General features: G+C 38.5%; 4 protein-coding genes across 5 annotated transcripts in view; 3 read left to right on the top strand and 1 right to left on the bottom strand.

Moving 5' to 3' along the window:
• The first annotated feature begins 16,996 nt into the window (after positions 1-16,996).
• Positions 16,997-54,332, top strand: LOC111572293 (chromodomain Y-like protein 2). Its single transcript, XM_023275895.3, has 7 exons — positions 16,997-17,304; positions 38,075-38,678; positions 43,869-44,086; positions 50,513-50,685; positions 50,769-50,979; positions 51,066-51,209; positions 51,298-54,332. The coding sequence occupies exons 1-7, from the start codon at positions 17,281-17,283 to the stop codon at positions 51,454-51,456; spliced, it is 1,533 nt and encodes a 510-aa protein (XP_023131663.1). The 5' UTR covers positions 16,997-17,280; the 3' UTR covers positions 51,457-54,332.
• Positions 54,333-54,597: 265 nt separating this feature from the next.
• cmc2 (C-x(9)-C motif containing 2) lies at positions 54,598-56,971 on the bottom strand. 2 transcript variants are annotated; one of them, XM_055011139.1, is made up of 5 exons: positions 56,686-56,971; positions 56,399-56,474; positions 55,609-55,679; positions 55,454-55,525; positions 54,598-55,347 (listed from the first exon to the last, which is right to left on the bottom strand). In XM_055011139.1, the coding sequence occupies exons 2-5, from the start codon at positions 56,433-56,435 to the stop codon at positions 55,264-55,266; spliced, it is 264 nt and encodes an 87-aa protein (XP_054867114.1). In that variant the 5' UTR covers positions 56,436-56,474; positions 56,686-56,971; the 3' UTR covers positions 54,598-55,263. The 2 variants fall into 2 exon arrangements, with proteins under 2 accessions (XP_054867114.1, XP_023131666.1); XM_023275898.3 differs by lacking the exon at positions 56,399-56,474 and having other exon boundaries at positions 55,609-55,725; positions 56,686-56,968.
• A 2,422-nt stretch (positions 56,972-59,393) lies between these two features.
• On the top strand, positions 59,394-64,833 carry cenpn (centromere protein N). The gene is made up of 10 exons (XM_023275894.3): positions 59,394-59,696; positions 59,943-59,988; positions 60,114-60,173; positions 61,955-62,028; positions 62,162-62,335; positions 62,441-62,542; positions 62,762-62,816; positions 62,954-63,063; positions 63,225-63,348; positions 63,753-64,833. Exons 1-10 carry the CDS (start codon positions 59,526-59,528, stop codon positions 63,872-63,874), a joined length of 1,038 nt encoding a protein of 345 aa, XP_023131662.1. The 5' UTR covers positions 59,394-59,525; the 3' UTR covers positions 63,875-64,833.
• A 2,722-nt stretch (positions 64,834-67,555) lies between these two features.
• Positions 67,556-72,089, top strand: part of atmin (ATM interactor) — an 8,260-nt gene continuing 3,726 nt past the window's right edge. Inside the window, exons 1-4 of the mRNA XM_023275903.3 lie at positions 67,556-67,904; positions 70,872-70,997; positions 71,585-71,784; positions 71,890-72,089. The exon at positions 71,890-72,089 is cut by the window's right edge and continues 3,726 nt beyond it. Coding sequence (XP_023131671.2) covers positions 67,620-67,904; positions 70,872-70,997; positions 71,585-71,784; positions 71,890-72,089 — 811 coding nt within the window. The 5' untranslated portion in view covers positions 67,556-67,619. The remainder of the gene's footprint in view (positions 67,905-70,871; positions 70,998-71,584; positions 71,785-71,889) is intronic.

The raw sequence follows: 72,089 nt of genomic DNA, 5'->3' as shown, positions 1-72,089 counted from the left end.
TGTTCCACATCGAGGAGGCGCATGGAGTCAGTGTACAGTAAGACAATGTTGCCATCTAGTGAGTAACAGAAAAATTCCTTTCGGCCCATTCCTACTGTGAAAGTAGAATTTCCCTGCTATAAATAGTTAGCACCACTTCAAATTCAGTGAAACGGATTTTCCAGTATTTACTTTGTGATTGTTTTTTTGTTTCTTTTTTTTAAGTAGGTGGTATAGTCCTTTGTTTTAAACTGAAGGCTTTGTACACAAGCATGACAAGATAGCATCTAGACAACTGAAGCCTTTCCATCAATAAGATGCCATATTTATTTGATTTAGTTTCTTTTTCTTTTTTGAGTGATACTACATTGGGTTGTATAACCTTAAAATTGCATTGCCTCAGTTCCAAACATTCAAAATTAAAACTTTCTTTTTTTTTAAACAGCGTAACACCTCATCTTTAGTCGAAGATTAGTGACGGTTAAACCTGAAGACAATTTCTTGTAGCCAAATTGACTGTCATGAAAGGTAAAGTTGGATGGAAACAGAAAGGTCATTGTAATATTTGAAATGTTGCTAAATTTTATCTGTGCCACTCAACATATGGATATTATGTGATCATGGGCTCACCCATTATTCATCGCTCAAATCTAGCATTGATTCATTTCTAATGCCCAATCAAAGGCCTGAGTCTCAGCTGTCTTGCAGCAGAAAGTTTCTTTAAGAAAGGCTCTCTTTCAACCGTGTATTTTATTGTATTTGTCATGGGCAGACTAAATCGCATGAATGTACTTTTTAAAGTTTTCATTTGTACATAGTTGTTGGTTTGCTGTATACACGCTCTCTAAAAGTCGGACCACTTATTCCTACCACCGTTACCTTCAGCGGACAAGTGCAGTGCAGGTGAGGTCTCAACATTTACCACAATAGCAAAAGGTGGTCATCATCTATAAAAGCCATTTGCATGAACTGTAGAGAGCCATATCAATCAGGGCAGCATCAGACACCCCACAAGCCACAATATCGTGCAGGCATCACTAATATATCTCACATGGTTTCTAGGTGACAGAGATTAACAAGCCCCTCATTACTACAGATGAAATATCTGCACTGTAAACCCTTTGTCCCCTTTCACTACTATTGTAAAATTAAACATTGTTTCCACTTCTTAGTCCTGAGTTTTCAACTCCTAATATGAATTTGACAAAGCAACAAAGCAACAGAAGAATGAGAAAGATCAGCATCATCAAAGGTATGATAAGTTGAAAGCTCATGATCATATCATAAAGTATAATGTATAAAGAGAATATCAGACACAGTGTGCAAAGTTAAAATGAAAAAAAACACGCAACTTTGAGATATTCTGTCTGGACTGTCTCATCAAAACTGTCTTGACTGAGCAGTAATAAATCAAATTTAATTCAGCCTTGTCTGCGGTGGTGATTGTGTCAGTAGATAAAGAAGTATGACAGCTTCAATAAGACTGCAAAATGCAACACCAATACTGTAGCTGATTCCCAGCAAGCAAGGCGCAGTATGTTTAAACTGAACATCATATATCATTAGTCAACACACCAAAAGCGTTTCACTTGTTTTCCTAATGTGACAAACAGCAATCAGAACTATTTCAATAATAAATAAACCTCACAAGGTAACACATGAAAACTGTGAAATCAGCAACTGAGAGATTTTGAGGTTGTTTTTAACCACATTTCACATTTGCTCAGCTTCATGTTACAACATATGTGTTTTGACAGGCCCAGCCGAGAACAGTGACGAGATGTCATGCAACTCAAAGTATAGCTTGGTCTGCCATTTTCTATGGTTCACCACTTGTTTAACCTGAACTATAATTCAAACCATAAGCCATGTAAACTTAAAGCAGTATCAAACCATGTTATCCCATGCAAAACAGAACATGGAAAGTTAAAAAAAAAAAAAATTTAAAATCACAGATTGTGTTTTCAATTTCAGAAAACACTACATGTCCATCTTTTATTATAGCTTATGGATTTAAATATTACATTATTTCTAGTGTTGTACATTAACTTAATACAACCTCGAATATTGCCGTGAAAAGATTTAAATATAGATTTCGGGGCAAGGCTCTGGGCTTTTCCAGGGGCCCTGCACACAGCAGTTTGTTTTGTCAGGTAGTAATCCAACCTTGCACATCATGGCAATAGGTTGCTGCTGTATCTCTGACTATGCTTTTAGCCACTTAATTTTTAAAACCCATTTTATACAAAAGCAAGAACCACAGTATGCATTTTAGCTTGTTTCTACCTAAACCTCGTTCACATTAAAATGCCACAATAGGTGACTCTTCTTCTACAAAGAAAATGCTAATCTTTCTCATGTGCAGAGGACACACAGGCAAGCATGCCTCAGAAAACCTCCAAAGAAGAAACTGAATACTATTTCTGTGTTTTTCCTGTCATTCTGTGATTTTTTTTTTTTAGTTAAGATGTCATTCCAGAAGCCACCATGAATCAGCATTAGCAATGTATACAGTATAATGCTACAGTATAACGTTTGCAAAGCGTTGTTGTTGTGGTTCTTCTTATTTCTGAATAAAGTGTCTCACTACTGCCACCATCTTCTTTTTCACAGATGTGACAGCATTCCTAAGCTCTGTTTTTCCTCCTACACACTACAACAACAAGTCGGCATTTTCAGATTTCTGCACTCTGGAAGCTGTTTTGGTAAAGCTCAGTTAGAAGCAGAAAAACACACTTTTAGTCTGGACAAGGTCTGAAATGGAGAGAAAAGATTGTATCTACAAATTCAGCCAGCTTAGTATGGATTTGGCCTCTGGAGGGGATGTTTGTGTAATCTGTAGGGGGTGTGTTGATGAGGGCTATTTTTTCTGCATCAGCAACAGAGAAGAGTGAGTCTGGATCTTGCGAGGAGGAATTCACACTGCAAAATATATTATTAATAACTACCAGTTTTTCTTTGAAGTTAATTACACACTTAGCTTTTGCTGACCTGCAGTTCTGTCAGACACCCACAGATATTCAGATAAACAAAATACTGCTACTATCTGGTTTAAGGAGTGATTCAGGTTTGAATGGTTGTCGAGACTTCAGGAGACAAACTAACAAGTCGCTGAGAAGCTGAGGTCAGGCCTGGTTTATCTTCGAATGACGCACTATCAAAAAGACCTGTTGGCATCCAAAAATATACCTTAAGTCATTTTTACTATGGCCAAAGAAGCAACTTTTTTACAACATGCACAAATTATCCCCCAAACAAATCACAGCAAACATGAAAAAAGTGTCCTGGCTTGGCAGTCAATATAATAGATAGGGTCTATTTGACCCCATTTTCTCAGTCATCACCACAAACACGATTAGAAACAACATCAAAAACACTAATATATCATAATACAGTTTAATTAGTAGTAGCACAATGTATTCCCTGTATTCAATGTATGGCTACTAAAATGGTACCGTGGTTCTACCTCTCTTTGATGAGGAAGATTTTCACAGTTTCCGATTCCAGTTAACTTATCCTTTACATTGAAATAAACAAACATGCACGATTCAGTATAAATGTCTGACTTTAAAGCCAACACTTCAAATCCCTGCATCTTTCTGCACTCAGTTTAAACCAAGGTCACTGACACTTTGGCCAGGAGATTTAAAAAAAAGTGTGCTTGATTATCAGGGTAATTTAATTAGTCCTCTGGAATTAAAATGCATTTTAAATATCTACATCAGTCTGTCCATGAAAGCCAACTGCAAAAGCAAAGCCATTTTAATCCAGTGCTTTCAGCCACTTGGATTAGAAAAGAACATGAGAAACACAAATTCAAGCTTCTCTAATGTGAGCTTCAAAAACAAAATAAGACAACCTGACTCCCAGCACACAATTACATAACACTGATAGTGATATTAAAACGGAAAGTTTTGCACAATATATTCAAATAGGGCATGTTTGGTGCAAATCAACCAACTACCATATGCAAACACAGCATTAGCATTCGTCAAAAACACCAAAAATACGTTGCGTTACTCATTAAACTGGCAATAAACGTGACTGGAGCGACCTCTCTTACCTTAAATCATGTGTTTCTTGGTCTTTCCCTCTTCTGGCTGCTTAAAAACGTCTAAAATCCAGTTCGCTGCTCAAACCAAACATCTTGAAAAAGTACGTTCAGACGAGTGCACCTGCTAGTTAGCTAGCTAGGTGTTCCTTAGCTTCGCTGCTACTAGCATCAATATTACCTTAAAAACGCGAACTTAACTGTCGTTTTTAGACTCGTCAAAATGTCTCTTGGCGGTCTTAGTTTCCAAAATGCCTTTCGTTTTGCTTCGTGTCCGTAATTCTGTGTAAGACACGGACTGTGCCCCCTGGTGTCCAACACAAGGAGACACCTTTCATTATTTGATGGAAACGCGGAAACAGCAGCCGGAGGAGAAAGGCTAATCAGAGGCTAACAGATTTTACCGTCCGGTTTTATGGGATATGTGCAGGAAGCATTACTGCCACAAAAACAGTAATACGTGGAGAAAAAGTAACTGAGGAGGTCAGTGAAGTATTTTGTTAAAGGACATATAAGTGTACAAATATGTGTTTTCTGCACGCTACACAGCTAGCATGTGTTAAACCAACTAACCTAGTTTGTTTTATTACACATTTACATGATTACAACTGAATAGCATGTTAGCTAACTGATTTTTTTCAACTTCCTGGCGCTCACAGTCGGGTCTGTGCAAGATCTAATACAGCAGTTAAAACATTTTTAACGTAATTGAGTCATATTCTGGACTCGGGTGGGGGGAAATGGAAGAATTTTCGCAAATACGTTTGAGATTATAGTGGCTCTCATAGGAGTAAGTCATATACGAACACAGAGCTATGTGGATTTGAGAGTTGTTTTGGCAGTAAACATTTGTTTACAAATAGACCAGGTCTATTTCCACAAACTTTGGACAGTGAGTATGAACTCCACTGTGGCTGCGATGGTAAGAGGTCGACATAGCCCCTTTTACACATGTCATCAACAAACTGATAGCAATCAGTAATTCAGACATAGGTCACTGTTCTATTAATGTTTTCAAGGATTCATGCAGAGATACCATTAATGGTACTAGAGGGGCCACTAAGCAGGTATTTAATAAACCCAGAGGAAATAGTCCTAAACAGGTGGAATCAACACACTAAATTACCAGTCTGTGTGTGACAGGTCACCTGTAAGACAAGCAGGTCTATTCACTCTGACTTGCTGTCATGTCCTGGCCCAGACTGATCCACACCTGTTAACATCTTGTGCAGGGAAGATACACTTGGATTACATTTATTATTGGTGAGTATGATTATTTTTAAGCTTTTCATGTCTGTTTTCATAGCAGCAAAGTTATATTGTTATGGATCTTTTAATTCTGAAGCAAAGTGAGTGAGAAATGTGCGGCATGCTCTAAGTTTGGCTCACAAACTGTATTAAGACTCTCTGTGATGGTTTTTTTGGACAAATGTTAGTGCTGAAATGTTGAAAAATGCTTCCTGTAATTGCCTCACACAAGTCAATTTACTGTTGCTTAAGATTGTCTATCTGTAATTGTTAGTCCCACCAAGGAATGCGGCAGAGTTATGATCGGCATACGTTTGTCCTTCCATGAATCTGTGAATCCGTCTGTCTGTGCACATTACTCAAAAACGGAATAACGGATTTGAATGAAATGTCCAGGGAAGGTCAGAAGAGACACAAGGGGTCACTTCATTAGATTTTGGCAGTGATGTGGTTAATAGTCTGGGTCCACGGATTTCCTAAGGATTTCTGTCTCATTGCAAGATAGCGGCACAGCGTCGCTGTACCTATGACAACAAATGAATGATACCTCAGCTCCGTGCTGATGATCATATGATTGTGATCCTAATACAAATCCACCGTTGCGGACTTATTCATCGGAAATGATACAAGGAACAATTGATTAAATTGTAGGGGTGTTTTCGAGTCCCATCAATTCCTGCCGCCCGCAACATATTTAGGTCGTACGATTCGGTATCTGTACATAACGTACACATGCATGACACACGCCTGTGCTCAGTGTAACATCGTTTTTTATTCAAGATTTCATCCATCGGAAATTGTGCAAAGACTGAGCAGCCTTGGCAGAGTACAGCGCTCTCTGAGTGCTTTTCTTGTTGTAACTGTGCAGTTCAGACGTTTGCCTTGTTGAAAGTGATACAGAAGGGTTCTCAAATTTCAGTGCCCTGCAATACTTCCTTATAATGCATTGCTCTTAGAGTGAGGCCCCTATTACTATCTGCCATGAAAAGGATCATACTTGTAAAAAAAAAAAAAAAAAAAAAAAAAAAGGCACACTGTTTGGCTTTCATTTTATCTGTCAATATTATTTTCAACTGAAATTAAAGTAGATTAAACATCATCAAAATTACTTTTAAAGTTCACTCTGATAAGCAATTTTCCTTCAGAATGAACTGAGATTTTTTGATGTGATTTAGAGGTTGCTATTGCTTAGATACTGCAGAACGTCTTACACATTCAATTGTGATAATTCCTTAATTCGAGATGTTAAATTACAGATGTGAACAGATATTTTTCAGTAAATTAAAATTTGAAGTGGTGGCCTTGCTGATCTGTCCTTGTTTCCTTTTTGTATTTGACAAATTGAACAAAATCTCTCTCCGGGTCTTAGTTCTGCAGCAACAGATGAAAGGTAATTGAATTGAGTTTGCGGCAACATAAAAATGTTCCCACTGGGGTAGAGTTGGAGGCAAATGGTGAAGATTTGTATGGCTGTGATCTTTGACCATGATCCCTCTATTTATCTGAGGAAGATGGTTGTCAATGACCATTTTCTCAGTGCCCTCATCAGGCTTCCTATGCTATGGCTCTGGATGATGAACTGACTAGATGAAGATCTAAAAGTGTGTATTAATTGTGCTTTATCTACTTTATAATTCACAGCCTTGGAATGGTGTTGTGTTGTGTTAACCATGTTCAAAAGTGTCATAAATCACACACAAAAATAAAATACTGGGCGATGCAAGTTTGTCAGAACAGTCGGAACTGCAGTTTATATGATACACTGACATTTAGATAGACCTAAAGAAATCACCTTAAAACTTAAATAAAACCGAATGTCATGCTATTTTAGGCGTTTTTCTGGACCACTGTTTGCTGCACTCTTAAGAACAGTTCAAATATCTGATATTAAAAGGGTTTATTGCAGCCAAAAACAAAAAAAAACAAAGCATGTTCAGACTTTACTGATCTTTCTTATTTTTTTAATTCTTAATTTGTGCCTTTCTTCTCATTTGTATTTAACTCTGAGTTGTCAGCTTTCATGTCTGTAAACCAAAAAGCACTTTGTGTACTTGTTTTTGAAACAGCTTCTCAGGATAAATGTTATTGCAGAGACAACTCAGATGCAGAGACTTCTAACTCTCTGAGACTCAGATAGTGTTTCCACAGAGATTTGTCCATTTGGCAAAAGTTCTTTGTGTTCAGAGCTAATAGTGAATCAGTTCTGCTGTAAACAAAAATGAGATTATGATAGTGATAAATAATCAATTACTAAGGCCAGGGCTGTGAAATTAGTGGACGTAAATGGATGCATTCTGTTTCTTAATGTTAAACCGAATCCCATGACCCAGAAACCTTATGTGGTGGGGTTTTTTGAGTTGAAATATGTGGGCGGGTTGATCTTTTTTTTTTACTGCAGAGAAAGAGACATTCACATAGAGTGAAAGGGAGAAATGCAGTTTTCATGTGTTCATTTATCTTACATTTACATAGTAAGTTTAACAGTAACTTTTGTCATCTTAGTTGAAAGAATTCAAATGGTAATTGATATAACTCTTGTCACGCTGACAGAAAAAATGAGCGCAGTTTGCTGTCAATCAGTCATTCAGTCAACATTAGTCAGCTGTTGTCAACTGACAATCGTGCCTGTAGCTTGACTGGAGGCCAAGTTTGCCAGAATTATTAATAGAATGAACTTGCAACATGGTGAGTGACAGCCACCCGAAAGCACTGTAACAGTACAAGATGTCTTCTCTCCTACGACATCATTCAATCCCACTACGTTCATACAATGTACACAGGCAGTCTTAGTAGAATACAGACTTGTTTACTGAGTTATGTTTGAACTTCCAGGAAAATGGTCAGAGGTTTAAGAAAAGCCGTTTCAGCGTAGTGTAGAAGTCACAATAAAAAAGGGCTGATGGTGTGACGTGGAAGAACCTGATTCTATTTATGTTTCTTAGTGTAAATATGCAGCATGACATTCTCACTGTTGTTCGTCTTAAATGTTTGTATTTTAGTGATTTTAAAATGAACATTACATTCAAATAGCTAAAAGGACACACTCAAAAATCAGTTTTAGGGGACTTGACAGCGTGCACGGTAAGAATTGTGAAAATCTTCCACTATAGGTGGAGGGAATGGTTGGAAATTACAGGAGTCCAGATTTTATCTAGGCCTGCTATGATGACAAGAGAAGTTTAACCATTTAACCCTCAGAACCCAATGGACCTTACTTTGTCTCCAAATTCATGTCCATTCTTCTTGGTTGAACTGCTCTTGAAATATTTATTGCAGCAATGTGTAGCACATATCAAATGAAATTGCATGGCTTGACCTTTCCAAAAACACTAGTTTCTATTGAGTCTGTGCGATAAATTTAGATGAAATTTAGTCAAACTACATACAGCTCTGAGTCTATCTCCACGCCTATTGCTGTTTTTTGAATTCCCCATTAACTTGTCAATGCATAGATGTGTTAATGTCTAAATCTGCAAATATCTATGCAATGCAATCATTGCATGTTAATATATTATCACAAGGAAGAGCTGCACTTGAGCTTTGTTATTATGCCTGTCACATATTTTACATACTGTATTAACAATGCTATGAAGAAAGACACACTTCCACAAAGTAACATATTTAGTAATTTCCACACCCTTTTTCATACTCCTGCTTCTCAGCTGATTGATTCCTGAAGTCCCTATCATTTTATAATGCAGGTCTTTCACGTATCAAAATAAACAGCAGCCAAGTAATCTGGTTTTCAAATTATCTCAGCATCATCTCTAACATGATTCTGACATTATCTTCCAGTTTGTATGAAAAAATACACCAAAGAATTGATCTGAAAATTGTGCCAAACAATATTCAGCAGGTCACCTGTGCACAAGAAGAGCCAAACATAGGTTCTGTGGGGACCCAGGGCAAAGTGGACACTGGGATGTGTTTGAGCATGTGGGGCAAACATTTGCCTGGTTTGCCACATCTGCAAGTAGGATATTCTATTTTAACACTTGTGAAAATTGCAACAGAAAAAATGCAAATATTTTTCTCATTTTCTAAATCAGAAAGTATCCTAATATCATAGTTCTGATGTTGCCAGATTCCAGATAACATCCCTGTCACAATGACAAGACATCTACTGCCAGCAGTGTATGGTGAGATACATGTGAAATCATTATATAAAATGAATCTCTTATGTCCTTGATATAAATTCCAATATAAAAAATCTGAAAGTGTCATCATATCAAATGATGGAAGATCTGAATAGCCTAGATTGTTCTGAAAACAAAACAAGATCCAGCATGTATGGCTGGCCCTTATAATGACCAAGATAGGAGCTTAAAAGTAAAGGTTGTGACATTAACCTGCAAATAGCCTTGGGCTCCTAGTGTTCAGCATGTGGGGAAAAGGCTGTGGTAGCAGAGTGAAGCACTGCAGTGACAGCAAGAAGAGTAGAATTTGCAGTGTGGACTGGTTGAGGCCTGAGTGGTGGTTGTCCAACTAGAGAGGATTATTTGGCAGAAGGTTGTCAAAACTGCTAACAGTTATGACAAAGTGAGATATTCAATGATAAGCAGTGTAACATACAAAAATTACTTCATTACTTCAAAATAAGTCCAATCAGGACAACTTGAGTCGACCCATTAAAGGATTCATCCAAATTATCCCTTAATATTGTCCTATATTTTATATTATCAGCCTAGTAGGCATATTTCTTTGTTTATCTATTAGTTAATAAGTTGGATATTTCAAAAACTCCTCAATAGATTTAACTCTAATTTGGTAGTAAATGCGGCTGTGAGCCAAAAAGCGAGTAATTAGTTTTTGGTGCAGCAAGTGCACCCCTTCGGCAATTTAGAAAGCACATTACATTTTGGCTCACAACTGTTTAGCCATGAGGTTATTTGGTCCATAACTGGATGAGCAAGCATGTGAGATAATTGTTCAAGTGGCAAAGCCATTTAGCGGTCATATTAATTCGTACTGTTGCTCGTTGGGAGCAAAGGAGGAAGTCGAGTGATGGATTATAGAGCCACAAAGTTGGCAGAGGAGGAGGTCAGGATGGATGGGTATGAGAGTGAAATGCCATGGGAGGCCACTACTCAGTTCCTCAAAGTCAGTTTTTGTTTCTTCTAACCATGCCTGTGATTGTTGAGCCCAAAGCAAGAAGGTTTTCTAAACCTCAGTTTAGAACTTCAACTTTAAAAAAAACTCTATGTAAACCTATCCAAGCTGTGTTTGTGACTCAGTATAACCAAACCTTAGAGAGAGCAGTTAAAAGTTTTAGAAGGCACTGACAAAAGATGATGTCCTGCTTTGTCAGATCAGAAAACACTGGTGCATGCTGTTGTAGTGTGTTGACAATCACAATATGATGTTGTTGTTTTGAAGGAGTTTTCACACCTGTACATTGAAATCTTGCTCCGTACTAGTACCTTTAAATTACCATAGCTTACATACCTCACAAGTCTGACTTATTCAGAATTCATGACAAGCAAGCAAATGTTTTTCTTTTATAGTGTTATTGCAGTTTAGATAATTCAACCCTCTCCACTGAAAAAAGACTATAGTTTGTGAACAAAATTTCAGCACTAAAAACTAACAAGTACTCAAAATGAACAATCATTGTTCTAAAAAGGCCCAGAAGAAAATACAGTCAACCGACAGTCATTATTTAACAATAACAAATGATCCTGGTAGTTTCTTAAAAACTTCTGATACCTCTCTCTGGAATTTAAGCTTGTTCTTCAAGTGCAAAAGCTTCCAGCTCACTGACGTTGTTAAGATCCTTTGCTATCTCAGATTTCTGTAAATCCCACCAAAGATATTTAAATTTAAATCCTGGCACTGTGGAGACAGTTAGTATACCCCATTTAGTAACTGTTGTTATTTTGCATTGGTTTGGTCAATAAACTAATATATTAAATGATATTATAAACTAAGTGAAGGTTGTGATGTACCTTTTACACTGTACCATTCACAGCTGACAAAACAGTGAATTGCAGGAGGTTTAATACTAATGACAGAGGAAATAACATTTTTCTGACTACAGGAAAAGAAAGCATTCATTTCCCCATTTTCACAGATGTTCTGTACCTGCATGATTTGAGAAGTGGTACAATACTGTAAACAGCAGATGCAGTAGTCAGCCAGAAACATACAGAGGTCGCCTAACTTATGTGAAATGCAATGAAAATGACATAAGTAAGTGACATCCACTGTCTTCTGTTCCATATGTAAAATAACAGACATGTTTCTGCATTTTCAGTGTTTCAGACGTGGTATTTTAAATAGTACAACAAATGAAAATGGCATAGACAGAAGTACCGGGACCCTGAAACCCAATAATTTATAGCAAACTCTTTTTAGGCAGTCACTGCAATAATGCTTTTTGTAGCCTCTAATGAAACTTCTACACTAACCCACTTTCTTGACCTGTCTCAGTTAATATGTGCCTTCTCCCAGCAGCAAATGTCAGCTCTATTGGCAGATGTTTGCTTGGATTAAGATACAGGCTCATAGCAGGCCACTTCGGAACAGTTCAACATTTTCTTCTATGCGTGCTTTTCTACCTATGCTTTGTGTCATTATCCTGTTGGAGGAGCTACAACTTGCGACTGATACAGAACTCTCTGACACCGTATGTTTCACTCTAGAAATGTCCTCTCATTATCTGATTTCATTGTCCCCTGTGCAGAGTCAAAGCACCACATGCTTGAGATAAACAGATGAGATAAACAGACCCATAACATAACTTAGCTACCCTCATGGGTTACAGTGGAGATGGTATTGTTTTCTTTGAAAGCTCTGTTTTTTTTTTTCTTCTGTGATAATAGAGAGGCTCTGACTCTCCAGCACATTATTTTTTTATATTCTCTCAGAAGCTGTGTGATTTGTCAATATGCTATTTTAACAAACTCCGGGCTGTCTTTTTTGTTTCTCTTTCAAAAGTGAGGGTTTCTCCCACAGAGTACACTTTTATTCAGGAATTGATGCATGGTCCAACCAGACACTTTTGCACCTTTATCTTGTAGGTCAGCTTGTAGGTGTTTTAACATTTGATTTAGTGCCTTTTCCACCTTTCAAACTATATTTTTATTCAACTTGTGTCAATTTTTATTTTGAATCCATGTCCATGGAGGTTGGCTGTGGTCCCATGGACCTTCAAGTTTCCTTTCCTAATAGCAACTGTCACAGGAGCATCAACTTGCTTAGTCATGGTCTTGTAGCCTTTACCTTGGCCATATTTGGCAATTATTTTCTTTTTTAATCTCCCAAGCCAACTCATGTCCATTTGGTGCACACAGTTTATATCAAACAGTACAATGAGTATTTTTCTCCATTTATATAGTCTGAATGACTGATTATATGATCATAGCCACCTGTGATCAATGAAGGCAGTAGTTGATTTCAAATATCACCACAGTCCACTTATGTATCACTTCTTTTCAGGTGTATCAATAATTGTGTTCAGGATATTTTTGTAAAACAAGCAAGAATTCAGTTTGCATGGCTTACCAAAGGCAAGGATGCATGACAAGGGAGCTTTTAAATTACAATGCTTTTCAGGATTGTAGCGGATCCCTTTGGAATTACATGATTTTCTGCATTAATTGGTCATAAAATGTGATTTGTTCTTCATCTAAGCCTTGTGCTTGAGCTAATAACACACACACAGGTCTAACCTTTTGTGTCTTTATTGAACACAGCTATTAAACATTCCCAGGGCTGGTGAAAAATTAAATTAACTCTTGGATCTCATAACCGTTTGAACCTTCTTCGGCAGCAGTAACCTCAAACAAGTGTTTCCGGTAATTGCTGATCAGACCTTTGCAAAGTTCTCGAGGAATTTTTGACCATTCTTCCTCACATAACTGCTTCACTTCAGTCGTTCTTTGGATATCTGTGTGAATGGCTCTCTTGAGCTCATTTTACAGTATCTTTACAGACTAAAGGTGTGGCTTTTGACTGGGTTCATCTTTGTCTGTTTTAGATTGGAAGTAGGTCATACCTGCATAGGTTAACTTCTACTGAGCTTCAGTTGATGAATAGCTCCCCTGACATTATCCTGCAAGATACTTTGATCAACCTGAGAATTAATGTTCCTCTTAAATAGTGGCATCTGTCCATGCTCAGAGGCAACAAAGCAACCCTAAATCATGATGCTTCCTCCACCTTTTAAATTACATTTTCATGTTGGCGTTATCATGGTGTACAGATTGCTGCATATTCTTTGCTGGTTTCATCAGTCTACAACACATTTTCCCAGTTGTGCAGTGGAGTATCAAGGTGTTCTTTGGCAAACTGCCATGGACGCTATGCTCCATGGAGCCCACTTCCACACAGATTAGAACCAAATCATCTCCATTTATGGACATTTTGTCCAAAGTGAATTAATCGGTATCTAAATTCCAGAATCTTAATTCCTGATGCATATCAACTGTTGTCTGTTGCAAATCTTCTTCGATCTGAGGGTGGCATTAGTTAAAATAAATTTTGTTTTTGAGACCTGTAGCTTAGATAAAGGTGTGACTATATTCAAAGACAGATTTACACACATATAGACAATCCCAAGGGTTTTTGGATATGTGAAACATGAAAACAACTTTACAACTATTATTTTGCAATTAATAGTGTATTTTATCCAATTCAGCAAGTCTGTAACTTTTCCTTAATCTATAGCTAACTGAAAGCTATTCAGACAACAGTTTTGCCATTTCCTAATACTTGCCACATACCTGCAAATAACACTTCATTTACAAAGCAGGTATTATGTGATGGCATGGTTTGGTTGAAAAAAACTGCTTGATCTTGCACTCTGCAACCATTTAAAGCAGTTTTTGAATTTTGTCATTGTGACTATAATAGGAAATCCAATGTTCCTTATTCCTCCCATTCAAGAACATTTCCCTCCGCATCTCAGTAGAACACAAGTGAAAGTCTTCAATAGCTCTCAAAAAATATTCATAAGGAGAGCACCACATGAAGTAACTGTAAGAGATGCCTCACAGGTCACAATAAATGGTATCACAGGATTCCTGTAAACCTTTCTGCATTCACAGACACCCACATTCATATTGAACTTCTATACTTGTGAGGACCTTAGCTGACATAGTGTATTCCACAGACTAATAGTTAACAGTTGCATAGCCCAATCTGAGCACCTAAACCTGCACTCTTTACTGTAAAACAAAACCTTTCAAACATCTCTTTACAAACTGGTTAAATGTCCTTACTTCCCTTTGTTCAACCTATAGATAGTCCACTATCTGACATTCCAGCTCATGCAGAATTTTCAGACTTGTACTAATAAACTCAAGTACAGTTGTAACTTAAATCATCTTGATGCACCTGAACACAGCATCAGTTATGTTTCGAGGGTAAGCAGTGTTTTAGGCCTTTCACTATTTGACTAACTCATCCCAAGTGACCCATCTAGCGTTGGTTAAGCCTCAGCTTGTGTCCACGTAGCACTACACCAAACATGGCTGTCCTCTCTTGAGATACAGCCACCTTGAAGCAACTTCAGCTGCCTCTGTAGCCTTTACCTACTTGCCCCTGTGATGCCAGGCATGTTGTAGGCCTTGCAGAGAGACTGGCCTGCGAAAAGTCTACATCCCACTTCAATGAGCTTGAACCGTTGTCATTTTTCCACCAGCCCAGCATACTTTGTCTTCTTCTCTGCCTAGTCAATGCAGTTATTCTAGGAACAGTGAGCTGTAAGAGAATGATCTGCTTGGAGACTTCCCGAGATCAATACCATGTTTGACATTAACATTGTTAGAGCAGCAGTTTCTCGGAATTTAAGTCGCTTCCCCAAGTTGATTTTCAGCTCCCAGTCTTGTGCCACTGCCAGCCCTCCAGAGTAGGTGGTCGTGGCAGCTGCTAATGGCTCTTCTCCAAGTCATAATGAAAGAGATGGTCTTCTTCGTGGGAGGAAGTGCTTGAAGTGGCGAATCCTGCTAGAGCCAGAATTTGCTATGGCCTTCAGGTCCTGCAGTAGCAGACTCGCCCAGTGTTTTTCAGCAACCACTGAGGATGTGCCACAGGATCTCTCTTTTCAGGAAGAGTTGGCAAGCCTGTGTCTCTGCCTTCCCCCACCAGAACAAGTTGAATCAGTTTGGTAGAACATTGTAGACAGCCAGGATTAAGCAGCCCAGGAGACCATGCACACCACTGCTTGATACCAGCTCGGCCGGGTTTCCTGCTGCTGCATTGCAACCATCCTGCTGGATATATACCTGCATGATAGTGGCACATGAAGAAAAGTCATTGTTTTGTCATCAGCTGAGTGTCTTAAGAGTGAGCTTTTAATAGTATCTCATAAAGGCATTATTTTTGGGGGGATATTTAGTGAAAGTGCGATAATATTTTCAGCATAACAGACAAGATCATTTCGTTCTTATTGGTAATGGTAATTTAATCTAAGAGTTATAATACAGTCAGCCCCTCTAACAACTTATTTTGGCCCACAAAATAAAAATTAAAAGGATCTGTAATTAACTACTGCAACACAATGCATATAATGAGCCAAATAAGGGGGCAGTTTATACCTCTGATGTGATGTCAGCATAGCCTGTTCAGTGTTTTGAACAAAAAATATGTGCTCAAAGTGCCTTCAGCATTTGTTTTTATGGTTAGATATTTTCACTTTGTAGCACACACTTAGGAACAGTTATGATCCACAGCTAGTGTGGCCTGGAGAGCAGTTGCACATTATTTGCAGGGAGCTTTGTTCCCCAGATCTCAGTATCAATAATATGAAACAAGCAGCAGTTGTTTCATATTCATGATCTGAGACACAGAAGCGAATATCAGAATACCTTGCCATGCTGTGTGGTTTTGTAGAAATGTGATTTTTTTTTTTAAAGACGCCGTTGCAGTTGAAGGTAGTTATGACGTCTTAGTTTGGTGAATTTGTTGTGGGAAAAATGAAAAACAAGGAAAGAATCCCTCATCAAACTTTTTGCATCTTATACTTTTAAAGTTATGATTTCTACATTGTGCATTACACTATAGTTGAAATTACTGTTGTTTAACACCAGTGGGAAACAATTGCAGAGAGCAAGACTTGCACTGAACTAGTTTTGCCGTAATGAATTACAGTCTGTTTACATTTAATATCACCCTTTATTTTTTTTTACCAGTGAAGAACTTCTCAGCAATTAAATTTGAGCTGCATCATTTAAAAGTCAAAGATCTTTTGAAAAAAAATTTAAATCTAATTCACATGCTTCCTTTCCCTTGAAACTGTGGAGTACAGCACAACTAAAGTGCTCATGAACACACCAATTGTATCTTTGTTAGATGGGATCGTTTTATTTGATGCAACAGTGTGATCTTAACATTTAAATACAAATAAGATATAGATTTGAATGTTTATTTTGGTTAAAAATTAGAGGCTAGCCAAAATTAAATTTTGCAAAAGTAATTGCAATTTTATAAGTAGAAACATCAGGAGGCTAGTTTTGCTGCTTCCAGAGGGCCATGATCCATTATAAATAGTTCCAATTAATTTGTTCTAGATGTTTACTCGAATGTATATAAGGGTCAGGGGCTTTGACTCTGAGTCAAATATTTGACTCTGGCAGCAAAGTGGACAGGTAGAGTGGCTCATAGCGAGGATCTGACTGCTGGCGTGTGTAAACACCAGAGATCTAACGTATCATCCCCCGTTGAGTAGTTGGATTGCTACAGAGCTCCGAGGAGCAGGGCGCATGCAGACCATCAGGCTGTGCATTTCTTAGCCGGGGACTAATTTTCAGTCCTCCACTTGGGTCTGGGTAAACAGCACCGCCCCGATGGTTGTTTGTTTTAAGTGTGGAGCGATCCATCGCAGAGCGCCGGGCTCGATTGACACTGTCTGCTGATCTGCTACTGCGGATTGCTCAGAATAACAAGGCTGCTCGCTAATTCCCGTCTATCGGGGCTTTCGCCGAAACACCGAGAGAGTAGGGTCCAAAAAAGAGCCAACAAGGCAGGCAAGAACGCCGCGCCGCTGTTGTCCGCACCCCAGAATGGCTTCGGGAGACCTTTACGAGGTAGGATAAAACCATGTCCAGGGAAAATACTCTGTAATATTGACGAATAATGGAATTAGGAAGTAAAGGGAAGGGCGTCGCGTATGTAAAAAGCGGTGTCCTAAGCCCTTTAACAGGCGAAACTAACCGCTCCGAAGCTTTGCGAAGACGAGCTCGGTTAATTTCTGCTCGTACTTTGCGTCGCTTCTGATATACTTTGCCATAATTCTCGGCGAACGAGGGGCGAGATGTAGTAAATTCACGGGGCTGAACTCCTCAGTCTGTCGCCGAGTTGAAAGTCGTGGTAAAGTGACAGCGGCAGCGCGGAGCGGACGGGCATAGCTACGGAGAGAGTGATGGTTGTGAAGGTGCGCATACGTGCCAAAAGATATTTAGTCATCACAGTCTTTACAGCGGTGTGAGTGCTTCGCAAAGGCTTGTTTTTGGCAGATAGGACGAGACACCCGGTTTATTTTTATCGAGCGGCGTAAACAAGTCTGCCGGAGCTCCTCTTCGTCGCTTTGTGAACATTTTGGTGACTCCCCACAGTGTTGGGGCATAAAAGTTACCCGACCGGGTGGCACTAAGGTCACGCTGCCCCTCGCCATCACTCAACTGCATGAAGCTCTGTTCTTCCTCCATCAGAGTCAACCTCGACACGGTGTCATATGTTTCAGATCTGTCACAGAGGGACAAAAAGAAGGCAGATATGAGTGTCTGATGACTTCCAATAACGAACATATAGTTTTGGCATGCCACTTTTTTTGTGTTTTCTAATGTTCGCAGTGTCACAAAAAGTCCATCTGACAAGAAACCTGGGGATCCTGTGGGTGTGCAAGCAGATAACATTATCTGCTCACAGCACTGGCAAATTGAGCACAATGAGTCGAGCAAGACATCAGTTAGAAGACAATAGATTAAGAAAGTGAGAGGCAGTAAGTAATTGTCTACTCAGAAATATTTTTTTTTTACAGTTACGCTTTCTAATTGTAACATTTAATATATGTATAGATATTACTCCTTATTTTAGAAACACATTCATTTGGAATATGATGCTGCCAAAGACCAAATTAATAGATTCCCCACTTCCACCCCCATAGCCGTGTGTTTGACAATTGTCAGCTTTATTTACTTAATTGTTTTTTTTTAATGCTTAGCAGTATATGACATTAATTGTCTCTCTTTCAGATTGGCTTCTGACGCTCTACTACTGAGCAGCAACAAAAGCTGTTTGCTGTATGACACATTCAAGCCATATTGCTCAGTAATTAGTGCCGCTTGGCATTGAGGGAAAAGCGCAGTTCTGTGTTCTGTGGATGTAGTTTTACATCAGTGAAGCACTACTGAGCAATACTGCACATTTGTTTTTAAGTTGAAGTCCTTGATTTAGAATGATTCTTGTTTTTCACGCAGGCTGTTGGTATGATGGGAAATCTACCTCCTGTTGCATCATGTACTATAACCATGTGGGCACTGGTAGTTGAGCCATTCTCTGTGAAGCTGTATAGGTTACTGGTTATTTATGATTTATTAAGAAAATCTGTCTGTTGCGTCCAATCATGACCCATCAACAATAACGTGGCAACAGCTCCATGGGTGACTGCTCTTTTGTAGTGACCAATCTGGAAGAAAATGACCAAGGTTTGCTGGTGATATTTTTTTCAAATAAGTAATCAATAAATAAATAAACATTTAAACCATGGAGAACCGTGTCTCCCGTTGTTGAGATTTATAGTACTTATTTTAAGAAGCTTGTTAGAAGTGCTATCATCAATCAACTAGCTGATTTGGTTGCGTAGAAGTGGTTTGTTAGATGCTGCTGTAGACGGTATTGGCAGTTCCCTGTCTTTTTAAATCTGATGCACACAGGCCTGTTTGGACAGTTTGGGATTGGAAAAATGTAATATATGTAAGATTAGACTCTTGCTCAGTATTAAAATTATCTGTCTTTGAGATATACAAAAACAAGGTGACTAAAAACAGCATGCCAGTTCGCATTTATACAAGAGAGATTCAAGGATTTCACATAAAGTGAGGCAACCTGATGAGGTGAGAATATGCCTGGATATTTTTCACTGAAGTAAAAAAAAAAACATCTTGACATCACACATAGGTTTCTGATAAGATGTTGTGAAGTCTGGGTTTTAGTCATTAGATGTGTAGAGTTTTCGAGTTTGAAAATCCATAATTTAGAAGAAAGATGCTGAGAAGTCAAGGAGATGAAGCCTTTCAGGCTTTGGAATGAGCAAGCAGTGACCTCCGGGGCTGAGTGAGATACTGTAGGCTGAGACCAAGGTGGGTACTGAAATGCCGTGCTTTTCAGATATCATTTGAAAATGGGAAAGAGTTCAATATTTGACCTGAAATTATGTCTAAATTCGGTATGCAGTCTCTGAGGCTGTGCCTTGTGCTCCAGTGGGTGGGGGCGTTCCTAAAACGTCAGTCTGATCTATTGCATGCTTTCTTGATCTATCAGTAAACTAGGCCATCATTCTCTTTCTTTGTTGAAAATGGAGTAAACTAGCAAGATGTGCTGAACAAACATCATGACATCAAACCCTCTGATAACAAAGTGTGTAAGCGTTTTTGCACAATCATGGATCGACTTAAAAGTTTGGCAGACTTTGTAAAATGTAATGAAGAAATGGAAGCACCGAGAATGAATGGAACAATGGGAATTTTTGGAATTCAAATCTTAGGGTCAGCACAATTAGTATATACACATAGCTACACACATTAGACAAACACATTCACCTACAAAGAGACCAATTCTCCATTAAAAAATATATTTATAGCATATCAGTTACACGATCTTTATCTTGAAGTGAACCTCCACACAAATTTTGCAAAAATATTTACCTCCTGACTTAAAATGTAGCTGCCAACTTTGTATTTTTATGATCTTTCGTGAAGAACCAATGGCTGTGGTTGACTTGGAATGTGTTGGCGCTAACAGATGTGACATGTTTTACTCAATTTCGTCATCATTGTTGTGAATGATGGTTATATCACTTGCTTTATGTTGTTCTGCTGCGGACACTGAGGCCATGGTTGAGGCTGCATCTTCTTTTGCTGAAATGTGGTAGCGATACAATGGTGACTTTATTTTATTCCTGACTTTTCCTTTCATGCACCATCAGGTTAAATGTTCCATTCATCCTTTAAAATATCTCAATAGCTACTGGACAGGTGCAAAATTTTGCTCTTACATTAATTCTGAGAGAGGATAATGAGAACTTGCGAGATATCTCAAATTTGGTAATCTTTTTTGCGAGAATTTGTCAGAAAATACTGCCTAATGATGTCGCCAAATGATTTGTTACACCTGAAACTGGCAGAAATATATTAGCCAAGCAAGCAAATGTAATCTCATTTGCCTGTCTAATGGCCGGAGTGAGAAGCCTTTTACCACCAAAGAAACCGTTTTTCCTCCATCACCAATTTAATGGCTGCAATGTCTTTTTCTTTGGAGTTACAAAAGATCAAATCGTTCTAACGGGGCTCAGCAAACAGATTTTACAGTTATTGGCAGCCCTGTGCTAAGAATGTGACCTCGTTTTCCATAAAGTTACTACTTAATTATGAAGATTATCATAATGTAACAGCAGAATCGTGTATTTTGGTAGGACAGTGAAGATTTCCCAATGGTTTGTTATACACAGCAATGATCCATACGTGCACCAAACTTTTCTTTCTAGTTTCCTGTTTCTCTCACACCGATGTCTCATTTTAATTTTGACCGGTTATGTGTTTCTGTTATTATTAGAAGTACTGTCAGCACAATTCCTTGGCCTCGGACTAGGAGCCCAGCAGGCTGAATGAGGGTGTGGTGTGAGGTGGTAGTTGAGGGGGAGTGGCCAAATGGATTCATTAAGCCCCGTTCAGACATGCACTCTTTTCTGCTAATCTCACGGCATCTCAGCATGTCTGAAAGAGCACACTTGTCACTGTTCTGTTAAAAAATGTGATGGGAATCATACTAGGTTGGTCAAATTATGATGTACTTTGAGTTTTTGAGGTACTTTGGGAATGGCTTTTTTCATATTTCAGCACCATCGTTGGTTCAGAAACATCACAGAGATTGCAAAAGACACAGTTAGTGGCCAAAATCACAAAACACATTTCTCTGTTGCTTTGTCCAACAATTTCGCATCCATTACAAACTCCCCATGAAAATAAAACTTTTTTGTGATGGAAGGCGAGACTAGCAGGCCAGATTAATTAAGCTCATTAATAATAAATGTAATATGCGGTTTGACTTACCTTTTCTGCTTCCGGTTGTTTGTAGGAGTCTTTCCTCTGAGTTTATTAAATACCTGCAGCATTTAACAGCAGCAGGATCAATATGAAAATCTCCAAAGCCAAATAGTTGCCTGCATTTATTCACAAGGAACAGCAGGAACATGATTAACTACTTATGTTTATATATTATCTGAACATGGAGACAGGATCTCTCACACTGTGTACTTTTCTTTCTCTTTAGGCAGGTGAACTGTTACACACAGAGTCACAGTTTAAAATCTGCCATTAAATCATTTGATTTAGCTTTAGTCTTATTGGTGCATTATTGTGCATTATTTTTCTTGGATGTAGGCTACTGCCCAAATTTTGTGTGTGGCTTGTGAGACAAATATTTCACATGTACTGTGTCTCTCTCCATTGTTTTCATGGGTATGTATGAATGAAGCCGTGAGCAACATAATCATACAAGTGACCTTTGTCTGAATGGCAGAATGCTGTCACTTTAACAGAATAGTGAAGTCAGCAAAGTTATGTATCCCATGCCTGAAAAGGGATTTCTAGGAACATTTCATGTCATTGCAGTGCTTTGTGATGATTGCTAAAATGCCAACTATAAATATATATTAAAAAAAGTTGCCCAGTGACAAATCTTATCTAGACTTTTCTATTTTGAAGAGAGTCACCAGTGTTTCTCGCTGAATCTTCACTCATGTGGCTGGTTCATCAATCATCAGCCAGACAGAAACATGAATGAGCTGTGAATAACAAATGACCAGTAACTTACTCCTTTTTGTCAGTGTTTGGATGGCGTACGTTTAACAGTCTGTATCGCAGCCTTAATAAAAGTTGTTCAAAACAGAGGTAATTTAATGCATATTGATGAGATGGTAGCAGCGTGAAAATGATATTTAGTCAGTAATGTTTAGCAGTCCCTAAAAAAAAAATCTTTTGTGTCTATAAATAGTTGCATAAATACAATCAGAAATCAGAAAGCTCGCAAACTAGCATGTATCCTCATTCAGATTAGGCATACTGTGACTTTTCAAGAAGGCTTTTGCTACTTCACATTGAAAATTGCTGCCAGCACTGGGTGATCCTCTAACCCGCATGTTGTCATTTGTAGTTCAGAGTGAAACATCTTTATTGTTGTTGGATGGATACCATGATATTCATTAATTCAAGGTTCTTTGTGTTAATTGCTACTTATCAAATATTGGTATGTGAGGTTAAGATAGTAAACATAAACACTACAGTCATATGAACAAGTTGGAAATGGTATGTTTTTACCTGTTGAGTTAAGCAAGCATTTGATTGTCCTTGATGCTCTTAATAAAGGTGATATACTCAAGCAAATACAATATAGAATTGTTACTTTGTTTGAGAAAACTAAGTACACTGGATTTATCATGTTTTCAAATCCATACGATTAGAATCAGGGCTTCAGATTAAGTGCCATTGATTCGAACCTCATTGAATGATAGATGGTCTTATTTGAGCCTGTGACATCTGGGGTCTGTCATTGTCTTTGCTATTGAAGCATTTGGTATAAAGGGTTGTGTATGCCTCTGAGTCTGGTAAGGGATTTAAAAAAATATATTTGAAATAAATCATTCCAATCAGCCCAAGCGTAAATGGTTGCAAAAAGAAGTCTCCAAGAACCCAAAGATTTCCTCACAGGATCAGCATGTAGATCTTGCAGCTGTTGGTGTCCAAGTGCATGCATCCATCAGTCAGAAAAAGATCCCACAAATTTGATCTGCATGGGACCCATGCCAGAAAAAGCTGACCAAAGAGTCTTTCAGGAGAAGAGCCTTATATAAACCATGCACTGCTTCAAGGGCTGGGCAGCTTGCATGCACTGATTCAGTTAGGAATTCTGCATCATATCAAAGAGTGATTGAAGATGATGTGAGGCCATCTGGCCAACATTTAAAGTTGACCTTTCAAGCACAATAGCAAATCTACCAAGAACTGCCTCAAAAAGAACAAACTGAAGTGTTGTATGGGAATTTGAAATAGGCAGTACAAGCAAGAAAACCTTCAAATATCTTGTAGCTAAAAGAATTTTGCATTAAACAGTGGTGGAAAATTGACTAATAGTAAGTTATGAAAAACGCCCTACAAGAAGTTATTTCTGCTAAAGGGGCAATATAGGTTTTGAGTGGTAACTTTTTCCACAGAGGAATATTACGTGTTGATATTTTTGTTAAGTTGAACTCAATTTTCAAGTGATTTTTGTGCTCAAATATATCACATATCAAAGAGGCTATATATCAAATGTTTGCATGCCTAAATATGTCATAAAAGCCAACAATTCCTATGGGATATTATAACGACAGACTGCTGTTACCAGAGGTCAGTTAAATAGTAAATTGAAATTAAACCAACACACTCTTTCAATTCTAAAAGCATTTATTGCGGTATATGTTGTGATGTGTTTGTGTCTTTGCTTGTTGGAGCACACAGTTTGCAGCTGTGATGCCAGGCAGTTCCATACGGGTCTTCACCTGTGAACAAAAGTGGCAGGTGATTCATGGCAGTAGATGGTGTAGTGGAAAGAAGCAGGGTGAACTAGTTAAGCAAACTGCGTAAATGTATTGTTAGTTCATTGGTGTACTGGTAGCATGTCCTCTCCTGCCAGGGTATCCGGGCAGAAGCATTCCCCAGGGGTTTGGATGCCTTTTATTGGTTCCGGGAGGGAGGTGCCATGTGGGAAGTAGGTAAAGGGGAGTTTCGGTTTGCAGTTGTGTAAATAATTATTTAAAGTATTTAGGGGGGTATTTATTAAATGCGGTTTAGGTTGGTTATATTTATTGAGTGTATATTTGTAGTCGGTAATGGGTTTTATGTAAATATTTGTTATCTATTTAAGGCGGTGTGTTTGTGGGTTTACTTCTCATGTGGTATGTGCCTGTTAGGCATAGGGTATTTAAGTCAGTGGAGAGAAGTGCCACGGGCTTCTTTTTACTTGGTTGGATGGACATGCTGGTGTATTGTCTGGCATGGTGTACAAACGATAATAAAAAGAAAATATGGATTTGAATCTTCTCTGATTCCCAGGTTTCTTTATTGGTTGCCTCCGCCACTTTGGCAGGTTGACAGAGATACTTACTTTGACATTAATGTATATTTGTTTTTTGGATAAGTTAGTTTTGTCATGGGCTTTGTATTGGAATTTTGATGTTATTATTTAGCTGAAAGCACTGCTGCAGAGCTGCTGGCATAGCTGTCGAATGATAGTCAGATTTACTAAGAAAATTCTGTGCAAATGTGCGCTGTGGATGTCATTGAGTTTTCGCTCACAATCTGTGTGCATTCAGCACCTAATTAACTAAAAAGCAACATATTATTCATTCTATTCCTGAACTGGGCCTTGACCTGCTCTCCAAAATGGACTTTGCAAGTGAAGGAAAGCATTCAGCAGTGGGATTTGAACTCTAACTCGGTGCCTTTGTTTAAAGCACATACAGCTCATGTATTTTGTACTTAAAATATTTTTGTAATTATTTTTGCACTGTATTAAAGCACATGCATATTGAGTATTTTCTTTAGTATTGGTTAATACCACCCTTAATGTGAGATGTCATTGCACTGGCTCAGTATTTTGAGAGAATTTGGTTAATGGTTTTGCATTCAGCTGGGATGTTACTTCTTTGTTCTATAATTTTGAGTGATACAATTAGGTGCAGGTGCTACACAGCTAGGGCTGCACAGTGGCGTAGTGGTTAACACTTTCGCCTTGCAGCTAGAAGATCCCTTGTTTGCGATCTTTCCGTATGGAGTTTGCATGTTCTACCTGAGCATGTGTGGGTTTTCTCCGGGTACTCCGGCTTCCTCCCACAGTCCAAAAACATGCTGAGGTTAACTGATTATTCTAAATTGCCTGTAGGTGTGAATGCGAGTGTGATTGTTTGTCTGTATATGTAGCCCTGCGACAGACTGGTGACCTGTCCAAGATTTCCCCTGCCTTTGCCCCAGATCAGCTGGGATAGGCTCCAGCACCCCCGCGACCCTAATGAGGATTAAGCTGTGTATAGATAATGGATGGATACTATACAACTAAACTGCATTCTTGGTTACAGTTTTAAAGAAATGTATTTTGGGGTCCTGTACTATGTGTGGCCATTATTCTTAAACTTAAGCTTCAAATTTCACAAACAGTTTTGTAAGGTTGACCCACCAAAACTACTTAGGTTAAGGAAATAGACCCTTTCACCACATTTATTGTTTTTCCTCCATTTTCTGGATAACCAGAATGAGAAGTCCCACCTGAACCAATATATGATTGATTGGCTGAAAAGAAGCAACTGTTGTAAAGCAATACTTAAATGGCAAAGATATGTTGATAAAAAAAATTAATTGTCAGTAACAAACATAATCAAGGAAAGACAAGGCTCGATCCATTGTGGCCGTTGCAAATGATCAAATATGCACTCTTTTGCACCTGTGACCTCACCCAAAACGTATCAGCTTGTACCTTACACAACTGTCTTGACATCCTTGATGGACCTTTTTATTTTATTCTCATTATGTTTTTGGCTGAAAGATGCTGCAAAGGAATTTTGCAGTTGAGGGAAGATATGCCCACCTCCACTCTTCTAACTCATACTTCAATACTAAAATGTTACTCAACCTCTCTGGTCTTTGGATGCAACTCCACGCCTCTTCTTTTCTCTGCATGTGACTCTGCTATGCTGTCAAGTGTGACATTGTTTGGTACTGTAGGCATTCAAATCTCTTGCATATTTCATTAAAACCCCAACAGCTCACCTATCAAAGGCTGTTTACTCCTGTTAATGAGCTCACAGCATTCGAGAGCATGACGAGCAGTTATTATCACAGCTGCATTAAACCCTCTGTTGAAACTTTCCAACTACCCACAATTTCTGGCTCAACAAACGGTAGGCAATGTCAGGTCCTCTTTAATTTCCCCTGAAGTGAATATTAACAAATGCTATTGTGAAAAGGGACACATAAAGTTAAATCTTGTTCAGTTCCATGCTTGTGTACCTTCATGGAAAAACAAGCATGTGACAGAATCTAGCACAGTAGAAGATACAGAAAGTTGTCAGTTTTGCCTAAAGCCGGATTCACAGTAGATGGCAGGGATTATGCATACCACTATAGAAAAATGGTAAATATAAGCTTGGACACTCGGGGCAAATTACATATTTTGTCAAGTGCAAAGAAGTAAATACAGACCCTGCAGCAAATGTACATTAAAAATTAACCTTTCTTAAAATGTTAATGTGGTTATTTTTTATTTCATGAATTTCAGAAGTAGGAAAAAATAACGTCATTTTGGCAACATGCAAAAGTCTGCTGGTCCACTTGACTTGCAGCCTCTGAAGTTTGTCAACTCATTAGGCCTGAACTGATTTACTGAACTGATTTGTAAGGTAGATGAAAATTTGTATTTGTGCCAACTGTCAGATGATCACATTTCTGGAGCTTGATCAGTTCTGACTCTTGAGATTTTGTGGTAACATTCAACAACCATGGGCTCCTCTATGCAGCAGACTGAGGATCTGAAATGAGGATAACTGATGCCTACAAAGTAGGGAAAGGCTATAAAAAAGATATCAAAATGCTTTCAGCTTGCAATTTACACTGTGTGAAATGCAATCAGAAATGGCAGCTGAGAAGAACCATGGAAGACAGGACAAGGTCTGAAAGACAGAGGAAAATGTTCAGATAAGACTGCACAGTATGCTGGACAGAAAAGCAAATCCTAACCCCCATATGACTGCTGAGGGGCTTTGGGAAGGTTTGACTGATACAGGAGTGGTGGAGCTATTCACTGCAGAGTTTATTCAGAAACAGGTTCCACAAGGAAGAGTCATCCAAAGGAAACCCTATCTGTGACCTCATCACAATGCCAGTGTCTAAAGTGGGCAAAGCAACATCTGGAAAAGCCTGAGTCATTTTGTAATCAAAAGCTCTGGCTAGATGAGATCCAGTTAAGCTCCCTGTTCAGTGAAAAAAGGAGCAGCATTTGATAAAAGAACACTTTGCCAGATATTAGCAAGGGGTTGGAAATTCTGCTTTGGGGTTGTGTGGCAGCCAGGAATGCAGGGAACATTGCACAGCTTGATGGAAAACGGATTTTATAAAATATCAGCAAATTCTGAATGTAAATACCAGGCAAAGAGAGGGTGCTGGTCATGGACAATGATCCAAAGCCTATCGAAAAAAAATGATGATGAACCACTTCAAGAAATGGAAGCCTGAGCTTTTAAAATGGCCCTTAGAATCACTTGACTTGAACATTATTGAAAATCTAGGAGTAGATCCAAAACATGCCTTGCATACAAGACAGCCTCAAAATACAGAAAGTAGACCTTGAGCCAGTTTTGCATTGACCACAATCACTTATTTACTTAATTTGTAAATTCATCAGATAAAAAGCACATTAACAGTGGTTCAGCATTTGAAGAAAGACTTTTTTATTGAGTGTTTGATGCGGACTTATTTATTTTTCACTTGAAAAATCAACAAATCATGAAATTTTACCATCATGTCCAATTCTAGCACACAGCTGTACCTATGGCTTATGATTCAGTTTATAATGCAGTGTTGGAATTTACCACAGATAGCGCAAAATTAGATGGACAGTATGTATCATCCATAATTATGCTGATGATGGATGTAAACCAAAGGTTTTCAGTGGACATGTCCTTGCTAAATGTGTGGTATTGAAGAAGAGAGGACTACTGTGTCTTTTGCCTCTTTGTAGCCATCTTGGCTCTAATGTGTAGTTAGCTTTTTGAGGAAGTTTTATGTTTGGGCTCTGTAGCTATGATGAATTACCTGATCTAGCAGATGTAAACCCATTTTGGCACAGCTAGCAGAGGTTATACTGATGGACTAATTGAATGAGGCACTGGTCATTATGCTCCCACCAATAACTCATGGACTAATGTCAGTTATAAAGCAAATGTTAGGATTCAAATGTTTCCAGGATCACATTTTAAAATCAGTATTTCGTTTAATATACCTCCAAGTAAAACGCCAAGTAGCACAAACTTATTTTCCCCTCATATGTCCATTCTGTTGAATGTTTTTGAATCAACAGTTGCTCACCAAACAAGACTATAGTCTTACAGTGACAACCTCGACGTATCACTGTATGAAGTTTCAATGTATGGCAAATGTTACCTATCAAGGTGAGTCAGTAGAGTGCTACTACACATTTTATTCACTGTGACGAAGCAATAGGGAACATTTCCACAGGATACATTTCTTAAAGGACATCACCCTCCTTCAGTTTATATATAAACATGAAGATTTTGATTCTACAGAGAAATGCTACTCGGCCTAATCGATGGTTGGATATGTACCAGTGATAGATACCTCATCAATCACAATAGGAAAATTGTTCGATAAAATATTTGATAGTGTCACACAAAGGCATCAGATGCCAACCGCTGTGAAACCACATAATAAAAACACAAAATTTAGTTGCATGAACAATCTCTAAGCAAGCTTCCTCCCTGGATGATAGCAGCTGATCATATGCCTGGGTGTCTCATCACCCACTGCAGATCTCCACTGGTGGAGGCTGTGGTCAGCAGGAGCTTCTGGTTTCCCTTACGAGATGAGCCTTGCAATCTTAAAGCCTCGTGTCTATTTCACCTTTGTGACTCTCCAAATGTCACACCAGGCGATGTACTCCAAGTTTTGACAAACTTAACATTGAGGTGCACATGAAAGCCAATGCATGATAACATTTTCAGGTATGTCACCCAGCCCTACATGTTATCATGGTTCAATGCCTAACAATCCACTGTACCCTTCGGCTGACCCTAAAGACTGCGGGGTATTTCCAAAAAACTGTACTGCTGCAACATGAATCATGTTTAGCCCAAACTGAAGCACTAGCCATTCATCATCATCTGCCTCAACATTGTTTTTAATAGATGATTGTGATCTTCTGCAAAGATAAGGGGCTTTGATTATGATGGAAATGTGCACTGGACATTTGCAGCAAGTATAAAATGAAACCGTTATTGTGTCTGAAAAAGTAGTTGTGGGCCATTCCCCGCATATAGTTAAAACATATTTAAACTGACATTCCCTCTCCATTTAGCTCTGTTTTGGTGTCCTGAGGGAAATAAGCTGCTAAATGCTCCACGACAGTATGTTCACCAGCTAGATGCTAAATTTGTCTGTCATTTGGTGCTATACAGTCAATTTATCAGAGCTTATTTGCTGAAAACAGCCGCATGCTGCAGTCAAAAACAACATTGTGAGAGAGGTGAGACCTAAGGCTGCTGGCCACAAAACAAACAAACAAACATAAAGCTGTGGGTTTGTCACTGTGAGGGACCCACATTACCTAACCAAACAGGTTTTAAGTTTATGTAATCATATTTGTTTTCTTACTTAGGAAAAAATGGTTTTCATAGTAAGTTTTTAATGGAGATGTGTTTGACTGATGTGTCACTCAGGAGATTTAGTTGGACTGTAGGTTGTTAGCTTTTGACTTTTGACACAGTATTATTTAGTTACAGTGGTGTAGGTACCAAAAGTGCCCTGCCCACACCTGCAGGTCCTGCGTTTAATGATGACATGTCCTCGAATGGACTGGATATGCTATTGGTGACCATCTAATGTCCCAGACTGGAACAGCACAGAATTTAATACAGAATTTCATACATAAAATTCTGTGTCTACATTAAAAGCATCAGGCATATAAATAAAGAATTTAAACTCTTCACAAAGGGATATGAAAGAACTAAATGGAAATTTTGTCATTTAGATTTTGTTCCATCTTGATGTCTTTTTCCATACAATCGCGCAATCACAATTTGCTCATTTATATGGAAGACCTCATTGCAAACACATGAGATTTGTGTGCTTCATGACACACAGCCAATCAGAGCGCGTGATGTCATGTGTAAATACCGACCCCCAAGCACATCTGGTATCTCCACCTGCGTTACATGTGGGCTAAAGGACTCTAGTAGAGATTTTACGTACACTTTTTTTACTTTGTAATCAGGCTTACTTTCTGTTTATCTACATAGAATTAGAATGGGTGCTAACACACCTTCTGACCACTAGTGCAGTTTGCTCAATCTGAGCTATTACTATGGAAGTCATAATTGATGACGGACATTTGGTGGGCTGGTATCGTCAGAATCAGGTGCTATTTCAGGACACTATCCACTCAAAAAACAACTTTCTAAGATGTCTAAATCATGAAACACCAGCTTGGTGTTTCAGAGGCAACAGGCAAAACTGACCTTTTGCAAGTTGCCCAGTGAGGGTTGGGGTCTCTAAGCCCCAAACCTTTCAGTGACTGTTAATTTTAAAATGTCAGTATAGCAGAACACCAGGTACAGTTGTTGTCATAACCAGTACTTATTCTGGTTCTTGTCTGACAATGTTGCAACCATAATAATAATTTAGTCTGCTCGTCTTACTTCTACTCTCCTTTCGACTGGTGTCTCCCATCAGTTAGAACTACTTACCAGATGTTGGCGGTGTGTTTTTTTTTTTTTTTTTTTTTTTTGGGGGGGGGGGTTTGCCAGTTAAAGAGAGAATGAAAACAAGATTTTGCCATTTTCCTTTTATTTATACATTTTACTGTGGGCAGTGATCTCACATGGAAATGACAAGAAAATGTTACTGTGGACACAAGTCTTACAAGAAAATATAATCAGATGTTTTAATGTAGATGTAGTTTGACTGTTTGGACATATTGTCAACAGAATAGGCTGGTGTTGGAGGATATTGTTTCCCTCCATTTACTCATTCTCCGCAGCTCGTACTTTTAAGCATGAAGAGCTTTTAAACCTCGCTGGTCTGTTTACCACATTTCCTCTTTCCTTGTTTTCTTTTCTCTACATGTGTCTCTCTCCATGTTGCTGTTGAGTGTGGCATTATCTGGGACTGTCGGCAACCAAATCATCTGTTCATTTCTCAGACACCCCTGTGGCTCACCCATCAAAGACTGTTTACTCCTGTTAATGTGCACTGCACATCTGAGAACATGATGAACACTTATTACCACTGTTGCATTGGAGTCTCTGGAGAAACCTTCCATCCTTTTTCCAGGATCCACGGCTCAAGGCCCTGATACTTCTAACTCATCTACAAGTGTTTATTTAACACACTCTTAGAAAACTTTTTATTGTCTTTTGCTGTGTAACTGAAAAAAGCTTCATTCAGCATCTGTTTTAAACATACCTTCTTTTAAAACTACTCCTGTTAAATCAGAAAAGCCCTACATAATGCCTGAGAATGTGTGTGATTTTTATAGAGCTCGTCATATCTATAAAGCATAAATGCACCCCCACATCTGGCAGTGATATTCATGAAACTTTATGGAAACTTTTTCATAATATTCCCCCAAAATGGTAATGTTACACGGCTGGGATGTATCAACAGTGGTGCTGGAGTTTATTTGTACATTTTGAAAGTGGCTGATGCTCACAGATTCTGCTATAGTGTCTCAGCGTGATGTTTGTGTATGACCTTTTTTGATGTGATTTGTCCAGTGTGTTGCGTATTCTTTGTGATGTGATGGTGTGTGAAGTCTGTTTTATGATGATCCAATGGTCTGACAAGAAATAGGGATCTCTGATTGTCCTGTTTTACTCCCCTTAGGTCTGATTAGCTGCTTTTGACTGCATGTGTTTTAGACAGTGTTTTTATGGTACGTGGATATATTAAACTCCTTCTGCTGACATTAAACACCTAAAATGCATCTCTGTCAAGCAGAATAACATTTTTAACTTTTTTCATTGCAAATAATTCATTCATTCCTTAAAATGTTAAGGAATCATGATACACTACCAGTCAAAAGTTTGGCCACACTTCACATTTAAAGTTTTTTCTTTATTTTCACGACTATGACGTAGGCCTAATGCACGTGTGTAGGCAACACTACAGCAGTGATCCCCAACCACCGGTCTGCGGGCCGTACCGGGTCGCACAGAAAGAAAAAATAATTTCTGGGTTTCCGGATGGACGGACGGACGGAGGGAGGGAGAGAGGGAGGGAGAGAGGGAGGGAGGGAGGGAGAGAGAGAGAGAGAGAAAGAGAGAGAGAGAGAGAGAGAGAGAGAGAATTATATGATCAGTTATGACAGATTCTTTACTCGAAGTGTCCCTAATATTGTGGCCGCTGTGCGCAATGAGGTTGCCAAGATGGGACTGTCCGCCGCACGCGCGGTAACTGTCGGTTCCGAAGTCAGCGGTCCGGCGGTCGGGCCGCCCCGAGGACCCCCCGCGCCCCGAGTTTCCTCCCGGAGCCAAAACAACTGGCGGGTCGGGAGCTCCGGTTACCTCCTGCGCTCCCGTTCCCTGCCCGTCGCAGCCGGGCTGCTTTCCTGCGTCCGCAGGCGAGGGGAAGGCGGCGGGCCGCGGCGGGTGGGGAATGGGAGCGCAGGAGGGAACCGGAGCTCCCGACCCGCCGGTTGTTTTGGCTCCGGAAGCCCGTGCCCTCCTCCGAAGATGCTGTCGGCCCGGTCCCCTCAGCAGGGAGTGTGGTCCGGGAAGCCCCGCTGACAGTGGTAGTGGAGGAGACAGTAACCTCCAGGACAGGGAGGCTGTCTGTCTGCCTGGACCTCCTGTCAGACTCTAGAGTTTTCCCTGGGAAATGATCCGGGTGTTTTGATTAATTGTTGTAAAACTAGTGGTGAATTGTTTATATAAACGTTTTAGTAAAAATAAATAAGACTCCCATTTAGCCTTTTTTCTGTAGTTATATTGTCTAAAATTGTGGAGGATATTTAAAGCTTAAAATGAAGTGTTTTTAGAATCTTTAAATGTATTCTTTTTATGTCTTTTTGTTTTGTTTGATTTACAAAGTAAACACTACGTTATCAACCATACATTCAATTGCAACATTCCATAATACATAAAAGTCTCAAAGAGGTACTTCACTAGAACCAATAAATACATATTGAACATAAATAAGTAGTAATTATACATCATTTACAAATAATGTCGATAATCGTGAATAATCGTAAAATCGCAATATTTCCTTCCACAATAATCGTGGCTCAAAAAATTGAAATCGTGACAACCCTAACCCCTATATATCGATATTCCATTAACAATCAGCCATTTCCAGCTAGAATAGTCATTCACCACATTAACAATGTCTAGACTGTATTTCTGATTGTTACCTTCATTGGAAAAAAAATTTTTCTTTCAAAAATAAGGACATTTCTAAGTGACCCCAAACTTTTGAACGGTAGTCTATTTCACAGTTTTTTGTTTACTGCATAATTCCATATGTGTTCATTCATAGTTTTGATGCCTTCAGTGAGAATATACAATGTAAATAGTCATCAAAATATAAAAAGAATATTCAATGAAAAGGTCTGTCCAAACTTTTGACTGCTAGTGTAAATCTTCTTACATATAAAAGACACCATATTGGCATGTTAAGGTAAAACATTTAGATATCTTTATTGAAATGGAGTCTTAACAAATGTTTTATTTGTTTATTAGAGGAATGTTAGTTATTTTTCACCATCCTTCAAATCTTAGGAGACATCACATAAATGGAGGTGAGATTATACAGCATTGTGACCCCCACTGGAGTTAATTTCTCCCCATTTGACTTGATGAGCAGTATTCATCGACATTTCAAGTTTGCTCTGCCAAAATATTTGTCTTCTTAAATGCGGAGTGCCGTCATTTCCTCTGGTTTTGGACTATGAACCTGTTATTGCCCAGAAAATTGACCTTGATTCTAATCAACACCTCTGCAGATTAAGTTGAATGCAATCAAATTGAATTGCAAAGTGACAGTTCACACTCTTCACACTTCTTATTTGACTGATTAGTCACACACATTGTGTGAAGGTGGTAGACAACAGCATCATGGATAGTCTTTTAGCAAATTATTGAATATGTATTATTTATCCACCAGCTGCTTTCTTTTTATATTAAGGGATTTCAATATATTTTGTTGATAAGAAAATAACTAATATATTTTATATTATTGTTAAAGTAAATTCAGGGACAGTGTTTACAGAGGAAGACAAAAAAGTACGACAACACATGTGCTATAGACACTATTTTGTCTAATTGTGCTGGAGCTGTTTGGTTCATTATTCTTATTTTATACTTTATTTTGACGTGTGTGGGTGTTTCTGGCTTGTGATACTTGTTCCTCTGGGTTTATTCTGTTTCTGTGCCCAGTAAAGCATCTGTACCAAAATGTTTGCAGGTTCTTTGTGGTCTCTGCTAGCTGGATATAATTTTAAATAATATATTTATATTATATAATTTAAATTTTATCATGATAACAGCCTGCAGCTCATCTCAGTCCCATTCTGGTCCCTTATCTTTCTTCTACAGGGAATTAATCGTTATCTTTGACTGGACATATGTCAAAAAATGTGCCTTTTTTTGATGTGATGTTCATAAAAAATATATATCTAAAGCAGAAAGCTTCATCCTCTGGAATGTATGAATGTGGTCAGACAATTAAGTGGAAATCTGCCCTTTAAGTTTTGATTCTTCCTCTGTACAAATTTGATAGTTTGATAGTGGTATTTCATGAAAACAATGAAGTCAGAACTCAGATGAAACCTTTTATGGAGCTTGACCATGAAGTTTACTGCAATAGGAGCCACACAATTCCACATATACATAAAATCATATAAAGGGGCTCAGTCATTTTAAATTAGATTCCAATTAAATTGAGTGCACATTTTAGTAGTAGTGTGTTTATTTTTTGGTTTGTATTTTTACTTGAGGCATAATGCTCCCTTTATGCAGATAGTACATTGATTATATATAGATAAATAGTCCCATGTTTTTTATTAGTATTGTCACCTAACAGGCAAGCACCATTCTTGGCAGGTTTTTTTTGTGTGTGTGTGTGTGTGTGTGTGCGTGTGCGTGTGCGTGTGCGTGTGTGTGTGTGTGTGAAACCAAAAATGACTGCTTTATTTATACAATTGTGTCCTGAATTCTAACAAGAAGCTACCAAGATTTTTTTTTTTTTTTTAAAAGAGAAGCTTGCTAGAGAAATTTAGTTTGTGTTCAAGCATTGTTGTGTGTAAATGGCCAGTTAAATTAATGTTTTGTTTTATTCTATTCAAGCCAGTACAGACAGAAATTGGAAAATTGACTATATGATCAAATAATGTGGTTGGTACTTCCAATAGAGTTGGGCGATTTCACAAATTTTGGTGAGGTCAGTATTGGTAGGTTTTATTGTTTAAAGGGAGGTAATGTTACGTCTGTTGCAATTATCGTAGGATCACAATTCTTTGCGCTGATGGTAATTTTTTTATGATAATTACTCATTTCCATTCACCTGAGTGAAAGCAGCCGGATTTCCATCACTATTTCCTTGTTGTTTTTCACTGCTTGTGTCCCCATCTTTTTCTATGCTTTAATGGCTCCAACTGTTTATCTCGAGGGCTTAAATTCTAATGTTCAAACAACTGCGTTTTGATGAGCAACTGTTGACATTCACGTCATGGATTTGGTTGCAACGTGACCGACACTGTTGTGGTCACATTTTGGTTTTAAACCACTTAAACAATGAAGCCCAGTAATTTGGTCAAAGACACTAATGGCACAAATTTAAAACTGATGGAAGCGTAAACAGAAAAGGATAATTAAATCAATAATCACATTTTTTTTGCATGAATTGTCAACGAAGTTTTCATGATGACGACACTCTTAGCTAATGTACTATGATCTATGAAGAGAAATATGTATATATCATTTATAAGATGAATGCATTTACTGAGGGGCTACTTTTGAATTTATTTTAATCACTGTCAAAAAAAAACTGCCAAACATGAGGTGCTTAATTTTATTGACTACTTAATTCACTGCAGTGTTACAGCAATATACATCTGCATTGTTGGGTCCAGCAGAAGAACCTACCTGTCTTTATCTCAAATCAAACAAAATGTATATGGTCTTTATTATACATATGTCTGTGTTTGGAATATCATTAAATAACTAAACTATTTTACATGGAATCGATTTGTTTATGTTTCATTCAAATCTGTCTGATTTGTCAATTGAAAATCCATATTTTGTGCCTGTCAGCTGATCAGAATAGAAACTATCTGACCTCTTTACTGCTGTTTGAAAATAGAATGTTATTTAGGCCTTTTAACAGTATATGACAATAAATGTTGTGTAAAGGTTTAGTCACAGTATTAAATTATCTGCCAAGTTATTTTACAGCAGGTCCCCATCCTGTGTTTTAAATTTGGTTGGATTCAGATTACATCTTAAAAAAATCAACACTATAAAATATTGTCTGCCTCTCTGACTTTGTATCCTTCATGTCGCTCTGTCAGCTGACTCCTGGGCTGCTCCTTCATCTTGAATCATCTGCACCTTCTTCACTTTCTCCATGTTTCTGTCTCCACTGAGTTTCTCAGTGCATCTTCCCTCCCATCATGCCATCATTCACTCCTTTAAAACCCCGATAGCATCAAGGAGTAGTCAGACTTGCATAACCTTATTACAGCAGTTTGCAAATGTTCTGAGATTTCAGGTTATGAACTGTGAAATTAATTTCAAGAGAATTCAACCTACAAAGCACATACACTGATTGGTTTAAACAACGTTCTAAAAAAATATCTTTAGGCCCACTGGAGGGCTCTTAACTAACTCCTTACAGTGTGGTCTTTCATTTGACAAGGGTTTGATTGAGATGCTGTATTTCTTCCCACTGAACTTTGATTCTCGCTCTGAGTCTGCCCCATTAAAGCAGTGTTTATAGTCTGCCTTCCAGCTTCAGCCTGAGGGGTGCATTTGTTTTAACTCCTGCGCAGCATGCGTGGGTGGTGGGTTGACACAATGAGCGATCCTAGAATTGGCAGAAGAAACTCAGAGAGGGAGCTTAGTTTGAGCACATTACCGGGTTTAAAGTCTGCAGAAGTGTGAGCAGCCTGAACACCCATTCAGAGAAATATGGCCCAGACAAGGAATAATGTTCATGTGTCCACAGTGTGATCTAGAATCTCCATTCTCATCTCATTAGCTACAGAGTGGGAATGTGTTTAGTACTTCTCATTTTTAAAACTATCAAACATCTATATCTTTTTGTTCTGTACTAATCAGCACACTGTATTAAAAAAAAATTGAAAAACAAACAAAAAAACACTGTAAAAATCTGGCAGCAAGGGTGTCTGAAAAATATTATAAATACTAATAATAATACTTAAATCATAAAATACTAATATTTTGGTAGGTTTAAATACAGTAGAACCATTATTTTCTGGTTAAATGTCAACAAACTGAAGAAATTACAATTTGTAAAATACAGATTTTTCATGCGGATATTATTTATTATTATTTGTTTTTTATGTTTTGTGATTTTTATGAATTATCTGTAATTTAGCAAAACCAGGAATATCTGTAAAATATATTTAAAACCAGTTTTACAAACATTCATTTTTACAGTGTACATTGAGTTTATTTTTCTACATTTCCTAAACATATCAGTGTGTTGAGAGTGGACAAACTAAAAGACAGTGTCTATATCAAAATTCTCAGTCATTAAACAACCTTGTCTAATTGCCTGTTCCTCTGTGTGCTGCTTTCAGGTGGAGCGGATCGTGGACAAGAGGCGAAACAAGAAGGGTAAGTGGGAGTACCTGATTAGGTGGAAAGGCTATGGAAGTAAGGAGGACACCTGGGAGCCGGAACATCACCTACTGCACTGTGAGGAATTCATCGACCAGTTCAACAGTTTGAGACTGCACTCACACAAACGACCCAAAGTCCCAAAAAGTCGTGGGGAGCCCCTCATCGCCGGACACCCGTCTGCAACAGAAAGCTCCAGAGCTCGGTCCGAGGCCCGAAAGAAGAAAAGGACTTGTGGTCCAGCTGTGGGGGTTAGAGTAGGAGGTGTTCTTGGGCTTGGTGGGGGATCAGGACCGACTCAGAGACAGAGGAAAGTGGGTGTAGGACCAGGGAAACATGCTTTAGGTGACAGAATGAGCAAAGCCATGACATACAAAGCTCCACCACCAGGTGGGCCTCACTTTGTTCCTCCATTGAGGGTTCCTCATAATGGACTCCAGAATGGAGAGATGGAGCCTCTTGTCTACAGGACAGCAGCGAGGTCACACAGACTGCCCTCAGACAGAGGAGATGGAGAAGTGGGACACGTGGATACCACTGGACCACAGTTCACCACTGAGCTAGGTAAGGTGCTAAAAAATGTAGTGAAGCGGTGAACAGCGATGAGGTGATACTGTGTTTTAGAGGTAGTTATTGATATTGTAATGTGATAGTTTACAAACTATGGACCTGGTAAAGCAACCACACTTGGAGAATGAGCAATTATTTTTGCTTGTTATCAAAGTTATGAGCATATGTATTCATCATATAGCAAAACAGATTAAAAAGTCAGCCATAATACAAGTGAAATCAAAACTCCTGTTCTTCTGTTACAGAAGAAACCTCACTCAAAATCCTTGTGATACAACTATTAGTTGACTCTTGCAACTTTACTCCATGTGTTTATATGAAGATGACATACCAAAAAAGTCTCTTTTACAGACCCCATCCTTCATAAGTGATTGTTGTAGGTTAGAAACTCATGCTGAACACTAAAAGTTTGAAACAACAATTACATTATGTACTGCAATCTACATTATCAAATACTTGATCTTTTTTATGTTTTATCATATTTATTTCCATGATATGTATTTTCTATTAAATGATATATTGCATTGCGTATAAATACAAATACTGTATGCTTTAGCAGGGACACACTGACACTGTCGAGCTCTATGGTGCCACACAGCTCATAAAAGCTCCTACTGTGGTTCTTTACTGCAGGAACAGCTGATAACACCTTTGAGTTTCACTCCTGGGTCACAGTCCAGGCCCTGAACCACCATGGTTAATCATTACTTATGTTTTCAAAAGTTATCCTGACATGTTAAACAGAAAATCCATATCAGAATAGAAGTCTTTTTTTCAGTATTTGAGTAACAACATATATAGAGTGTTAACGTTAGAATTAACATGGAGGTTGTCCATTTTTTCCCTATGTCTAATACCTGTTAAGGGAATGTTTTTGTCCTCTGTTGTGGGTGTTGAAAGGTTTTACTGTTGAGATATGAGAATATACAGAATATGTGTTTATGGACGTGCGTTGTGGGCTTGCTCGAGTCTGGCTGACTATTGGCTTTTATGTCCCAGCACAGTGGTGCACGTGAAGCAGGACATTATATTGTCATGTGACTTGGTAGACACATTCATGTGAACATGAGAAGTCAAGAACTAAACATAATAGAAGCGTAATGCTTACATTAGAAGTTTTCCATCTGTAGTCGATATCTTGTGTTTTTTGATAAACTTATAGTCTTGTAATTCAGTGTATTTAACAGATAGTTTCAGAATTGTAGTTCTAGTACTTTTGCCCTGTAGGTAGGCTCCACCGAAGGTGGAATTACAAGTAGAATTTGCATGTAAAAGTAAAAAATTGACTTTCCCTAAACACCCCCATGGGGTTTACTGATATTACATATTTCTCAAGCATGTGAACAAATTGAAACCTACATCATCATATGAGAAAGTTCCTGAAATAGTGAGATAGTGTTGCAGATGTCATTACTTTTGTTCTGTTTGTTTAAAATGCATCTTTACTCTCCATTCTCATCTTAGAGCTGACTCTGGGTTGTGGTCTTTCAAACAGCTTAAGTTATTTTTTAAGTTTTTGTGTTATAATTTTATTTAATGTAATTTTTTATTGTTTTATTATTGGCACCGTGTCGAATGACATCTCATTTAGCTGTATATTCATTCTTGTGGATATACCTAGCAGGAGAGTTAAATAAACTTGAGCTTTAATCTTGAACTTGATGCTGGACATCATGTTAGCTTGCAACTCTTATTTGTGCGGAATTTTGAACTAGTGTTGTCTCATGACTGAACCACTGCAGTGATGTGTGTTTCTGCATGTCAATAAACACACATTCTCTATATCTGAGGGTATCTCAGCAGTTAAAGGCCAACAGTTTTTCTGTCTCAGGGAGACTGCTCTCAGCCTCCCATTCCTCAGTCACTTTGAAGCAGTGTTACCATGAGAAATTGGCAGTACGGTGTTGCAGTGGTTAGCATTGTCACCCTACAACAATAATGTTCTCGGTTTAAACCTGCTGGTCAGCTCTGGCCTTTGTGTGTGGAGTATGTTCTCCCTGTGCCTCCGTGGATTTTCTCCGGTTGCTCCAGCTTCCTCCCACATAGTAGGTTAATCAGTGATTTTAAATTGGGTGTGAGTGTGAGCGTGCACGGTTGTGTGTCTCTTTTTGTTAGCCTGCAATGAACTAGTGACCTGTCCAATGTCAGCCCCAGCCACCCACGACCTTCTGTAGGGTAAAGCAGCTATAGCTAATGGATGGATGGATGGATTACTATAAGAAGGCCCTCCTCACATGGCTGATCATTTTGTATGGTTTTCCATTTTCTCTTTGTTAGAAGAAATAACCCCCAGTTTATTATCTTTGACTGTATATGATTTGTATGCCAGTTCTGGGTGTGAGAAATCTCCAATGGATTTTCATCTCTTCAGCCAGTAAGTACCTAAATTATTTTTTTGTAATACCATAGCAAATGTTACACCAGTCTTTTTCTCCTTTAGTTAACCATTTCTGTTTCTACCAGTGCCCAACTCAAAATTGGACTTTTCTGCTTTCTGAAGCACCTCCTGTTTCCACCTCTCCGCTACATTATTCATCTAGAAATCATTCGTGCTTAAACCACAGACTGAGACTCTCTTTGAGGGCTTTTGTGTAGTTTCACAGTCTCCGCTGAAGGGAAAATTTGAAAAAGATTTTTTCAACAGCATCAGACCCATTGTTTGTTTTAAGGAGCCAGATTTGTTCCTTTCTAATTTCATCATTCACACCATTGTTTGTGGTGAGAGAACTACACTTGTGTGCCTGAGTGGCATATGACTTATTTGTTGGTTACTGTTTACTACCGCAGCATCACTACGTGTTGTTAGATAAGAAACTTGTGTGTTGCTTGACTTTTTGTCCTTTCGTCTTTTATCCATTTACCTGGTCACAACCACACCTGAGATTGAGATGCACTGCCCGTCCACAAAAAAAGTCTCATGCTCTAATATTTTGTTGGACTGAATTTGCTTTGAGTATGGCACTCATTCGCTGGGGCATCATTTCAATAAGCTTCTGCAAAGTCACAGCATTTATTTTTGTCCAGATATGCCTTAATTTTTCACCAAGATCTTATATTGATGATGGGAGAGTCAGACCGCTGCGTAAAGTCTTCTCCAACACATCTCAAAGATTCTCAATGGGCTGAGGTCTGGACTCTGTGGAGGACAATCTATGTGTGAAAATAATGTCTCATGCTCCCTGAACCACTCATTCTCAGTGTGAGCCCCATGAACCCTGGCATCGTCATCTCAGAATATGCCCGTGCCATCATTGAAGAAAAACTCCACTGATGGAAAGACCTGGTCATTCAGTATATTCAAGTAGTCAGATCACCTCATTCTTTGAGAACATAACGTTGCTGAACCTGACCAACCCCAGACCATAAACCTAACCCCCACAGGCTTGTAGGCACTTGGCATGTTGAGTGCATCACTTCATCTGCCTCTCTTCATACCCTGATGTGCCCATCACTTTGGAACAGGGTAAATCTGGACTCATCAGACCACATGACAGACCACATTTGTTCCTCGAAGGTGATGGTTCTCCACTATCCTTCAGGTTTTAATAATGCGTTGGACGGTTCTTAACCTGATTTTAGTAGTTTCAGAATTCTCCTCAGTTGCTTGATGCAGGCTAATAATTTGACCTTTCTGAGACAGATTAACATCCTTTCTATGACCACAGGATATGTCTTCCAACATGGTTGTTTAAGAAATGAGAAGCTCCTCACTGCATCAGCTAGGGTTAAATAAGTTGTTGCCTTCTGAAATGTATTCATCACTGCAGTAATTATCCAATAGAAGGCTCTTACCTATTTGCTTAGTTAAATACAGATAGCGACTTTTTTTTGGCCAGGCATTGTATGCAACTTTCTCAGAAATCTTTTTCCACTATAGCTGAATCAAAATAGCTTGTGAATGTATATTGGCCCCTTTAATATTGTACTGCTCCTAAACATCAAGTTTCCGTATTAAGAAAAGGTCTGAAAATTTTTTTCGACAACTTTTCAAATGTGAAACTTGAGATAGCAACAGAATTCAGCCCTATCTGCAATTTTCAAAGTTGAATTGTAAATGCAATCAAGCTGAAATTCACTGAATCCCTCTGTGAGAGTTCAGATGTCATACAGCGATTTCCAACATGGCAAAATCACGGAAAACAGCCAGCGGATACAAAATAATTAAAATCATTGCGAGCTGGAATCAGCAAGACTTGACAAAGCCCTGCTGAAAAGATTTCACATGTGTAAAAATCTAGACTATATTCAGTGTTCATGTACTGTACAAATATCTGACTCCATTCAAAGGTCCTTTTAATTACAGGAGATCTTCATTATGTAAGAAACACGTGTTCTTGAAACACAGGTTCAGGTGTTCTTTTGATGTCTTAAGTTGCATAATTTTCATCCTGCAGTCACATCACAAATGCAGATATCTAGTAGTATCTAGTATGCAACGTTTTACTACTTTAAATAATACACAGAAAAATATCTGTATTTTCTATAAGACACAAAAACAGTGAAGAAATTCATAATAAGATAAGATTTTTTTTTAAAAGATAAGAAACTGCACTTTGTAGTAACTTATGCACCTTTTAGGCTAAACACATCTGATAACTGAAGTAACTTCTATGGATTTTATCTTCACAAACTTGTAATAGACTCATTCAGGTCATACTGTGGTAGCAAAGAAAGCTTGCTGTAAGGAGGGAGAGCAGCTTTCCTCAACTGACTGTCAACGAGACAGTAAGCTGCAGATGCAAATGTACTGGTTACACAAGTAATTCTGTATAATACAGTTCTTTATCATAAACATGTCTCGAAGAAAAACAAGCCACTCAGTCGTGCAGTTTCTATAAAGTCCACAGTTGAACCAAATTATCTAAATTATTCGTTTTCATAATAATTGCGCTGTTTGAAGTGAAAATGAAGCTCAAAGTTTTAAATGTTTTTTTTATTGATTGATTTTTAAGTGATTCAGGAAGTCAAGCTGTCAGATCACCAGACCTACAGACTGTTGGAAACATTTTATGTAACATCATCAACCAAACCAAACTGGAAAAGCAAAAAAAAGGTTTATAATTTTGGAAAGTAATGTTTCCTTGAGGAAGGTGTTTTTATTTGAAGTTTTGTCAGTAGTTGTGTAATATATAATAAGTCTTGGAAGACAGATTGACCTGTTCTGTCATCTTTCGTCTCTGTCAGGCTCCCCTCTAGCCAATGGAAAGATGCATCTGCACAGCTCAGTAAAGCGGAAGCTGGCCGAGGACAAAGGCTACGTGTTTGACAAGCGGCTCAGGTACAATGTGCGACAGAACGAGAGCAACTGTCGATTCCGAGACATTGTGGTCAGGAAGGAGGAGGGCTTCACGCATGTCCTGCTGTCCAGCCAGACGACAGACAACAACGCTCTGACACCAGAGGTGAGAGTCGACTATACACACAGCTGCATGTTGTACTGCTTATACACACAAGTTGCTGTATTCTCTTTGTGCATGTCCACTTGGTCCACATGTTTTGTCTTTCACTGATATGTAACAATGCATCACGACATATAATTAATGAACTTTTGATTGAATCTCAGTTGCCATGGTGCTCTGTTTGGGAAAAATAAATTCTAAAAGTTTCCCCAGTAACTGCTGTAGAGATGCCCTGGAGCTATGCACTAACTCCCCAACTGCTCCAGGGGAGCTTTTCAGGAGGCAACTTCAGAAAACTTTGGTTTCATTTGACAGCTGCCAGGTGTGAAAATGTTAGCTGCATGAATCTAGCAGGACATTGCGGGGGGAAAAAAAAAAAACACAATTCCTCAAAACTGTCTCCTGCCTCTACAAATTTAGTAATTGGAAGTACATATAATCCAGCGTGATGCCATCTGTTGTTATTGCAGCAAAATGTTAGTTGAACTAGTGAGGAAATTATGCTACAAGTTCACGGAGGAGAACATTATGTAATTATTCTTAAAGGGAACTGGAGACCCTAGAGATGATATCCAATGATTTCCACTGCTTGCTTTGTATGAATAACACTCCCACTGCTGCTAGAGATGGCAGTGTTTGGAAGCACAAGTTTTGTTGATGTAAGGTCTGATAAGCACACTGATCTAAAATGCTGTAAATCTTGCAATCTTTAGTTATGAAAATGTAGTTTGTGTCATTACATGTACTGACTTTGATCACAGGAGCATCCACATGATTCAACATGCAGAATACGAAATACTTTTACAATTATATTATCATATGAAAATATTATAAGCAGGTTCTTCTGTGCAAACTAAGTTTTTTAAAGTAAGTAAATTAATTTTGGTTCTTGCAATCACAAAATTTGCTTGATGAGATTTAGACCCAAAACAACAAAAGTTTTTGTTAAATTATTAATCAATTGCTCACATTAAATAGGTTGTCACTATTTTTAGCAGCACTTTTGATTAGGTCTGATGATACACCAGCTGAGTCTTGTCTACAGGCGTTTAGGGTGTGTAATCTGTGCCAAGCTGTGTTCGCTGGCTTTGCAGTGTTTTGTCGCAGTCTCCTCAGCAATTTGTTGATCACCTGCTAACACCACGTCAGTCAAATTCCTTCCATAAAATGAACATCGAGAGGTAAAACAAAAGTTGCACTGACTTATGATAATCCATCACAGGCTAGACTATCAAAATCTGTAATATGTTGTAATAAGAAGATATGAAACTCTATATGAAAGAGAAATGTCCAAAAATGAATGAAAGACTTCAACCAGTGTGGTACATATGCATCTGCAGTACTGGATGTCATTTAGTGGCTCTCTGCTCTGCAGCTTTGTGAATTGTGATGATTCACTCGTTGAACTGGCTGCCTGCAGGAGTTTTCTGGGGCTGTGATTGGTTGCTCATTTTCACACTCCAATCAGCAACAAGCTGGTCCATTTCAATTTCCCCTGGACATAGTCAGTCACTTGCTTTTCCCAACTGCACACGAGCAGAAATTGTTGGTGTGCCCAAATGCCAAATGTTTTTTCTGAATTATCCACACTGCTAAAATCTGAAAAATTAAGTTCACAATTGGCACAAATAACTAACTGATATTAACCCTGTGCAAATAAAACTGAACATGGTATTTAGGTTTATATATATATATACAGTTTAAAATTACAACTGCAATCATTAAAATGTACAGCAACTTTGTAGTTTTTAATATGTAATTTTTTATGAATTCCTTCGAGGTTCATTAATATGCATAATATTGTATGAGCAACAAATAGTGGCATGTATCGCAACTATCCACCTCTGGCTCATAACTCTAAGCAAACAGGATTTTCCTCCTCTCAGATTGTCTCAGATCTTCCACAGAGGGCGGTTCTGGCTTTGATACAGCGTCGTGAGCACGGCAGCCTGTACTTCACAGGCACTGAAGTGGCCTAAACTGTGTGTGCACATGTGTGTGTACTTTCATGTGTGACAGTAAGCCCGTAAGCTGTGGGCTTATCAAACAGCTCGGATAGCTCCTTCTCTGTCTCTCCGTCTTTGAAGCTACAGGGACAAGAGAGTCGACGGATGTGCTTACTGAATGGATGCAGCTGAGAAAATCTTGAAAAATATCCCAGTACATTTTTCCTCCAAACACCCCAACGCTTGCTTTGAGCAAGAAAGTCCCCCAAGCTTTTTGCTGGTACTGTTTCTGCTACCTTTCGGGCCTAACGTACAGTAGCTCTCTCATCCTGTGCTATACGTTTTTGGGTTGTTTTTTTTTTTTTTAGACCAACCCTGTTTTATCATTCTTATATTCTTATTTCGTCAGTGCACTGATGAGAATCCTAAAAGCATAAACTAAAACAAATGACTGAACAAAGCAATATTTATAACTTTTTCTTTTATGGAAAATGATTTAACTCTAACTGTTTGGAAATTACCGAGATCTTGAATTCCTGCAGTAAGGTAAGCTATTTCTAATGTGATAAATCTAAATATAGAAAAAAATGTCAAAAAAGTTGGAAACAGGGAAGATGTCAGACTGAAATGGGATCTATCAGACAGACTCGGTTGTAAAAACCTGCTAACATGCAGTCTATACCACTAGTATGTGGACAGTTAAATTTTTTGTCGTTAGATTTACGTGTGGAAGATAAAACCCCTTTAGCATGTAGCACCCAATGGTTGCAACTTTAAAAGTAATTAGACATACAAAAAAAGCCCAACACATTCATCATGTTTTGTAGGAAACTTGTTCAATGACTTCTGTCTCACTTTGCCAGCCCTTTGTTTTGAACATAACAATCTGGCTTCACCACACTGTTATTCTGCTTTACGGAAATAAACACTCTAGCTAGTTTTTATTTCTTTAAACCAGTTACAGATGTTGTGGCAGAGCTAAGCGAAAGGTACTCCTTCGGTGTTCAGTCAAAATAGTGATGGTGTGGAATTGTTTGCATGCAGAGACGTTAGGGCTGTCATTAAAATGGATAATCCACCAGGAAAAAAAGCATGGCTGCCGTACTGCATGATCCAAATCCTCAGCACAACCTAAAGTTTTCAGTGTGGTAGGCTGTTTCCAGAGGTTGCTGTTGTTAAGCATCAGAAAGAAAACAGCAGCACACAGAGAACACGAGGGAGGGCAGAATGCCGACCGAAATGATCGGCCAATGGCAGACTTGTACCCGCAACCTACATCCGGTGAGTCAGACTGCAAAGACTTAAACATCACCAGGTGCTTTGTATCTTCAGCAGTGATGCCCTCTTGCACCTTTAACACGGACGCCTGTGGGTCTTGATTGTTGTTGAGTCTTTGTGTCCATGCTGATCTCCAGAAGGTGGAGTGCGACTCGATCAGAATGAGATCAGGTGATGGGTTTGAACAGGAAGATATTCCACACGTTCACTCTGGAAAAAAAACACTTTGGGTGCTTTGACAGTGATTGTTGCCAATATTCTGGTGAGCATTCTTGATCTAATGTACAGTCAGAAAAGGTTTTTTGACCATGTGAATGATTTTTCAGTCATTCACAAGATTTGTGCCTGCCAGTCTACCAGGTCATTTGCAATGTTCTAGTTTTCCTGTGCGCACCGACAAAGGACACACGGCTTCCCATGAAACATTTAGTAGCCAAGTATCCAGTTACTTTTGGATCTTTACAGGTTGGTCACAATGCAGTCCACCCTCACCCTGAATGGTCCAAGAGATGGCTGCTCTCCCTGGGCCTGGTTCTGCCAGAGGTTTTTGTTTTTCCTTCCCAGTAAAGGGAATTTGTTTTTCTGTCACCAACCGCTTACTGAAAGAAAATTTTGCTTTTGTTTGGTTTTCTGTATAAATTTTGAAATGTTATCACCTTCCCTTGTTAAGTGCCTTAAGATGAAATATGTTGTGAATTGGTGCAGCAAATAAACGTTTGGATTGAGTTGAATCCAACTGAATTGATAAAATGACTTTATCTCCCAGACAGTTCTTTGAATATTGACATAAACTGGCTCAAATTATTGCTGAGACTCTGCACTTTAATGTAGTGTACAATATTTTCTTCCAAATTGAATGTGCTGAAGCAAAGAACTTGAAAAAATGAAGAAAATTTCTGTACCTGTCCAGATGCTCATGATCTAGACTGTGTGATTGTTTGACTGAGATGCATCCCAAAGCCTATTTTCCAGGTAGCGATGCGTGCCATTTCCTTGTTGTTGATAGAACATTTGCACATGAATGTGACTTTGACTGCGCTCCTCTTTCGCTCAGTTTCACAGAGTGGACCTAGCATCTGTCCATCTGTGCTTCATGTATCTGAGCAGGATTTTAATTCACCTTGCTAAAATAACGTCATTTGCAGTCACACACACACACACAGATGTGTTTCCATCACTCCAGAGGACATTACATCAACTATCCCAAAGCATAGCAATACCTGCCTAACTGTAGCTTTCATCCCAACCTTCTGTGTTAAATTGAGTAGTTTATAATATGAAGACTTGCTCTTTGTCCCCCCCAAAAGATGGTAGATCCCTGTAAAAAGACCTACATCTCTACAATGTGTAATACAAGTACACACAGACACACACCCAGTTAAAACGGGGGACAGATTATATGCTCGGTGAGACATAGAGAATTAAGTTCACTTTGAGGTTGAATGGTTAATATGGGTCAAGGGTGATAATCTGATTAAAATGCAGCAACACAGTGCGCAGATTGACTGCAGACAGTGATGTGGGGGTGTGTGTGGGGGGCTGGGCCTGGGGCCTCCAGAGAACTTCTTATCAGGTCAGCTGTCTGACAGCGTTGGCTCACTCCCTTCTTCATCATATGAGACAAAGGCCAAACACTCGTCTGTCGATGCTGAATGATGCATTACTGATATCAACTGGCAGCGTGAAACATATCTCTCTTCACAGACATCAGTCCGGTTTGTTGAGGTATCATACTGCACGTGTAAATAACTGTGGACAGGCCAGATATTTATTTTTCTTATACCTCTTTGATGGTGTCCTATGAATTAGCAAAGGCATGAAGACGAGAATCGATGCATTTGACTTAGAAGTTTGCAACCACAAACGTTCTTCCACTTGTTCCACACTACGGCCAGAATTAGTGGCTGCTGTCAACACTGTTAAGTCAGTTGCTGCTGACAGGCAGGCTGTCAAGGAAACAAGCTGTCCAGCAAGTTGTCATGTGAACACATTACCTACTCTCTACCTCTGCTCAAAAACGAACGAAAAATAGCAAGAAACAAAGTCACCTCCAAGCTGTCCACAAAAATCTTTATTAAATTTAGGAGATGACATGTGAAAGATACAGTTACTGTCACTGTATTAGAGAATAAAAACTTGATAAGATTAAGATTATAAAAAAAAAAATAAAACTGTATAAATGTTTAATATATATACTGTATGTAATGTTAAGAAGGATATTTTAAGTCTGTGTCCTCACAAAACAATAATTTTGCACTGCCATGCTGCACCATTTGAGTCGAGTCGCTCCTTTCCGCTCATCTGGTGCCATCTGAATGTGTTGGTTTCACGTATAAATGAGCAACCAGGTCACTTTTCCGTAAAAGTTAAAACGGCAGTCTTACCAGGTCAGACTTACTACAGTATTTTGAGTTGTGTAAAAGCATTTGGGGAAAGCTTTTTCTCCATTTCAGGAACAATATTGGTCCAAAAACATCACAGAGAGCAGAAATGACACTGTGTAGCAAAATTGAAAAATGCCTTTCTCATTCAGTTAGCTGTATTTTACATCTCTTAGTCTACAAGCTGAAGTTTCCATAAAAATTACTCGACTCCAATGAAAAGAGAGACTAACTAGTAACAGACTGATAGTCACTAATATTGAATGCAATCCAGTTTTTGTTTTGTTTTTTTTTATGAACAAGTTCAGTTTGATTCTTCCAGCTGTTTGTGGGAGTCTTCCCTCTGAGTTTATTAGATACCTGCAGTCAACAAACAGCAGCAGGCGCCACATGAGCATCTCCAAACTGACAGCCATACATGTGTTTATGCATGTGGAACAACAGTGCTGATAACTGGAACTTATCCCTGACATGGAGACAGAATCAGCCCAGGTCCCACTATGTACTTTTCAGTCAGTCAATGACAGAATGGTGTCATTTAACAGACTGATGAAGCCCGCAATGTTAAGTATCCCATGTCTGCAATGGGCAGCACACTTTTCAGTCTCCATTAATTTGCAGCACTGTAGGGATGAAGACGGTACCCTTTCAAACCCACTGCTCAACTTTTTCACTGTCTGCTATGACAAATGTGTGTACTAAATGGCTGTCAGACCTTGCCTGATATTCAGCTTATTTTCTTCTTTAACTATTTCTCATGTGTCAGTTGAGTTAAGCATATAATACATACACAATATAATACACATCTCCTTGTCTCTCTTCAGATCATGAAGGAAGTTTGTCGAGCTTTGGGTAACGCAGCTGCCGATGACAGTAAATTATTACTGCTCAGCTCCGTGGGGACAGTTTTCTGCAGTGGCCTGGAGCCGTCCTACCTGATAGGGCGTCTGTCCACCGACCGCAGGAAAGAGAGCAGCCGTATCGCAGACGCTGTACGGTAAGAGGAAATCTTCCACTACAGACACAGGCTCTTTCATCACTTGCCATTTGTCTCGACTGATTGTTCTGTGACCTCTTTAGGGACTTTGTATTGGCATTCATCCACTTCAAGAAACCTATTGTGGTGGCAATAAACGGGCCTGCCCTGGGCTTGGGAGCTTCCATCCTGCCGCTGTGTGATGTGGTGTGGGCCAGTGAGAGAGCCTGGTTCCAAACTCCTTGTGCCGCCCTCCACCTCACCCCCTCTGGATGCTCCTCTTACACCTTTCCCCAGATACTTGGCGTAGCGCTAGTGAGTGCCAGTACAATCGAGGCTTTTGGAAAAGTCCGCTTGATCTATCTTGATCTAATTTGACAAATATTTTCCCCTAATTGCAGGCCAATGAGATGCTGTTCTGTGGAAGGAAACTCACAGCACAAGAGGCCTGTAGTCGAGGCCTTGTGTCACAGGTCTTCTGGCCAACCACATTCAACCAAGAAGTGATGCTGCGTGTGAAGGAAATGGCATCATGTAACGCTGTGGTAGGTTCCTGATCTAGACAGCCAAGCTGGCTAAGCAGCCTCTTGACCAAAACCACACCGACTCTCTCCATTTCTGTGTGTTTTAAAGGTTTTAGAAGAGTCCAAATGCCTGGTGAGGAGTATCCTCATGTCCATCCTGGAGGAAGTGAATGAGAAAGAGTGTCAGATGCTGAAGCAGCTGTGGTGTTCAACCAAAGGACTGGAGGCACTGTTCAGCTACCTGCACAACAAGACGTATGAAAAGTAACCATCCACACCCAAGTTAAAGACGGTCAGTGTGGGTCTGAGGGTTCCTACTGAGGGGCAACCAGGGTGACAATGCTGTGATCTCATACTGCGTTTAAGGCCTTTGTTTCCATCCATCAGCAGAGGGGATTCTCTGGAGTTCTGCTTGCATACATCTCTAACAACAAAATAAATTCCTTCACGATCATGTTTTGTAAAGCAGCTTTTTTTTTTTAATTGGACCTTCAACTGTCCAGATGTTTATTCTCCGCATTTAAGGAGTCAAAGAGCACAGGGCCAAATGTGCGTTGCTTAAAAGCAGGGAGGGTACAGAGTGTTTCTGTACTTTAGACTTAATCATCAGGATGTATGAAATCGATGTATGTCTGAGTGCACATGATAAAACGATAATATATACGAATATATATTTATTTCAAGTGTGTAGAAGCGTTGCTTTCTGTACATACAGTGCTATTTTCAGGATTTTCGTTCAGTTTGCTTATTCTTGAGTCAAAGTGTCAACCAAAGTTTGCATGAGGACAGTGTTGCTTGCTCTTTAACTTGCACATTCCCTCCTCTTTCTGTATGGATTAAAGAAAAACCTTCCAGAAATGCTCAGATACGTTAGTGGATCGGATTTAGCGACTGCTCAAAACATTACAATTAAAGATCAGGAAACACTGAAACATAAGTACATATTTGTTCATCACACAATTCATTGTTCATACTGTCAAAGTCTTTGTTTTCCAGTTTGTTGTTATTGTCAAAATCACTAAAAATTTGCTCCTGGTTAATGATATCAGAATGAAGTGATTTTGCTTCTGTACAAGCAAAATCATCCTCATACTGTCTTTAGTTGAACTAACAAACAGACAAGGGTACAGTTTGCCATTTATTTATACAAATAAAGTCTCATTGAGTTCAGGATTTCTTTTCCAGGGAGACTTGTTTGGATAAAAACGCCCCTCAGAAGTTTTGCAAATCAGAAAAACAAGTGAAAAAGAACAACTCTTAATGTCTCGTGTGAATACTAGCACTAAATGTACATGACTAAATGAAATGATGGCACATATTCCAGGGTGGATTAGTGAGTAATTTTAGCCTTACATGCAGTACTGTGGTGGGTCGTATGTACAACATGGCTTCCAGTTATCAATACACATAGTAATGGTGTGAAATGTGTAATTGTTTTTTGTTTATTTTTTGGGAATAAGATATTCACATGATCGTGTTGTTATTGCCTGACAGCTATTTCTTAGTTGTGTATTTTTTAGGGCACACAAAAGAGATGCTAATAGCCCGGTCCTCAAGTGTCTTCAACTGTTGTAGAAATGGAACATCTTTGTAGGTGGAGTCAGATTCGTCCTTATCTGCATGTTATGATTCAAGATTTCAAGAAATTTTATATTGCAATGTGTATTATAATTAGGGATCTATTTTGTTTTACCAAAATGTAAATGTATGTAGGTCTGTGTAAATTGTTTTGTAAAACTTGTCCATTTTGCAGCTCAGAATAATATATGTATAAATATATATAATGTAGACTGTTTTCTGTAACTAATTGCATGTAATATACTGTATAAATGTGTTGCCTGTCTGAATACCTTGTATTTTGGGGTATGTTTTGTACCAGCATTGTAAGTATTGTTAGAAATGTTGCCGTTTATTTTTCTATTTATTTGAGATAACTGTTTGGTTGTGCAGTGCCATGCGGTTTCTTGGCTCCAGAGCCACCCTGAATCTCTTTACCACCTCTTATATACATTACCCCCAAAAACTTCAATGAGCAAAATGAGTCAGGAAAGTAGATCATTTACATATTTAATTTCAAAACCAAAATGTACACACTGTCATCGCTAGTTTACTTTTTGAATTTCCCCTATCATAGTCGTGTTTTGTTGTAAATTATTGAAGGCATGTCAGATAATTTAATATATATTGTGTTTTACTAAGGTTTATAAGTATGAACTGATTGATAAAATGACATTTTGTTGTATTTGAAATTGTAGACTTTAACCATATTTTACTTTGTTAATGCACCATGAGGTTGTTCAGTGATTTCTTTTGTCATCAAATTAATTTGTGGTCATTGATTGCTGGGGATAAATGACGGTTTTAATGAAGCTAAATATAACAAAAAATGACAGATTTCACTAAACCTCATGACAAAATAAACCTTTGAAATTTCCCTGAATTTATATTTCAGCTCAAAAAATCTATTGTCATCAAGTTATGTCAACCAAAACGTTATTAGGCTTACATCATCAGTCAGCTTAGTATTATCATTATTTTTTAGTGAAAGGGATCCTCATATTCGCTCTACTATTTTCCCCACTTAACAGTTAACTTCCTCAGTTCCTGCTTTGCTGTAACATCCAAGATAAATAGAGAAGGACTTGTGTGATGCAGCTACTGTGAATGAAAATCACTCATTTCCACTGAGAGTTAGTCACACTGATATTTGAAGACAGGGGTTTTCGTGTATTTATTCACCTATTTATTTTTGTTTCTAAGGTATTCTTTTCAGCGTGTCACCTGAGATCGATGTTGTTTTGAACAGTCGGTTTCTCTTTTAGACTCCAGATCCGAATTCCCACCTCAGCATGTTTTTGAAGTGTGCTTGATGATAAATTTCAAGTAAATCAGGTATGACTTGAACTTGTTTTTTGCTCCATTATTTATTACAAATTACAGGACTTTAGGTTTTGGTGTCTTTGTTATTTTTAACCACCATGTCTTGTATGTGTGTATTTCATCATTCATGTGTTTTTTTTCTCCCTGCGTTGTCTGAAAGCACACCTTGGGGTGCCTTACAATTTAAATATCTGTACAAGGTCAATCCATACGTCGTGATGGGTAGAGTGAGCTGCTTCAAATAAAGAAAGAGTACTTTGAAAACATGTTTTGTTTTTTTTTTTGTTTTATGTTTGTGAAGACACTAACCTGGCTTTCATCCAGTCTATTCATTTCCACAGCTAATACTCAGTAACCCCTTAACAGATCTCTGATTTGGTTCTTATTGTCATGGAGGATTCACTAAAAGTCTTGTATCAAATTGAAAAACACAAACATAACTATGTGAACATGCAAGGTTGGTTTGTATTTTCCTTCCTTTCCTTTACACTGTTTTACCACAATATAAAACCAAGAATGGATTCTTACATTAACTGGTAACTCACTTTATTTGAAAAGGATAAGTCTTGAATCAATATGATTCCCTGTTCAAACACACTTTCAAACAAAAAGCAGTGGCTGTGTACAAGAGTGTTAACACTGTGAGTCCCCCCCTCCTTGTTTTCAGGTACCAGAATATTCCTGAGGGGTCCTGCAAACAGACACAATGGTTGGCTGAAAGCTACACTAATCTCTTTGATGGAGCTGCAGCGTACGGCTAATAGAGGGCAAATGACTGATGATACCCAAATGCAATCTTTAATCCTAAGTACTACTGCTGTTGTTTTCATGCTGACCTAAATGCTTTGCCAACACTGCAAGTTTCAGTCTGTGCAAATGATTGAAAAGTCCAAACTCTTTCAGGGATGTCATTGCTGGTATATGATCCCAACAGATAAGTAGCTCTACTTCTTACTTATCTTTCTGTCAACTGAATATATTAGTAATAACAAATAATATATAGTAACGACACCATCTTGCAAAACTTGATGTACGTTATTACATGATACTTAGATCTGCAAATGCTACAAGGAAGAGTGTGTAGCTCTTCCTCTCTCTTGCAACAAAAACAGCAAAGGAAGCCTGTTCCACAGTGTCAGTGTCCTAGTATGTTTTAACTCGCAGTGCCAGTGGCAAAGTTACAGCACAATGTCCTTCAGAGATGCTCCTTGGATCCTTCTTTCAGCTTCCTTTTCATCTCTTTTGCGTGTTGCTTGCTGCGCTCCCGCTTTTCCAGTCTCTGTTGCACAGTAATTAAACAAAGAAAACACTGATCAGAAACAAAACAAAGCTCTAATAGTCAAGGTGCAGGTTGTGTTTTATTCACAAATCAAAAAGTAACCAACCTCCTTCTTCAGGCAGTTCCGCATAGCACGGTCCACGTCGTTGCACTTGCCGAAGAACTTCATAACATTGTGCTGATGGTGACATGAAACAAGATTGAAATTGCCGTGGTTTTTGTACATGTGCGAGCAACGCAAGAATTTAGAGAGCGACATACCTCCGTGTGACACTGCCTCAGCTGAGCTATTAGTTCGTTACACTCATCCGTGTGCAGGTGAGGTGACAGGTCAGGGTGCATTCTGAGTTAAGGACTTACTCAACCACTGGTGAAGTACTGAAAAGCCACAAACAAGATGGACGCTGAGAATCTACAGTACACGCATATTAAAAAAAAATAGCATTAAACACTGTAAAAATGCTCTGCCCAGAGATAAATCTTTTAATATGTTTAAAAAAAAACATTGCGATTATTTTGCAATGAGTCACAATTTTTGTGGGAATGATCAATTTTGCATTTCTTTCCCATCAAAAATAAATACATTAAAATGTGATTTTTGCCTGTCTGTACCAAGCAAGCATGTCCCCTTACATTTGGAATATGTTATTTGCAGACAAGTGCTTCATTTACAATTATATATTGTGATACAATTTACCTTTGTCAAAAATTTTAAAAAGCAGTTCCTGCAATGTGATTTTGAATAACATCTGCTCTAACTTTAACATGATTGGTATTTCCTAATATACAACTGAATTAATAAAAGATAGCCAAATTGCAATAATACTAACAGAGAAAATTACAAACAGTATATGCCCATATATGACAATCTAGAACCTGTGGCATTTCTGCTTGACAAAAAAAATGTCAACACAAGACCATAACCATTGTCTTGACTAAATACTTTTGATTAATGCTCTGTAAATCCATAAATGCATCACTGTACTGGTTGTTTCTGCTCTACTGTATTTACAGTCTGTGACAACATGTGTTAGACTTTTCTAAAGGATACTAACGCCTCCCCATCCCTCTCCTTCCTGATTTGTCATTGTGATGAGGGAGATTGTTTTTTTCCTGTGGACACTTACCTGCAGACACATAAAGAGAGGGACAGAGTGCACAACACCGTGACAGTTGTATGAATATGTTTTTGTAAACTACCTTCATTCACAGTGAATCCTCTGGAATCAAGTTAACAAAACTAGAAGACTGTTGCTTCCTTTTCTACTACTGTACATCTTACTTGTCGACTATAATCTATTTGGTAACACCATGCTCTACCAGGTGATTGTAACTTACCACTCGAAAGTCTGTGTCATCTGAGAAGTTTTCCAACGCACCTGTGAAATGTCACGTTAGCTACCTGCTAGGCCTAAGCTAACGTCGCCTAGCATAAATATATGCAAACACTGAACTGCTGCGGTTTTCGTCTTCTCTCCAGTAGAATAACAACGCAGGTCACTGTAGCGCCTCTACAGTTTTTACTACAGCTACTGGTTCTTTTCTAAAACCAATATAACCTACAATAGCAACAAGAAGCTGGAGGACATACTGCCTTCATTACACAGCTTTCATAACTGGTTACAGCAGCGTTTCGAGTGACATTTGTCAACAGCGAATCAGGGTCGGCGTTGTTGCTGAATCTACCAATGGGGTGCGGTTCTTCTCACAAAGGCGGGACTTGTGATGAGGGACGTTTGCAGGAAAAACAAGAAGGTTCCCTCCAAGTACTTCTGCTTTGGTGGACAGGTGTCGTCACCGTAGACTGTAGCTGTTGTTTCATCTATTTTCTTAGATCTTACGAATATGTTTTTGCTTCATTCCTGTTTTAATATTTTTATTATTTTAAAATTGATTTTGTTTTGTGTCTTTTAATATGTAATCGTTCACTCAGTTACAAATGACAAGAAGTTATTTGTAAGCGAGTCTGGCCCTCATTTGTTATTAGCCTTTCAAACCTTAACAGTTTCATATTAGTAACTATTGAACAGTTCTTCATCAACAGTTCTCCAATTTTTCATCAAGAAATCAAGCATACAAAAATAGAAAAATTCTGACAGATTTGTTTCTTTCTTTCTTTCCTCTTCCATTCATCGTGTTACAACACATCATGTTTTTCTTATAGTTTCTGCACGCTGTATGGTAGTGTCATAAAAGTGTGAGCTATAAAACGAGATAAATAGAGGAAATAAATAAAATAGAAATAAATTGCACATACGTTTGAGGTCAGCATTGTAACTTTATCTCAAAAATTTTCCTCAAAACGTGTACTTCCGAGATCTGATCACATTTTTTTATTATCTTTTTTTTTTTTTTTTTTTTTAAGAAAACTGGGTTTTTGTTTTGATGATGATTTGACATTCAATTTTCAATTCAATGAGCAGCAAAATGTTTTGATCTACAGATCAAAATTGTTTGGGGCTACTAATCAAAGTTGACTTTCATGCATCAGTGCTCTGTTCTTATTCTGAATGTTGTACTGAAGATTTGAACAAAACACACATTTGATAGACTGTTAAAAGGCTGTAGTGGGAGAGCAGCTCACTAGGAAGCCGATACTGCAAAGAATATACTTTATGAAAGTGGATTTTTTTTTTCCCCATCAGCAGTCAGACTCATGATTAGGGTTTTTCATTTTTGTGTGATTCATTCTGACAGACTGAAGGAACAACTGCCAGTAGTTTCTAGTAGTTGGAGTTGCAGTGGCTGTTCAGTGTTACATGTTTACAACTCTAGTGTTGTCCCTTTCTTTAAAGACTAATTTATTGGCTCATCAGCATACTGACCTGTGAGAAGAAACTGTTAGCACCTACCAGAGGGGAGGAGATGGAACAGGGTGTGATGTATCTGCAGTGATGTAACCTGCCTGTTTGATCAATTTGGACATGTAAATACTAGATTGAAGGCAGACATTACTGTGCAAATTTTCTTAGTATTTTGTTGTCCTATTATACTTGTAACCTTGCAATGACAGGATCTCTTTTTACTTATCTTTATAATTAAATCTTACTACAATGTTTTAGCTTTAGAGTAATCTGGTTTGTATTATCTATCATGTCATAATAATTTACTAAGTGATGGATAATAAGTCATGGCTGTCACTTGTCATTATACCTCTAAATTTATATCCTCATCTTTATCTTGTGACCCTTTTCAGGGGGTCCAACTTAAAGATTTGGAGCAACAGGACTTAAGTATCTGTACTGAAATACTGGAAACTCCACTTTGATAAGCTATAACATTAAATTGCTGCATTGATAGTGATGCATCACTATCAACAATCTAATCATGTCATGCATAATACACTCCATATATAAGTTCTTTCAGAATCGACTTTTGTGGCCAAGTATGTGAGCCCATACAAGGAATTTGGGGTTTCCTTTGCTCTCGAAGTACCTACACAAAACAAAACACACATGCATTTAAACATGGAAAACAAGTTGCAGAAGTAAAATGGATGTTTAACTACTATATACAACTATGGACATGTGTAAAAGGGCATGGTTAAAGTGAACAAGAGTTTAGGTACAAAATAAAAATGCACCAAAGTTTAGTGCAAATTATTTATTTCTCATATTTTTAGTCTAGATTGACATAATCGTGCTTTTACATTGTAAAAGTTTCAGGACATTGGAGCAGTTAATAGTGTAGTACGTCTTGTAAGTACATCAGCTAGGCGACTGTTTTTTTCATTACTAAAATACCAAATAAGCTATCCTTAAAAGAATAAGCTTCCCCACTGTTTTCATAGGTACACTTGCACATGCTTTTTTTTAATACTAGATGTTATATTTTATATTCCCACATTTCTTAATGTAATTTCACAAACTCCAAATTGTGTGAATGCAGTGACAGTATTGCTGGTTCTTTTCGTTGTACACTGTGCAATGACATACAGTCTATGCTTCTACTCCAGTAGGTGTAATACCACTCCATCAGAGCAGAGGGCGCTACAGGAAGTGTGTCATACTTTCTGGCAGCCTCTGATTGGTGGATTTGTGTAAGCGGGTAGTTTGGAATTTCTTGACTAGACGGTCTGCTGTTGCTGTGGAAGCTAAACGGGAGCAGTTGTTCAATACTATTCGAAAACGAATATTTTCCAGTACACCAAGATTACTTGGTTTTCTGTCTGAGGAAGAATGGACGACTCGGCTAGACGCTTGTTGCAGCGGCTCATTAGACGGATACCAGCTCAGATGCTAAAACCGACGCTGGACAAATGGGACCGTTTGACGGCGGCGCATCGACAGTCTATGGATTTTACTGAGTCAAAATGGGCGTTAACAGAAAAACTACTCGCCATTTGTGAGGTATGAGGTTGCTTTTTATTAAATATAGCTTGTTGTGTTTTTATTTTAATGTATTAAATATACATTGCGTAAAACCTGAGGCGACTTTATCAAAATGTTTGCTGAAGCAGGAAGTAAAATTCGTCGTTACGCATGACTAGACTACACATGTTTTGTTTGCCGTTTGAAATTTACCCCCGTATTTTGGATTTTGCTCCCATAGCTGTGTTTTTTTTCTGCCTTCTAACTTCATTTTTTTCTTCACAGGAAAATGAAATGACAGTTAAACACATCACAGAACTCGAAATGATACGTAAGTCCTGCTAAAAGTATTTGTCATTTGCTATCTGGTAGCAGGGGCAGCCCAGGTAATGATAATCACACCACGCCATCAGTCTAAATGACACTTCATGCGTCTCTTTGGCTTCATTCTCACAGATGTGATTGAGAATCCAGACCATAGCATGTGGTATGCCCTCCAGCTCGTGGACCCTGAAGGTATGTTAAAATCGAAATATGCTGGCTTTACAATTAGGGGTGAAAGGTCTGCAGGTTTTTATTCTAACCCAAGACTCCAGCTGCAGTGTTTTTATTCTGGTTGATAGTTTGCAAACCTGAATCCGTAAAACAACCTTCTGGAGTCTGGGTCATCATGTCTGCAGGCTCATGTGGTTGCTTAATATCATGTATCTACTACTGCCACTCCTTACTGTCAGGCCTCCCTGCATGCACGCTCAATTCTCTGCAGATGATCCCAAATGCAGCAGCACGTCTGGTTTTGAACCAGCCAACGTCACCCTTTTGCTTCCCGCATAACATTCAAAACTCTGACACTTGCATACATAACTAGGATGAAAACAGCTCCCTGCTACCTGAACTCTCATTCAGGTCTACACTCTCTCCTGTTCACTACGCTTGGCCAACAAAAGGCACCTGATCCGACCATCACAATATGACCAGCAGATAGCTAGACTCTTCTCCTCTGTGGTTCCACCATGGTGGAATGAGTTATCAAACTCTGTTCGATCTTCAGAATCCCTCTCAGTCTTTAAGAAAAGACTAAATACCCAGCTCATCACTGAACAACTTTGCACTTAAAAGACTGCAACTATTATGTCTGCAGTACCTGTAGGCACCACGGTCCTATTATCACACTTGAACTTGTTTTATGGCACTTATTCAGGTTGTTTTCTCCTAACTAGATCCTTGCTTGTGTTGTATCTACTCTCAGATGTACGTCGCTTTGGATAAAAGTGTCTGCTAAATGAAATTGTAGAATAAAGCATAGTTAATTTTATCTGTGAATTGTATGGTAGTGTCATTCATGTGGCATCTGATTAACACAGCTTTCTGCATCACCTAAACTGATAATTCAAGTTGCTGTATATCTATTTCTGACTCAGCAGATTTTGTCGAATTTCCCGAAGACCTATAATGAATCTATAAAAGAACTAGAATGCATGATTGGCTTTTTGTTTGTTTGTTTCAATGATTCCATCATAGAAAACTAAGAGTTGCAGAAGTCATTGGACACTCGAGACTGCCATAATATGCTTTTACTGTATAAGTCATTGTAAACCTTTGTTCCCACTTTATTCCTGGTCTTTGATTTTTCAGCTGTTCCGATGACTTTTATACTTTCAATCTCATATTGTAATTTTTATGACTACACCATGGCACTGAATTATGAGTGTCTTATTTATGATTTCAAATATTTTCCAGAATACAATTTTTTTTTTTTTTGCGAAAATGTACAATTTATTGCTTTACAATTAGTCTGTAACAAATTATAATTTTCCTGGTTGATTAATTTGGGGGTTATTTTCTCAATTACGTAGTCGATTGTTTGGTCCGCAAGATGTCATAGAATTAATACACAAATTGATCACTGTTTCTTAAAGCCCAAAATGTCTAAAAGATATCTTGTTTTTGTCCACAACACAAAGAAATTCAGTTTACTATGATAGTCAAATCAAGTAACCAGAAAATATTCAAATTTCAGAGGCTGGAGTCAAAGGATTATGACTTTTTTCCTTAGATAATTACTCAGACTGATTAATTGATAATGAAATTGTTGGCAGTTAATTTAGTAGCTGACAACCAATCAGTTAATTACAACAGCCATGTAGGTGGAGCTTTGCATGGTCATTGAAGATAGTCACTAACTGGTTATTCAAGGAAGTTGTACTTCGCAAATACAGTAACATTTCTGCAGCATTTGACTTATATTTTACCTGTGTCTCTTTTTAAAAGTATGGTTTTAATTTTCTGTGTTCTAGATGATGCTCACTCTGTAGAGCTGACACAGTTCAAGGAACAATTTAAATCCCACCTCAGAGAGCTCATAAGACATGTAAGACATGTATTCCTTCTTAATTAAGTTGCAAAATCTTAATATATGTGTAGTTGCATCACTAAAGGACAATTCATGTGCTTCTGTGGTTAATACCTTACATTAAAATCCTGTTTTATACGCTGCATTAAAGGTGTCCATCAAAATAAAGAAGCACACAGATGAAGCTGTATGGATTCGAATTGCATGGGGTGACAGTTTTTCTCGGCCGAACCACCTGAAACCAACGTATGTTGTTCACCATCTGCAGACCCCTTACGTCTTTGTGACCAGCCTGACTTCTAAGCTAAAGCCGCTGTTATCTCAGGTGAGGAATGAACTCTTTAATTATTCACATTTTCTGTATATTTACCAGGTCGCTGTTCTTCTGTCTTTCTTGTATCCCTTTCTAAACAAATGCTGTTCTTTACAGGCCTTGGTTCTGTCAACCAGATATCAAGCTATTAAGGATGCCAGCCTCAGTGGACGGAAGCTCACCGCCATCAGAGACCTGCTGATGAGGCAGTATCAACAGGTAAGGCTGGTGTGATTATGTTGCAGAAGGATATACTAGTTTAAGTTCTGCTTTTTGTTTAGTTTATTAGATTTTTCTGAGTACATCGGCTTTTTTCACTTTCAAATACCGGTAAATGTTTTCGACAGTGACATTTAAGTGGAAATTTACTGTAACCTTCTTTGTTTTTGTTTAGTTTTGTGTTCAGGCTGATTTTGACCTTTTTTTCCCCCTCTCTAGGTATTTCCCACTAAGTATCCCAGCTCACTTGTGGAAAATAATCAAAATGCCTCAAGTATGTTTTGACCTTTTCTAAGCTCATATTTTTTTGTATGATTTCACTTACTTTAACAGTGTATTTGACTTTCTTGTGTATTCCTGGTAGAATTCTGCATTGTGATTTTATGTATTTGGCTTTATTTATGTGTACAGACATTCTCATAAATAAAGAACAAGCTGAGCTTGCAGCAAGCAGACATCAGAAGGCCTGTGAAGCCTTTGGTGATGGGATGTTACCTCAACTACAGTCTGCAGTTTACAAGGTAACCAGACACCTGACTGAGTAAAAGTAGAATAGCATTTGTTGAACATCAAAATTACAGACACAAAGGTCACAGCTGTCTCACCATATCAAAGATGCAAAAGTTGATCATTGCTCTGTCCTGTAGTCATTGAACGGTATTTTCTGTAAATCTTTCTTCAGCTGGAAACAAAATTCAGAGACCACACAAATAAGACGATGACGGAGCGGGAAGAGGCCTTCAGATGTGTTGTTAAATTTGCGAGCACCAACCTCTTGGAGTCACTCAGACACTGTGCATCTTCAGGTATCATGAACTTGTTAGTCATGAAAGAAAAGATTTCTGTCTTTTGAAGTAAATAATGTTCATGTGACTCTTACAGCAGTAAACTCTGTGGAATTTTTTACCCTACTAGCAGCTCCATAAATGCCCACATGAGGGCACACACGTGCACTCTAGAGGAAAAACAACCACCATGATGGATAGTGCATACTAGGAAGGACTTTCTGGGGAAATGGGTTTTTAGTTTGTTGTTTGTTTCTAATGTGTAGTAGCAATATGTTTTTTTTAGCAATATTTTGTATATTAAAAAAGGGTCATAGATTTGCAATGAACTATCAAGTCAACAATTACATCAATGATTATTGTTACTCTATATTCTCCTTTTTACAGTCAGTTAAATCCATCTATGCATTTTTCTTTGTTTACAGGTATTTCCTCCACCCCTGGCACATCCCTGCTCTCATCTATTCCCTTAAAAGGAAGGAATTATTTTGTCATCACAGACAACGGCCCTGGTCCCTCCTCACAAACACGGCAACCACCGAACTGATTGACAGACTCTTGATTGAAATGTGGACAGCTTCGTGTACTGGTATAAATCCATCCGAGACGCATTGAGGTTGCATTGAGAACCCATCGCACAGACCACTTTCAATGGTGGTCTAACAAGCGACCACATTACTTTAGAAGTTTGCGTGTGATTGTCCAGAACCACCTTCTCAGCCAACATCCTTTGCAAAAATACATCCTCATTTGCAAACCAAAGGTGTCATATTAAAGTGTAACAAAAGGCAACAGCAGCAAAATGTTTCTTCTCTGTGCAATACATCGCATTTAGACTTTGAAAATGGAACTGATGTATGTGTTTATTTGCATTATAGCGCTGGGATGTGAGGTCCGATCACTAGTAGTCCCTCAAGACACAGAGCTGACCGCTAATGATCGATCACCCTGTTCTTTGTCTCCATACTCAGGGCATCCATGCTTTGCTTTAACTACTATATGACTGATCTTTACATGAATACAGCTCTTTATGAGTAATGGCTGTCTGGAATTTCAAATGAATTCATGTATTCATAGTATGTCAGTAGTTGTCAGTCAGTAATTGTCACTTTTTTTTTAACTGTATGTCCAAACTCAATGTAAAAGCAGATTTTTAGAATATTTTTTTAATTTCCACAATGTTTTATGTCCTCTTTATACGAGTGTTTCACTTTATCTTTCACTTTAGTTTTAATGCAGTCTGTTTCTTGTATTATTCATCCTTTTTATAAAATCTAACATTTGGTAGAGAACAGACGGTTGGATGTGAACTACTTCCTCACAACTTGTCATTTACATAGATCTTGTTTCAAGTAACATTTGGACCCTGTCATTATGGCTGTCCATATAGGCAACAAGATTCCTCTCTAACAGAAGTACGTTATATGAGATGGAACATAAAATCTCCAGTCTTAATTTTGTGCAATAATGAATTCCATGTTCAGTAAAAGCTGTTTTGAGGCCACAGCATTCTGTGTTAGACACACAGTGTTTAGTCTTTGTCACAAATTCCCCTTTTTGCACCCACTAAGTCACCCCACAGATGTGTGAACAGAGCTTTTTAGCTAAATCCATTTTGATGAGTCCTAAAAATTTGGTAATGCAAGAATTGTTCCCATGATATATAGAGTATCATAAGGTGATAATAGCATGAGTGATGTTTTGAGCAGGTTCAAATGTGAACACTTTGTTTTTAACCAAAGCTGAGTATACCCCTGTGTAATATCATCACATTGTTAAATGGTTAATTTCACAATAATTAGTAGTTTGGAGTATTTGATCTGATATATGATTAATAACACATTAAATGGGCTACAGTAAAAATACAGACTGCCAAGATTAACCTCAAGGCAACAAAAGTGTGTGCACCTGCAAGCCACTTACAGCTAACTGCATGAACAAGATTTTAAAAGTCTGTGAGCACCACAGTGCTCTCAATTTTGGACTGTTGTAATACACATGTATTAGCTGTGCTAAGTGTGTATGCCTCTGAACAAGAATTATATGAGGAAACATTGCTCACAAAACTGTAAAATTCCATTTTTCCAGACAACATGAAAAGAAGCCTGATAAAAGCTTGCAGCACGTTCTTTCTATAACCAAAATAAATTTGTTTGGATCAGATGGGGTCTTATAAATTTTAGCAAGAAGGTGGAAATGTTGATGTGCATGAGGGCAAAATGTGTAGGGGAGATGACATTTATACATAGCACTATGAATGCAGATGTGTATATCCAAATAATGCAAAAGTGATGATTTACTTTCTGAAAGCTTGGCAGGAGATGATTTTTTTCAACAGGTCCTTTATGGTGGAAATCTATTTTATTGTCTTTTGCGGTTGTTATAATCTTGGAGGGGGCTGCACAGTGGCGTAGTGGTTAGCACTTTCGCCTTGCAGCAAGAAGATCGCTGGTTCGCATCCCGGCTTTCCCGGGATCTTTCTACATGGAGTTTGCATGTTCTCCCTGTGCATGCGTGGATTTTCTCCAGGTACTCCGGCTTCCTCCCACAATCCAAAAATATGCTGAGGTTAATTGATCATTCTAAATTGCCCGTAGGTGTGAATGTGAGAGTGATTGTTTGTCTCTGTATGTAGCCCTGCGACAGACTGGCGACCTGTGTAGGGTGTCCCCTGCCTTCACCTGAGTCAGCTGGGATAGGCTCCAGCCCCCTCCTGCAGTTCCTCAAGCCCCCCATAATCAAATAGCCTCCCAGCTTTAGAAGCCAACTGGACTTTGATCTAAGTGGTAAGTACCACTGAAAACCAAGTCCAGCTCAAATTTTGCATCACAGTGTCCCCACAGTGTCTGTTGCTTGGCAGGTAAACCAAACTCAAATGAGCTGCTGTATCACCGTCTACCATGTTTGCTTACTTTTTAGAGCTGCTTCATCTAACTCTGAAATGTCTCAGCTGCCAACAAAACACAACAAATATTCTGCAGTTGGCTGCAAGAATGAACACGTGGGTCTTCATGCAATCCTAGCATATGAGGAATTGTAGGATGGTGGATTTAGTCTAAATACATTTTAGTTTTGATGACAATGTCACCACAACAATCAAGTATCTTACATGTTAGCACATTGTATAGCTAATGTAGCTAATGTCAGCATTAGCTTTAATCATGTGCCCACATTTTCCCAGTTTCACTTTTTGTTGTCTGACAGTGAAACAACTGAGACTACATGTTAACCGGCTGGCCCTTCTGAACCATTTCCAAGCGGCAACTCTGCGCTGCTAAACTCCTGAATTTATAACATTTGACAAAGTTACCAAACACGAGTTAAAAACAACATCTGTGAATGCTGCAATATTCCCATGCCAAACGATTGCTCTGAGAGAAAGTAAGAAGTGATAGAAAGTCCTGGTCCTGCGCATTCATTCACTTCTATTGGCTGTCAATCACAGAGGCAGAGAGTGTCTTCTTCCTGAAGGGAATGTGTATGGCACGGCTTAGATGCTTTCAGACCTTCTAGTCTTACTTCGCCAGTCCATTCTGTAGAAAGTAATGGTCTGGTTGCACTTCAATATAATTCTGCTACTAGCTAAAAAACCTCTGGCTTATTTGTATATCTTTAAACCAATTACAGTCACCATGGTTGGAACGAAGCAAAGAATGCAACCTTAGTGTTTCCTCAAAATAGGGAGGAGTGGAATTGTCATTAGATAAGATAATCCACTAAAAAAAACTAGCAGGGTTGCTTTACTGAGATTTGGAAAACGGAAATAGGAATGTTACGGAAAGAGAGGAGAAAGCCAACTGAGGTGAGTGGTCATTGGTAGGTTTATATCTGCAGTGCATTTCTAGTGAGTCCGACTGCAGAGCTTCACATGCTGAAACAGTGCATTTAACCCTTTGATGCACATGGGTCAAAAGTGACCCAAATTCAATGGAAAGTGGGTATCTCTTGACCCACCCGCATCAAAGGGTTAAAACAGGGCTTAAACCAGGGTTATACAGTCATAGTGAAATCATAGACCGGTATGAAATGAACCATTTTTGCAGAAAAATTGAATGGGATTAAAAAGGGCTCAATATGAGAAATATATTTCCCCACTTTATATCCTAAACTATACACATATTTATTTAGAAAATAGACCGCACTGGAAAAACAAAATGCAAAACTTTATTTAAAACGGAAGTACGACCATCGTCCTGGATGTGACGCAGCTGAGCGCTCTCTCCGAGCCTGCTCCTGAGTGTGGACGGAGCCTGTCAGTCAGAGCTCCGGGACGGAATGACTCTGTCCATTCAATGCTGCTGCTGGAGCTCTCTGCCAAACACAGAATGGACTGTCAACACAGAAACATGGCTGCCTCTGCGACGGCCAAGGCGAATAACAGAGATAACACTACTACAGACAGTCCGAAATGTCACGGAGAGTCTGTGCCGCAGTCTCGGGAAATAATAAAACCCACCATCATGGAGCTAACCAAAGAAGTGAGGACGAACATCCTCTGCACCGTAGAAGGATGTGGGAAGATTCTCCCTAACACACCTGCATTGAACATGCATCTCGTCAAATCGCACAGAATAAAGGTATTTTACTACACTAAACCCCGGTCATTTTATATGGTTTACGGCTGTACGTAACTGCAATGCTAACTTTGGCTAACTCTGTATCGAATAAACCTTGTGTTAAAACTGGAAAACGCAAGTCACCATAACTTCGTATTAGCTAACACTGGGTAGACGTGATGCTTCGAAAATAACAATTGGACGTTATAATTGACGTTTCGTAAAAGTTTACGTAGTTTTTTTTGTGGCTGACGTTTATTTAGTGACCGTTTACCAGTAGCGAGTTAGCTATACTGCTACTAGCTACTTATGGTATCAATTATTGCTTTTGGTCACGTGAGGATTGATGATTAGTCATTTTAAATACAGATATGTACCTTTATTATTAAAAGTTTTGTTTAGTAAACTGCTAGTTGATTTCGTTAGTTTGTCCAATCAAGCTATTTAAGTGTGCAGAAACCTGTTTAGCGTTTCATACCATAGATCTCTATCTTTGAAATACGACTACGCACACACTATTTTCTGAGTCTAACATTCAGTTTACTACTAATACTAAACAGTCAGTACAGTGGATTCAGGCAAAGCATTTGGGCCAAAATCTGCCTCTAACCCTGGTTCCTCTGTCCTCACTTAACTGGGCTTTTTCGTAGGAGGCAGTAATTCACTGTCTCCCCTCCATGATTGAAGTTCTTTGCTGGGAAAGGCTGCCTTTTGTCCTGCAATAGACTAAGCTCTTTGTTTAAAATAGGTGAATGTGAGAATTTGAATTAGCTCTTAGAAGAAGTCCATGTGGCCCAGCTAGGAGAGTAGTTAAAGGCCACATAAAACTACTGGTTTTACCCTGTAAATCTGAGGCATAGTGCAGGTGCATTTTAGGTTTAAATTTTTAATGCTATTCAATCGTAGTTTGATTTGCTCATGTTCTAAACATTACTGGTGAAAACAAAGCTTTAAAAGCAAAGTTTGTTACCTTTTTACTGCAATCCATGTACCAAAGCACACATTGGAAAGCAGTCTTGGACTGCACTTCATTATCATTATGATATAGTGGGCAGAAAAGCTCTTTTCAAACTAATCACAAACTTCTTGAGTGAGGCTAAGAATAGAATGCCCAGATGGTCTTCACTCAAAATTATGGGGGTAATTCTTTTGGTGAAACATTTGCATGCAGGGAGAAGAGCACCATCATTAACAATGAAAATTCACCCAAAAAACTAGCAGTGCTGCCTCATTGCACAATCAAAACCTTCAGCAAAATTAGAAATTTACAGTGTATAAGTTCCTGCCTGGATGGTGATGTTGTTTCCCGCAGTAAATGGCATTTTGTAAACTGTAAAATGTAGATAGAGCAAGTGGAGGAGAAAGCCTAGTAAAATGCACAGCCAAAAGCAGGCTTATACCTGCAATTAATCTACATTGGGTGAGTCAGACTGCTTTGAGAGTACCATAATAGCAGGTTTTAGTCTTATGTTTTAAGTTTTTAATGTGCCGCCACACTTTGATCACAGATTGTGCCTTTAAGGGGTGCAAAGAGAGAAAAGAAAACGAACAGCAGTGATATTGTTTGAGCAAAAAGGCACAGATTGAGCATGTTATTTTGAATCCACTGCTATGTGAAACTTCTGTCAGCAGTGGTAATGATATTCTTGTTAAGACGATGACAAAGTGTTTAAATGTTGGACTTGCTCGCTCTGTGCTTCTTCTGCATTATTCATGGAGTCAGAGAGAGATGATGATGTGGGACACCATTTCTGTTTATATTACATCCTCTTTAAACCACGATAGCTTTGCTGCATCATTGCACATCAGTAGCATATTTGCTGATCAGTCACTGTTCCTGTTTCTTACTGAGTAGCTGTTTCTCTGTGAAGACTTGACACATTTCATTTGAATTTGTGCACTCAGCCCAGTTGAGTCCTTTCATCAGGCTAATGTGACTGTTTTGGCTTGGCTTTAGCTGTTTTTGACTCCACACCACTCCCCATAGCAGCAAGAAGAAGCACAATTTAAGACTTTGTTACTTTTCATTGTAGTCTTCCAAAGAAAGGTTGCATAAAAGCTGCAGGCTGGCCCTTCTGTAGAAAAACAGTGAATCTTTACATGCTGTCTCTTTTGGTCTACAGCCAGCTACTGATGGATGACAAATAACAGCTTGACATGACTCAGTCTTCAGCCTACGACCATATGATGTTGCTGAAGCAAACTGCAAGAACATGTATTGTTTCCAAACTTGTCTTCTAATGATGACATCTTGTGATAGAGCAGAGAGTGTTCCCTCCACTGTTACAGCAGATGGAGGTGACCTTGACCACTGGAAGGCTATAAATGCCTGTTATTGAGTGTGATGTTGTTGTCTGTTTTCATCACGCAAAATACATTCAGTGTAGGTCTTGTTTTCTGTCATGTTATTTATCATTCAGAAATAATTTTAATGATAAAATGTACAGACAGCTGATTTAACAAATAAGAGGAGTAGTTGTACATCAAGCTCACCTGATGGCTGTTCAATGCCACGTACAAACAAGCCCACAAACACTATTTTCAGTTGTGTGAAGTAAAAGCTATTGTTCATACATTTATCTGGTTTCTTGCATAACATTATACCATTAATGTGCTTTACCAGCACTGTCTAATGAAGAAAAGGCAATGTAGAGCTGCCAGGGTCTTTTTTTCTGGAATCAAACACATCTTTGAAATCTAATTAAAACAACTTTATTTTTATGTGTTACCCATACTGTATGACAACTAGGGTCTTTTCAGCTATTACAGTAAGAAATATTTTAGTCAGATAAAACCATAGTATGTCAGCTGAAAGCAAACCTGTGTGATTTCTGATTTAAGACGTTGCTTAACTTGCTAAAATCACTTGAAAGTGTTATAAACAATTTTTATTGTGTGGTGTATTTATGGATTTTCTTTTGTATAACTGGAACATATATTGCTATGCCAGGTATGATGTAATCATTTTATTGTCTGTGTCACCCTCAGGATGGTATTGTCAATCCCACAGTCAGAAAGGACATGAAGGGCTCTCAGAAGCTTTACTGTTGTCCCATTGAGGGGTGTCCCAGAGGACCTAACAGACCCTTCTCCCAATTCTCCCTCGTTAAGCAGGTAAGTATTTCCACCATAGCATCTTTGCACTCAATACAATACCTTTTTAATTATTTAATTTCTCCTGCAAAGCTGAGATCCATTGTAACTTACAAAGTATGCCTGCCACAAAGTGTTTGAATAATAAAAAGCAATGCAAACCTCAAAATCTATCATACATAATATAGGATGAAGTAGCTTCAAAGTCTGTGTACAGGTAATTCAGGAATTTGTTTCTAAACATATCACACAAGTCACAAAATACTTGTTGAAAAAATACAAAAATAAGTTATGGAAATGCAATGTATTGCTTCCCTGCCACCCTTAGCAGCATTTCTTCTCTGATTCCTGTTGCACACACTGAACAAAAACTGCCCTTTTTTCTCATTTTTCACTAAATTTTATCATGAACTGTAATTGTGTATGAGTCACTCGACAAAAAAAGGGTCCTGTCACTTTGCTTTTAGGTCTTGGGAGCCCTGTGGACGTTTTCATTTTGGTTGTTATTTAAAAAACTTTCATTCTTTTAGCTTGTGATCACTATATGTTAAAAAAAAAGCTATGCTGTGTAAAATATATTATTTTCCCTTTGTTGTCTTTCATTACAGCACTTCATGAAGATGCATGCAGAGAAGAAGCATAAGTGCTCCAAGTGCAACAATGGCTACAGCACAGAATGGGACCTGAAGAGGCACATTGAAGACTGTGGGAAGACCTACCACTGTACATGTGGCTGCCCCTATGCTAGTAGAGCTGCACTACTCTCGCACATCTACAGGACAGGCCATGAGATTCCTACAGAACACAGGTATGTACACGTATAACTCAAATAAAGTTTAATAGAAATTTGGCATCTTGCTGATGATAAAAAATGTTTTTGACATTTTTCTTTTTGTGTTTTGTTTCTGCACAGAATTCCTCCTGTCAAAAAGCGAAAGATGGAGAAACTATTAAGTGGTTCTGAAAAGGTTAAGACCAATGATTCAACCTTTCCAATCATGCCTGCTCCTAAAGAGCTGACAGAGAGTGCTCTTCCTTGTGATACAACCATTCTTATCCCAGACTCAGTGAATCAGAACTCCAGCACCCGTAGGAGCCTTCCAAAGTTGCTCC

Source organism: Amphiprion ocellaris, chromosome 1, assembly GCF_022539595.1.
Source record: "Amphiprion ocellaris isolate individual 3 ecotype Okinawa chromosome 1, ASM2253959v1, whole genome shotgun sequence".
NCBI lineage: Eukaryota > Metazoa > Chordata > Actinopteri > Pomacentridae > Amphiprion > Amphiprion ocellaris.
The sequence above is the reverse complement of the archived record's forward strand: the minus strand, read 5'-3'. Positions and strand labels throughout refer to the sequence as shown.

Coding starts and splice junctions, on each gene's coding strand:
- LOC111572293 (XM_023275895.3), top strand. CDS start 17,281: ATGGCTTCGGGAGACCTTTACGAG. Junction 50,686..50,768: donor CGTATCGCAGACGCTGTACG/GTAAGAGGAAAT, acceptor TGACCTCTTTAG/GGACTTTGTATTGGCATTCA. Junction 51,210..51,297: donor TGGCATCATGTAACGCTGTG/GTAGGTTCCTGA, acceptor TGTGTTTTAAAG/GTTTTAGAAGAGTCCAAATG.
- cmc2 (XM_055011139.1), bottom strand. CDS start 56,435: ATGACAAATCAGGAAGGAGAGGGATGGGGAGGCGTTA. Junction 55,680..56,398: donor AGAGGGATGGGGAGGCGTTA/GTATCCTTTAGA, acceptor GAATGCACCCTG/ACCTGTCACCTCACCTGCAC. Junction 55,526..55,608: donor TGAGGCAGTGTCACACGGAG/GTATGTCGCTCT, acceptor TGTCACCATCAG/CACAATGTTATGAAGTTCTT.
- cenpn (XM_023275894.3), top strand. CDS start 59,526: ATGGACGACTCGGCTAGACGCTTGTTGCAGCGGCTCATTAGACGGATA. Junction 59,697..59,942: donor AACTACTCGCCATTTGTGAG/GTATGAGGTTGC, acceptor TTTTCTTCACAG/GAAAATGAAATGACAGTTAA. Junction 62,336..62,440: donor TAAAGCCGCTGTTATCTCAG/GTGAGGAATGAA, acceptor TGTTCTTTACAG/GCCTTGGTTCTGTCAACCAG.